Source organism: Ascidiella aspersa, chromosome 3 (genome assembly GCF_963924565.1).
Source record: "Ascidiella aspersa chromosome 3, kaAscAspe10.2, whole genome shotgun sequence".
In the NCBI taxonomy this organism is placed as follows: domain Eukaryota; kingdom Metazoa; phylum Chordata; class Ascidiacea; order Phlebobranchia; family Ascidiidae; genus Ascidiella; species Ascidiella aspersa.
This window is the reverse complement of record NC_139449.1, coordinates 6,289,448-6,361,536: the sequence shown is the minus strand read 5'-3', so window position 1 is coordinate 6,361,536 and position 72,089 is coordinate 6,289,448. Positions and strand designations below refer to the sequence as shown.

Sequence of the window (72,089 nt, the reverse complement as noted above, 5' to 3'; positions counted from 1 at the left end):
TTTGATGGGCGCGAATGGCACTTGTGGCGGAGGGCAGAATTGCGCCGGCTTCAAAAGGCCGCCGTCTGGCCACACCCGCTCTTTTTCTTTCAAACTAATTCGATTTGTCCGACGACAAGCCGAACCTCGCCTTGCGTTATTTCTCTTTTGTCATTTATTACATGCCGCCAGCGGTCTATTGGAACCCATTGCTTTCCGCTTCGTCCTTTGAGCGACTTGTGAGCCTTTCCTGAGCGGGCAAAGTTTACAAACGACCGGCGCAGCTAAAAATAGACTTCCCCCGAGTACGGAAACTGTAATTTACCTTGTTATACGCGCGCACGCGCCGAGTCGTTGACATTTGACGGGCGCTTTGGTTATTTTTCGTTCCTTATGCTCGTTTGATGTGGCGGCCGAACAGAAGACTCGCTCGCCACACGCGCGCCCCGCGTAAACAGCCTTTGGAAAAATCGCGTTGATGGCCCGAACGCGCGTTTCCGCTGGACCCTCGTGTGTGACATGAAGCGATCCGACTTTCTCAGGCGACGACCGGCTCCGGTTCATCGCCGCACAACGGACCCCCGGTGTGTGGCAACGACAAACATCGACCCCCCTACGCCCCCTGTAACCCCCTGCGACAAACTACAACACTGAAACCTGGGTGATATCAAACGCCACGGCTTTGCGGACCGCTGTTAACTGTAAACGACTCTAAAAACATGACTTTTGGCCCTTGAAATACGCGCGAGAAAATTGGCGCACTTCTGTGTTGGGTTTCGCCAAAGGCAAAGCACCCTTCTTGAAGGTCGCTGCAAGTTGTTCAATGCCATGGGAAAAAAAGGTCCCGATTGCTGCAATGCCCATATTGGATTGCAATGTTTTGATGCTTTGATGACGTGTTGCTTTTTTTCTTTTGCAGGTGTCGTCACCGTAAAAACGATGGGATCCAGAGACGGCCATATGCTCGTAAAGATTCGCAGCGAAAAGACCCGACTGTTCCTAGCCATGCGCGACGACGGCGCCCTTTACGCCACCGTAAGTGTTTTCACGACCAATCTTGGCGTGCGATTTCATTTTTGTTCCTTTTTGCCAACCGAGAGTACAAATTGGCGTGAAAACGCGAAATGCAATCTGTTTTTCGATATTGTCGCCATAAGTGTTGTTTTGCCCCTCGAAACGTTGAAGGTTTCTTTCTTGCTCGCCAAACCCAGGTTTTACACAAATCACCTAAAGTTCCCACGCTATAAAATCCGGTTGGAAATAACTTTGTCGCTATGAGTTTCAACTAACTCAATTTAGAAAACTGGTGACATTTCCATTTTGCATACGCAAAATATCGCGCTATTCAGTAGATAAATTAACCAAATTGCAATATTTACTGGTAGGGCAGTGTCGCATGTAAAACAACACGACGAATTAGAACACATTTAATGGAACACTCACTCCTGTGAGACTCACGTATATTTACAGGCACTTGATTACGTCATAAGATCACACATACCAGTCCTATATATTACAATATCACACGAAGAAACAACTCTACAAAAATTACGACATTAAGCTCTATTTATGCCACGGTGATTCACACAACTTTTTCTGTAGTCGTTAACCATCTTGTGTTATGTTTATTATGTTGGTGATATTACTAATTCGGAAAAGTAAAAAACTTAACCGTGCTCAGAAAAACGATTTCTGGTGATAGGTTGATTTGATATTGCAAACAAATATCAATCTATGCGTTGACCGTTTTTTTACACTGACGTTTAGTTTGTCCTCAATTCTGCATCAGATTAGCAATTAACGTGGCGCATCACCTAAAAGTCCTTTCGTACAATTATAGTGGTACATGTATCTCACGAAGAAAGCTATTGCTTTATAATATAAACTCTTCGTAATATCATGACTAACGAGTTCTTGATTTCATTTTGCAAATAAAAAAAAAAGAAGTTGCCGTCTTTGCGTTGACCTCCATTTTACACTGACGTGTAGTAACAAATTACCATTTAACGTCTCCTAACAATGTATTTCGTACAACTATAATTGTAAATATATCATAGCGGTCCTAGGCTTATAAATCTCCGTTACATTTAGGCCGACTCAGCGGACCCAAACACCGACTTCCAGCACATCTACGACCCGCGTTCCCACGACGCCTACAAGTCGGTCAAGCATGGCTTCTTTATTTCGCTGCGGAGCAACGGCCAGCCGACTATGCGACGCATCAAAAGCGGCAGCGACCACAAGACGCACTTTCTCGTGCGTAACATCAGCGACCGACTCAAGCTGCTACTCCGCGACGACACCTTACGGCGAGACACGCAAACGAAAGTGGCCACTAGGGCGCCGCTTTTACCATCTTCTGCGTTTCATAGTACTCCTGAGGCTGAGGAAAAGACCAGTGCAATTGCGACGACGAAGCCGACGACAAGCATTTCAACGTTGTTAAGTAAGTGAAAGCCCGTGCTTCCTTTTTAAACAGTGTTTAAAACTAAAATTAATTTGGCGCACTGTAACGTTTTTTGTAAAACGTATATTCCAATTTGACTCGTTCTGCGTGCTTGTAGTAGCTTTGTCTGTAACGGCTATCAGATTATTACTTTGTATATGCCCCCTACATGAACATATAAAGGATGTTATTTCATTCTTTGTTAAAGAATTCACAAGTGATTTTATATCTCAAATGTTTTTTTATCTAGATTCTAATAATGTCAGTGTATCAAATATCAGTAAAGTGAAAGTGACACAAATATCCAGAAATTAGTTAGAAATTCCAAGCTTAGTTATTTTTGCTAATGCAATCCATCGAAATGTTATGTAAGTCAGACAGGCTATTTCAAATCATTTGGTTTATAAGCCTTTCGACCTATTAACAATTCCTTGTATCACAATAATAAACAAACATTTCCAAGTTTTTACAGCAATTTACAAAGTAATTATATGCACTGTATTTGTATATCTGGACAAAAATTGATATATATATATATATACCTCTTTTATACCCCTGAAACTCATTGACAGACCTCATGCATCAATTTTGGACGCCCTGATCGTAGGTACAGCTTTGCTGGACAAAAGTTCACGTTGCAACATTATTGGCAAAATAACTATGTATAGGCCTAATTTCAACCGCTGAAAAGCGTTGACCCTATTCATACACCATTTTCGGAAGCCTTGTTCGTAGGTATAGCTTCCCTGGACAAACTTTTACGTTTCGACGTTATTGGCAAAATTCCTCAAAACTTACCAGAGTTTTATTCACAGGTTCCCTGGCCACTACACGAGATATTCTAGCAGTAACACCTTCACCCACGAAGTCCGGAACCTCCAAAGTCTCGCAGAGCAGCGACAAAACGAAGACGAAGAACAAAAGACGGAAACGGAGAAAGTGCAGGAAGAACGGCAAAGGCCGGAAGTGTCGCAGGAGGAAGAAAAAGAAAAAGAAGAAAAAGAAGAAGAAGAAGCGATGCAAGTCGAAGAAGAGCCGAAAGCGCAAGAAGTGCAAGAAGAGAAGGCGAGAACGCAAAGGGTCGAGAGGAAAAACTAACAAAGCCGAAAAGCGAGTTAGCCGTTCAATAGAGGACGCTCCTCTACAACAGTCCAACGCCTTATCTTCTTCTAATGAAGAGCGAAGTTTGTCCTCTTCATCTTCGTCGAAGTCATCCCGCCGCCTCCCGGATAAAGGAAGATTGCGGAAATCCCTTTCGCGTCGACTGCTTCGCGTTTTGCGCCAAAGGTTTAAGCGATCATTAGGGACCGCCTCCTTAAGTTTGCATAAGGATGGGACACGGTGATAATATAAGTCCTCAGTAAGGTCGTCTGATAATATTGGATGGGAGCCGATACTCGATGCTATGTGGATATATCAGTGCACGTCCGATACTGGGTAAACAGTGCGGCCAGTTCGGGATTAATGTAGGTGTTCAAGTCATTATTTTTGGCCACTGAACGTTTGCAACCGATACAGTTCAATATTTCAGACCTTAAAATCTTAACACACCAAGGTAACATGATTCTGAAGCTAAGTTTTATTCCAATAACTTGGAAAAATTATCTCGTTTAATATCAATAATATTTTTAAAAACTTGTTATTAATTACCACATTTTGTATAGTACGGCAATTGCGTTTCTCAAATTATCTAATATTGGCATCGGGACAAAATACAAGGTATCACACGTGCCTGTTCCTTAGTAGCGTTAAGCGCTCTCTCTTGGGTCACCTCTAACAAAAAGCGCCATGGTTGATTTGCCCACCGATTTTTTGCGAGTTTAACCCTCCTTACTTCGCCCTCCAATAAAGCAAATCCCAATTTTCCAGCCAAGGCCAGTCCCTAACCCAAACCAGTAACACAACAAGCGTTTCTTGATATGAGTCTCACTGCTGTCGGTCGGCGCAATCCCCTACTACTCAAGTTCTTCACTTGTTCGTTTGAAAAAAATCGGCAAATGTGCAATCGAATTTCGCCCGCCTCTTTTCGCCGCAATCAAAGCAATCGATCAATGGAGTAACGACGATTGTCGCAGGTAAGCGCGAACGCGTGCCGCCAAACTAAGGGTAATGGTATTTTTTGTGTTTTTTTTGTTTCCACTGTTTCTCGTGATGACGCCTATTGCCATTTACTCTTCACCACTGCATACACAAGCGGCTCAGCGGCCGGGTGGTTTTCGCCATGGTCGTTCTGCTATACGCTCTTGATCCTATTTGTCATTTTTTGTACCTCATGTGAGCTGCGGCGGTAAGCGCGCGCTTTTGGCAATCATAGCATCGTCACCAGGTTTGCTTGCAACAGGGGGGGCCCTGACAACGCATTTTCAGGGGGTCCTGACAACGCATGTAGGTTGAAATTGCACGAAAATAGTTCAGGCACATGTGGGTTTTTCCCGCTTCTTGCGATAGCATATTGGTGGTTAGATGACATAAGTTTGCGTTTTAAACCACCTGTCTGTAGTAAGTTAGAATATCTAACCAAACCTTTGACATATGAGAATACGAAAAACATAATCAGTTTTACGGGGAATACAACGTGAAATATTAACAACTAGAAAGCAGCCTAGTTTAAAATTGCTCTGACAATTCTGTGCTTAGTCATCGGCAAACCAAAATTGTTTGCCTAAAAATTCAGGAATTGCAATAACGTTCAGCCTAATCATGTTTGTGTGCTGTTGGAAGCTTTTTCTCTAGGCCTCTTGAGTTAACTTTCTGTGTGGCCTCACCAAGTCAGAAATGTGTTGGAAAAAAGTTTTCCTTTATTTTTCCCCATCATGCTTTTCTTTAGTTCAGTATTTTTTTTCTATATTTATTGCTGATCAAGCAGCATCAATTCTCTTTTGTTGTTTATGTTACGTTCTTTTTCTGTTCGTACTATACGTTCCTTACGTCATCAATGGTAATATCTTCATTGTCGATTTGTTTTCCATTGTTTGTCCGTTCCTGTTATTTACTTGTTTTCAGTTTGTTATGTTTTTTGTAATCTGAACTGTTCTTGCCTAAAAAAGAGTTGACGCTTATTACTGCAATTTTTTCCGCTATTTCTCTCCCCTTATCTGGATAGGTTTAAAATATATTTCGTCTCCAAAAACAATGCTATATTAAACGCTTGGTAAATTTACAACATTGATACCAGGGCTAACTGCTCGTATTATTAGCAATACTTTGCTAACGGTATTTTGGCCGGCAACAACTCCTTATTTCGAAGGTGAAACGTTTATTACCAAAGTGGTCAACTGGTTGTTTTTTGCTTTCATAAACATGATAACTCCGATCATTGCATTGTGACGAAATCTAATTTGAATCGTGCAACACTTACCGCTACCTTGACAAAATCTGCCATTCGATTGCGATACTTTTCTAAGACTTGTTCAAAACTGCTAGCTATAGTGAAAGAGTAGTTATTCGAGTTCCAACGTTTCTTTCAAAATGTGCCCTTTAAGTTGTCGTTTCCGTTTGTTTTGTTTTGTACTTTCTAACGATCAAAAAAGAAACTGTTTTCTTCAATCTATCTTTTGTGATAACGCAACAAAATTCATCGGAATTATAGTTACTGTTGCCATCTTCCGGATGTTTTTACAGTATACTTTTCTACGAATGTAAAACTCTATTTTTGATACTACTCGTCCTTTGGCGCCACCGTGCGACGTGTAATGTTGCGGGCAAAAGCTAAAACGCGTCACTCGTTTCCTGTTCTATTTCCTGCTGCTTTAAATTGATTGCGCGGTAATCAGAAGCACATGCTCTGCCCGTCAAGATTGTTACCTATACACCCTCTTTCAAGTTTGTCTTTTTATAACGACGTAATTTCGGTTTCGTTTCTCTTTAAGTGTACTACGGACAATAATACACACGATACTGCTGTACCTAAAAAACTGAGTGCTAATTTAACCATTCAATCGATCAAGATCTGAAACAGTATGATATCGAAGACTTAAAAAAAGAATACACGTCAAGATTATATGATTTCAGTTAATGCAAATAAGCTATAACACAAGTTTTAGCCAATCTGACCTGTCCGCAGAATATTCCTCTGTAAAAAAACCTGTAAGATTTCTTAGGGTAAAATCAATGCCATTATCAACTTCCAAAGTGATGCAGTTGAAAATTAAAAGTATAAAAGGTAATGTCCTTTTCATACATGATAACATATTTGGTAGGAATTGTTAGATCTAAGCAAATTAAGGTATTGAAACCGAATAATCTTTCGGTGGCTCACTGCATGGCTCCTGACTATAATGGTCTTTTTAGAAGTTTTCAACTTGGGCAAGCAGTTTCAATAAAGTTTTATTTTGTTTGACAGTAACAATCAACAAGTTATAGTTACTAACTTTAGTTAAACCTCTTAGTGTTGTAAAATGTCGTTTTTTGCTTGACAAATTAATTGTCTCATAAAGTTCAAAGTAATCATGTCTTTACAAATTGACACTCAATGGTTGTCACTTGGCACATGGGCATAAACGTGTTTTTACACATCCATATAAAATACCACAGATTGTGGATCAAATATCTTGCCTCGAAATGTTCTACTATTTGGCGATAATGCGTTTTCAGGATATTGTATGCTTTGAAATGTCAACAATATCACTGGGTAAATCGATTCTTACAGTGGACAAAACAGTCTTATGTTTTATAAAATCAAAGCGTTCTTGCGAAATAATGTGACTTAGTCAAAATATTGCTTTATTTCGTCGTCTTGCATGTTTTTAATAGTATAAGGTTTGGTAACGGTTCAATAAATCGTTGTTTTTAGTATCTATGTAATTGTATAAAACATTTTTCGGCACATTCGAAAAGTATTTTGATTGTATTTTTTCAAATTTCATGAACACCGTTTTGTACTTTATGGAAGTATGTTGAAATTCTGTTCCGTGTTAAATCCGCTATTTTTTAAACTCAATAGAACTTTTGAGTCATACCAGTTACACCTATTGTATTCAAGCCTATCTAACATATTGCAACCGTCAAAGTCTTTGACAATTTTTTATTAACAAGCTAATTTTCTCGTCGACAATCATTCGTTTACGTTTCGCAACGTTGGACAACACGCCTGTCTAAATTGAAGAATGTTATCTCGATGATGTATAAAGGAAAAGTTTAAGCCGTGTGCATTTCGCCACATAGGTCGTGACAAGCCGTGATAGGACTGTGCGATAAAAACTTACTATTACCGAGGATAATTTAAGCGGGCAACCTATTCAACCCAAGAACGTTAACAAAGCTATCTTCGTGTGCAATCTATAATAACTATCCACTGTTTGGTGAAGATGGCAGCCTTTTATCACCTTATGATCAATATTTGTTCAACAACTGCCGTTGCCTGCAGATAAGGATGGCAAAATGTCGTCGTATATTAAGATAGCATCTGTTATTGTTGTGGTTGTTTGAACTTGGGCTCATACTCTTTGGCTAAAACCTATTCATCCTACAAGCTGTTGATACAAGTTAGCTAAGTCGAAGACGGCAGCACGAAGTATTTATACAGGTGAGTTGAAACTCAGTAAGTTTTGTAAACAGTTACAAATCCTAATTTACGAAAATGAACAGTTCAGCGAAAATAATCGCAATCTTAAAACTGTATAAATTAGGACTCTATACAATGTTGCTATTCTTTTCTGTTATCAAATGGCAAATTCTTGAACAAAATAACAAGCATATATAGCGTATCATTTTGAAGCACTTTCTTCTAGACCCTATATTTAGAAAGGCCATTTAACTCACTCGTTATCCACATCGCCAACTTTTACTGGAGAAATTGACATTTTTGCGTCCTTTAGGCATGGGATGAACCCACACTCGCAAACGTCAGTCCTTTGCGATAAAGCTCGACATCTTTACCACAGTCGCACTCCTTCAGTTAAATGTCGCGTCAGAAGAAACATATCGCGCCTATGAGTTGATATATATCGGGTCGCATATTAAATAAAGCATTATTTCAGAAAGATTAAAAACGACTTTATTTTAAACACAGAATTACACCGATAATGGCATTATCAGTTCAAGGAATGCTGAAAAAACACTAAGAAATTTCAGAAACATTGAATTTAAGTCTTTCTCGTCGTGAATAAAGTATTTAGTGTTTTTAAATGAAGTTGTTTTATACCTGTTCAAGCCTTTGTGTTGATTTTTTCATTTTTTTCGAATTGCTCATTTTTTGCAGAAAATTCCAACTCAGTAAACAAGAACGGAATATATTTACTATTGAGAAAAAAAAGTTTAGTCATCTATCCATAAAAATATGATTTTTATTTCAATTTCAACCGAGTCTATGTTGTTAGAAAGCTTCATACCTACTTAAAACATCAATTGTATTTTTAATGACTAGATCGTTGGTACTTAATCCTTTGTTTAACAGGTGTATCAAAAGATAGCACAAACTGGACTATAGTGTATAATTCCTGGCCAACAAAGGTTACCAGTTGATGTATGGATGTCCTATACAACACCAGAATAAAATATTATTTTAACTCAAAAATCTTTCCGCGGGAATCTGAAAAGCGTTTTTATTTGTGTTAAAACCCATTATTAACTATCTGGCTACCCCAGATTTTGACATTTTGATCAATTTGCCAATTAGAAGGTTTGGTTTTCTGAAGACATCATAGGAAGCTTGGTCTTCTAGTTGCGCCAGGGCGCACCGGCCGCAAGTATACTGTGTCTTTTAATACAACAAACATTTCGAGATTGGAAGATCGTCGGGCCAGATAGCATCGGGCAGGCAGACAGGCATATTTATAAAGCAAAACGCCTACGTGGAGACTCCTATAAATATGCTTGGAGCATCTGTTAGTTCAGTTATAACGAAGAGCAATATACTGAAATAGTCAGAAGGTTTAAATCCAAAATTAAAAACTTTTTTAATGGTTTTAAATTATGTGCCGCTCGTAAAATATCTTATCTGGCGTAATGTAATCGAATACAGGCTTTAAACGTTTACAGCAGCTGATCCCTGTTACATGGGTACAAGTGTGTACATATTATTTAAGTTTACTGACATAGACTTTATGCTTGTTTTTCTGTGTGCGTTAATTTAGCCAGGATGTTGCGTTTGGTCCTTGCCTTGTCCTGTGTGTTCGGAACGGCCAATGCAGTCTACTACTTTGAGGGACCAATCGATTTCACGCTCTGGCCTGGCGCAAGAGGTTTGTCTTTGTCGTGTTTATGTTTTTAGGGTTCTGGAGAGTAATATTTTCCCTGACTATTGCAACCTATTGTTTTTAGTGAAAGTATTGAGATTAATATTACTATTTTACCTATAGGCTATAATGGCTTCAATAGACTTAATGTTAACCTATGGTAATCTTGTCACTATTTTATGATGCTTGTTTTTAAGTTAATTGGTATTTTAAGTAATTTTTCGTAGTAAGTATTTAACGCGGTCTTTGGAATATACTGTCCATATTGGTTTATAACGCTGACATGAGGAGGTCGATTTTATTGATAAACTGTTGCTTGAATTTATATTTCACCCAGGTGCTTAAGCTAGTTTTAGCGCACCTTTAAGGATTCATACGCACTTTTGCGGCTAGTATGACTTACGTAATTGGCCAACTAACATTTCATTCATAATGTTGTTTACTAAAACCACTCTGTGTTTTAACACTCGCCTTCAGGGGTGGAAATGTCGCAGGTCCAAATGCGATTGTAATCTGAATTTCAGGCCCGGAGGTGGTCCAAGCTGTCGTTCAGAAGTTGGACGTGTCGCAAGTTTTCTCCAACGATTTTCTGCTTATGCGGCGCTTGGCATACGTTCAAACGAGAGACGGTAATTTGCTCTGTTGTGATATTTATTGCCTTGATGTTAGCGCGGTCGGATTGGCCACACTAGTTGGAATTGAGCAATTCACGAAATTCATTCTTGGACGGGCGTCTGAAAAGTTGATTCTGTAATATTTACGCAAAGATTTTTCTTAATGCAAAATTACGTGTAATCATTAGCCGTTTTTACCTTTATAGCTAACATTCTCCTACAAAGAAAAACTACGAAACATAGTTTAAATACTACTGCACGTATATTTTTATTACTTCATGTCTGTTGGTAGACATGAAGTCCTTTGGAAACACTAAACACAAAATATCAAAGTATTTTTTAGTAAATCGACCTTAATAATTGATTAGGATTATTTATTCTAGGGTGATTTTATCCTTAAAATGGATTTATCAGAAAAAACGACCGTTGATAAATTTGCGTGAAATGCAAAATTTTTGAATAAGTTCTTTTAAAATAAGACGAAAAACGTGGTTAAGATGCCCGAGATATGTATCGCAGATGGCGCTACCCGTTTTTCAAGTTAATAGTGTTTCAAAAAGGACCATTCTTGCGTTATAACCACATCCCTTTTCGCTTAATCGTACCGTGTTTTGGACATAAGCTTCTATACGTCTGTGGATCGGGTGAAAATGTGTCAGGCATAATCAAATGTTCGAGCGCAGGTTCTAGTAAAAAACCCAAAGTTTAAAACATGAAAAAAAGAAACACCTTTCTGTTGATGAATCAATTATACTTTTTCTTATTGCTTTACTCTTAATACATCATAGGTTTTATAATGACATTGTGAAAATGCTTTTTTTGACTATTTTGGACATGCAAATATGGTGAAGCAATCCAACTAAATGCGATGATTAGAACATAAAGTTGTTGGAGTTGATCCATTGTTCAAGTAGCAAGGAGTTGAGACGTGCTAAAGACGTGCTGCTAACATCTTACTAAAGTGTACCCGTCGCCGAGCAAACCTAAACCCTTATAAAGACTTTCCTTTCTCCTTACAACAGCTTGCAATTTTCCGCACAGTGTTCTTCTGTTTCTTACCTTTAAAGCTTAAAGGACAACTTGGATTTTCCACTGTTAGTACGGTTAAAACACCCTAACTTTTGTTACACAATCAGTAGTTCTTTAAGTATTATTAAGTTATGTTATGTGTAAACATATTTGATACGTGTCAATTTTTGTTGTGTTCTAAGCAAAATTGCTAAACTGCTCCTAAACATTTTTTCTATTTTTTTTTCTTTGCTAATCACTTCGAAGAAGTAATTGTTCTTGGGTCATATAGAGTAAACAATCGATTTAATAAAATGGCTAAAAGGATGCAAATCTATTTAAGAAAGGGCCTCGAAGGGTTGAAAATTTTCAGCGGTGCTTATAGCTAAGTATATACATTCACCTTAAAACAATAATCTAGTTAGCTCTATTTATTAAACGTACATACTTTAAACTATTACCCTCATTTTCAGGAACTGTGCCAGGAACGTACGATGATCCGTATTTTTTCGGTGGCATTTGGGGCGTGAGCGAAGAAATGCTGAATGAAACAATGTCGCCGGATTTAAGAACGCAGGTATGCTCAAATCGTATAGCGCGGTATCAGAGGTTTGTTTGATAGCATAGAAATTAGGTTTTTGATAACACAGTCGCGGATTGAATAACAAAAACTTATTTTTTGTTGTGATCTACTCAAAACCGGGTGAGTCATTGATGAAATATATTACATTTTATACTCGCTAAATCATCACATTGCCTAACAAAACAAACGACTGTTTTTGTAAAAACACTCTGCCCAAACCCCGACTGTGATTTTTTTTACTTAAATGCAAAAGATAGTGTTTTCCGGTTATGAAGCCAAGATATGTTTTAGCGTGTCCTAGTCGTTGTTTACATATGTACTTCTTATATGGGAATTTGCTGCACTGAAACGCAAATCATAACTGTAGAGCCTGATTGCATTTCCGTGGTGAAACAGTAGCATATAGGCCCCGAGTACCACAACTGAGATTTGATTAAAAAAAAAGTTTTTTTTGAGTTGGTCAGATTTAGACAGATCAAGACCTCAATAGTGGCCCCTTGATATATGAAATATAAACTATCATCTTAAACCTCGCTGTTAATGTTTGTAGGTCGCAGAACTATTTCCGTAACAGAAATCAAGTAAATTACCCATAACTAAACTCTCAATTATTTTTGAATGACGCATATAGGGCACCAAAGTCTCAAGTACTTAGGATCTTTTAAAGACATGATCCGTTCCCAAACGCAACCCTCTATTTTTCTACGCGCAGATTCAGGGAATCAAGTGGAGATTCGGCATCGATTGGCGCGACGTAAAGTGGGTCGACTTGCGCAAACCTATGTACTCGGGCCTGGCCGCTCGCCTGTACCTGTCTCTGCTCTACCCTGACATCCCAAAGGACATCAACTCACAAGCCGTGATCTGGATCAAGCACTTCTATAACAGCGATAGGGACCAGGGCACGGTAAGCAAGGACCAGGTCTCCACCGTCACCAACTCGTCGTTTGTGGAGATGGTCGATCAACAGCAAAGGAACGACAGTAAGTACTGGGAAAATGTTGACACTTGGAATAACAGCCGAAAGCCTGTTTGACAACTTTGTTTAAAACTGTACTCACGATTGAAGGGCCTATGTGCGTTTGTGTATGTTGAGAAAACTATAGTTTAGGATATTCCCATTTTGTTTAAACTTAAAAGTTCACCTATTTTGTTTAAGAGAAAATTTAACGTTTTTTCGATAGTTGGTTTGTTAACAGTATAGGTTAGTTGGCGGAACAATTAACAATGCACAATTAACTTGCGGAACAAATAACTTAACAAGAAAAATCCACAATGTGTAATAAAGCTTGCATCCCTCCGGTTAATAACTACTTTAGAATTTGTAGTTAATCATAATGCATAGTCAAAATTTCATCTTTATTATAATAGATGAAGCTAATGACTTGACTAGAGTTGAACAAAGGATTGACCTCAACATTTTTGGAAACTAACCTGAAATAAACTTGGATAAAAAACATAAGGGACTGTATAGGCAGATTTCTTGACCTGCTTTCGCGATGCCAATGACTTAGTTTAGGATCAATATGCACTGACAGAAAAATGGCATTCTGCCTGTTTAAGTTGTTATGCTGCGGCCGCTATGACGCTGCAATACAGTTAACGACGGTTTAGAATGATTACAGGCTCCAGGGCAACATCACTCTTTAATTGTTATTTAAAAGCATTTTCGCACTTAAATTAGTCCTTGGCGGAATTATTTTTTCGCTTCAGTATAAAGTAAATAGACGGAAATAAATGTAACACTGATTACAAGCATGAATACTTGCCCAAAGCGTTCAAAGTGTATTGTTTTAGGAAATTACTTTCGTAAGGTTGATGGAGGATTTTCAAAATTCGACACAAAATACGGAAAATTTTGACTCTAAATATTAAAAAGTCCAAACCGTCTAAAATTGGCGATGATAAACATCGCACGATTTGGATATTTAACTACGCTTTTGCATCGAACGATCTTATGATAGTTGCACACCCACTATTGGGCCAAGATAACGTAAAAAGTTGTTCAGACTAAGTCCTCCAAGTTTATAAGGATTTAACGTAATTTAACGTAAAAAAACTTAAGCGTCATTATTAAGGCGGACTATGTGTACCGGGGCTGTGTAGGTTTAGGACTTAGTTATCTTATCTGCATTCCATCACTAAATCACTTCTAGCAAAACAGGTTTTATCGTGGATTTACATTATCGCAACGGTCCATACATCCGAAATATTGACTGCAACTCATCGTAACTTTAAAGGGGAGTCCTATGTTTTCTGCGTTTTATTTACGACTAAATAACACTGAATAGTTATATTTAGAGGCAACATATTTTCGCAAATGAGTAGTGTGAATTTAATAATTAATAGGTTAGTATCATGAATCATCACGGTTCAAGATTTGACGTGAAGTCCACTTTGAACCGTACAACCACAAAAACACCCGTAATTGCTATTACTTCGTGGTTTATTGTGATAGCGGGACTAAATAGGTCGACTTTTTTGTGATTGGAGACAAATCAATATAATAAAACAAGCATTGGCAACTAAAAACGGTCTAACAAAAAGGAATTTCGTGTCTAACAGTATAGGTGTCAAGATTCACTCTCCATCAGGGGTTCTTAACTTTTTTCGGTCGTGGCCCACTTTTGTTTTGAAACAATAAAAAATAAGAATATTTTATAATAACCTACACATATCGCAACTGTTCATGCAAAACTTGAGATTGTATTATAAAATAAATTAAAGAAGTAAACGAACAGAACAAAAATTTTCACCAACTTCACAATTTTGCCAATGCTCTGTTGCCCACCTCAAAACGTTTCTGTGGCCCACCGGTTAGAACTCATACTCAGTATTGGGCTCGTAACGACACAATAGACATACTAGCATTCCAAATGAGCTTTACAAATAAACTTGTAATTATGTTACACCAATTTGCGAGTCCTATGCTAAACGTCCTGTCGAATGCTATGCGGAATGAAAATTATATTTAAACTGTGTTAAATGAGGAAGAAATATGAATAAAACAATATAAGGCGTAAAACAACCAAAAGCGACCAATGTCTAAAAACGAGCGAGAACGTAAAATTTCAATAGTTTAGAATGTTTCCTGCGCTTCCTAAAAACCCGTCTGCTCTAATTTTCCATTCATTTCCACTAAAACCACAACGAGGGTAAAAAGGTGTCAGTGCCGAATGTGGCTAAACTAATTGTTATTAGGGGCCAACAGAAAACGTAATAAGATCAGATATAAAGCGGCAAAGGTAAGCTGCAAAAGTTAAGGAGCGATATAAGTTGCGTGAGTGGAAAAGGAAGATTGAAAAGAAAAAGAACAGTCGTACAACCATAAAACGAAGAAACAACAATCACACACAAATGATAATATAATCCAGTGTTGTAAACAAATCATTTTAAAAAGATTTTAGTCCCAGTCAAGCCATTGGTTAAACAACTCTAGTGCAATTTAATTGATTTCTAAAATACCTCAAGTCGATGTTAAGTTTTTTTGAATAAACAGCAAATAAAGTCATAATTAGAGCGTGTCAATTCCAAGTCAAGTCGTTTTCATAAAAATTAAACGTTAAAATATTACAATGGAGAAACTCGTCCAATTATGAACAATAACTCAACTAAAAATAACAAAAATGCAAAATACAATAAGCTCCTGCAAAAATTAAGATAAATAAACCAATTTTGTAAAAAAAATTCTGAGTGACAACACTTAATTTCAACATAGCTATATAATTTGTTTGAAAGACATAAGTCTAGTTAAGTCATTTCTCCGAAAGAATTAAGTATAGTCAAAACAAGTCAATTCTCCCAAAATGCCTGAGTAAAGTCTACTTATTTGAAAATAGAAACTTAAGTGCACCTAAGTCAAGTCAATGTCTTGAGTTAATACAACACGGGTATAATCAGTGAAAAAAACACTTTTTTTGCAGCTTGTGCAGTGGGAAAAGTGGATCTCATCTTCCTAATGGACGGTAGCGGAAGCGTTGGATTCTCCGACTTCAAACGGGCCATGGATTTCGTCGAAAGTCTTATAGAGCCACTCACGGTATGTTAGTTGCTCCGACGAAGTTGGGTTTAGACATGATGATGGCCAGCAGGGGAACGTCTTTACGAATATTTAAAATAATTAAAATGTGCCACGTATTTTAGATTCTCTTGTGATAATAGAGCTTAGCGGATCTATGGCTAATTTCTATTGTGCTTTTACCTGAATTTGAACTGAATAAAATCAAATCAGTTTGAAAATATATTAAGATCTACATCATGGTTGAACAATGTTGAAGCCCTAATAAAAGACTTACAAGTTTTTTACAAGTTTAGCTATTGAGTAAATATATATATTTTCTTTCAACATGGTGAAATATGAATACTCATGTTTCCACACTGTTAAAATTAAGCTAATTTTTTTCGAAAAGGAAACAGTTTATTTTTTTTAACTTTAATACTGTTTTCTTTTCAAATTATTTCTGGAATTTACTTTTGAAAAAACGCGCATAAGTTAAACCGTCGCTGTTAACCCTAATGCTTAAAATTGTCCCCATGCTTTACGTAAGTAATCCGCAAGGACCAGGTGTTTCGACGCACGAGTCTTAATAGGCTTTTAAGAGTTTACGAAACAACTTTAGCAAAACGTTTCGCGTGATAAAACGTCTATGTTTATCGCACTGCGGTTTGCTTGTTTAAGTTCACATACCTGCACCGCTCCTTTTTAGCAAAATGCCATTTTGAATTGTTAATAACCTTTGTAAAGTCCAACCATAAGTTTGTCCTGATTGCACGCAGCTAAGCCTCTCAACGCTTAATGTGAAAAACCACATCGCAAATTCATCCAGAGGGCTTATTAAAGCTCTTGAGCTCAACTGTAAAAACGCACCAAACGTGCAGGAGCAATTATAGAGGCTAATATTGGTTATTAAAACGAGCTGTGACCACAAAATCACATCCACATCGTTAGAGTTGTATTGCGAACATAATAATTTAAAACAGCAAGGTCATGTACAACATGTCCAAATATTTTCCGTTGTTATCTAGTTAACTGATGCATTTTTAAATTACAAAGTATTTGTGTAACAGTTTTAAGGTATGCATGACTAGGAATTAAAAATAAGGTCAAATTGCAAATCTAAAGTGCGCAAAACTTTAAAACAATCAAAATGGGAACACACTATAAGACCTAAAAAGCAACAATATCTAAATCATAATTAAGACCAACGAAAATAATAAATCTAATACGCATTAATATCATGGCATAATAAGATCTGAATCGCCTGAATAAGAGACAAACCTGTCAGAATAAGTCCTAAATTCATCCGAATAAGGCATAAAATAACGCATGAACCTTTAGGGAGAGCGTACGGGACAATCAGGGGCCATGGGCCTGGTATCGGCCACTTGGGCTCCCTAGTTTGATAGGCGCCGTTAGGGAGCCATTGTTTTGGTAACGTAGTTTATGGCCCTGTTTCGGGTTATTGGTGAGTAATGCGATGGGTTAGTAAATAGGTTAGGGCTGGAATTAATATGAGAGTTAGTGATGTAGCCCACTTGCGGGTGGGGCTGGGGTTAGGTATAACGTTGTTTAGACCTAAATATGGCCATTTAGGTCTTATACCGACGAGTTAGGACATATGTTGATTTAGGTAATACGGCTTTTAGGTATAATAGTAGTCCTATTTTAGTCTTATTCTGAAGTGTGTTTTGTTCCGACCTTGATGTTGTTGTAGTTTATTTTTTATAGCTGGGGTCCATCAAAATACAGACAACTGGGTATAGATTGCTTGTTTATCAACTTACAAAATTTCCGCCAGATTCGACGAAAGCTTATCGCGTGATGCCCTGACCTTTCGCGCACTTATTTTTCCAGATCGATCGCAACGGTGCCAGGGTGGGAATGGCGCAATACTCGGGAACTCCGCGGGTCGAGTTCTACTTGCGTGAGCATTTCAACCGACCATCCTTGCTGAAGGCGATCCGCAAGTGAGACTGAGATTTTTCTCGAACTGATAAGATCGAAGGCCTTTAGACGCGCACGTGCGATGCTCATAGGTTAAGCTTTATGCCCGCAATTTGTATACACACTCTAAACGTTGGTTGGAGGAAGGCGTTTGCTGCCAAATATCCTCGAATTTCGAAAGGTTTCAAGGTCTAATTGTTTGTGTTCACTTCCAAGCTTGTCGTACCAGTTTCTGCCGAAAAAGCCGAAAACTTTTAACGAATAGATTAGATAAAGAAGGGAGTTTTTCAAGTTAACCAAAGAGGCAGTTTTCACCTAGCATTGCGGTCATGGTAGGTTGACAATATTCAGTCATTTAAACGTAAACCAAAGTTAAGCCAGGGGCACTCTTACATTTGTTAAGTACATTATTAAACCACTTACACAATAACGCAGTTTTGCCGCACTTAACTGGCGCGCCAGTAGGAGTTTCCTTCAGAATATTTGATAGATTTAGAGTACTAATATAGTTTTCAGAAAACCAACCAAAGTTCTTATCAAAACAGCGGGCGGATAATCATAATGGTGTCTGCAATCCTGTCCAACCCTAAACTAATTGCCCCCTAATTTATTCGCTAAACTTTTCCTTCAGTAACTGTTGCTGTATGGACAACTACGTTTCAATCGTCGTTTGTTTTCATTTTTTAATGTGATAGCATTCACTGTGCTGAGATTGTAAAGGTTAGCAGTTAATTAAAAAATCCACCAATAACTCTTAGCAGTGTTTAAGATAATAAACCGCTGTGACTTGCGTACTAAAGTTAAAATGAAAAAAACATAATGGTTCTGATGTTAATTTGAATAAATAGTTACGGGCCAACACATGCTGGGCAACTTTGGCCAACAAAAAAACTTTTGATGATTCCCGAACTAGTCAACTTCCTGTTTGCACCACCGATACTTTTATTTTATTTGATTCTTGAAATTCCATTTCATTGCAGCGTCAAATACAAAGGTGGAACCACCCTGACGGGCGTTGCCCTTAACACTGTCTTCCGACGGATGTTCACTCCCATCAGAGGAGCACGAAGGACATCCGAGCTCGTTCCGAGGGTCCTTATCGTTGTGACGGACGGACAGAGCCACGACAGCGTCATCTGTGAGACATGTTTTCTCATTTTAGTGAATGTTTATCCTCAATTCACGTTTTGGCCTTTTCAAATTATTTGGATATTTAGACATATATATAATATACACCTTCTGTACCCAATTTTCAGATTTAACGTTCCTATTCAAAAATCTTTAAATTTCCGTTTACAAATTCTTGTTCTCAAAACATTTTGATACGTATTCATTAATGTTACGTTTTTATATTCACAAAGTTTTCCTCTCTAATTTAAAAATGTGGGTTTTCTATTCCCATGCAAACTAATCCCTTTTGGCAATCTCATTAAACCATAATCAAAATCACATTGTCCTATTGGCGAATTTTATAGTTTTGTTTATTTTTGTCCATTTACAAATATTTCAATATTGAAACAATGTCCTCATTTGAAAAAGGTCCTTCTTTGTAAATGCCCCACATTTTCTATCTTTTGTCGCTAATTTACAAAAAATCGCATCCTTTAATTTACAAAAATCGCATACCTTTCAAGTCGCAAAAAAGACTAGTTCAACACAAGTTATTATATTATTATATCTATATGATTTATTTCCTATGTATAGCTAACGAAAAGCATAACTGAGTCTTGATTTGAATTATTCCCCGGTTCTTAACCCTTCCGTACAAAATCAGCTCCATTTTATAGGGTAAGCAATTTCAGGAATGATCGTTATTTCTATAAAATTTAAATCTGTTGCGACAATTCTATGAAATGCTGTTATTTACGGGACAGGTCGAATTTTAAAAGGATTTTCAAAAGGAATGTGCTCGTAAGCCATCTTACCGAAAAAACATTTACCGCTAGGCATTTTGCAAAGATGAGTAAAACGTGTTTCTTGTATCACTCTTTGTAGCCGCCGCCCGTCGCAACCATTTGTCCGGGATCAACGTTTTCGCTGTTGGAGTGACTGAAGTAGTCAACAAAGACGAACTGGTGACCATCGCGAGCGGCGCCGAGTCCACCCACGTGTTTGAAATCACAAACTACAAGTAAGCCCCAAACAATCTGATGCTATTTAACTCAGTTTTAAGAGCAATCTTCCACAAGACTAAACGTTAATAAAACTTAAGATAAATCAGGTGGCACTGTATAAAGTAAAATTGTATTGAATTCTCGGCAAGCATTGGGTGACTTTGACCTGATGAAGCACGATTGTGCGAAAGCTTGACGAGAAGGTTAAAACCGAGTGTTGTAAAGTTTTTTTTGGCAAAATGACTTGAGCTCACTTTGATTATTCTTTACGTATTAGGTTGGGACTTCAGTCAATTAAAATTTGCTTGTTCATACCACTGATATAAAAAAATTAAAGCAAGGTTTGTTATTACTATAATAAACAAAAATCAGAAATAACTCGACTTACACGAAGCCCATGATGTTCTGTCTAAGTGTATATATTTTTAGTGGATTTTCAAACACTACAAAGCGCCATAGGTTACCAGTGAAACACGGTGGTCCTTTAGATGATAAGCCAGAAGATAATTTAGGGTGCTAAATATTAATTATTTACTCCAATTCTGCCTCGAGTCAAAATTGTTTCCCCACTCCTGAGACTTAGTCAAATAGTTTGTTCAAAGAGCAGTAAAGACAAGAAATTTGCTGTTTGGTACTTAATCATAACTATAGTTTAATAACCCTTCTTTAACATCAGTTGTCATATAGAATTAACAAACAACAATTGTAGTACAGCTTTGGCAGTAACGCAATAGTTGTACCACATTTGAACAACCAGCAGTGGGCGAACAGGATTGAAGTGCAAAACCAATTATAACATTATTGAGTGTTTGGGTGAGGTTGGGTCAAATATTATTATTATTTAATATTATTGCTCAACCACCTAAACCCAAACGCTAAACGGCACCCTAACCCAAATAATGCTCCTTGTGGCAGGATTCTAGACCAGAGCCGTATTTCTTTGCTATATATTTCATTTTCTTTTCTACGTAAAAATGGCCGTGTTTGGAATGTCGTTGATAACGTTGCCAATTGCTTTTAGATCTTTGCAGTTCGTGAAGCAGGTCTTGCAAAGTAGAGCGTGCACTGAAGCTGCGAGATGGCCACCTGCTCAACAGGAAGTAAACAGTAAGTAATCTGTCATATTAAAATAAATATAGTTCTTGGAATTTGTTATTATACTCATCCAGATGTTAAGTGAATGACTGTTTGTTACTGCCAGCGTTGGACTTCACAAGAAATTTTGTTTTTAATAAACCAAGATGGTGCGATTGACATGACTTGATATTCTTGAAGACTTTTTTGTGTTTGAGTTTTTTTTATGTAAATTGTATGTATTAAAAGACGATTTATGTATCTAAGTGGAAGTACACTTGAGCATGTACAATTCAAAACATCTTTTTCAAATTACGTAGAATGCTAAATTAAAAAAACTTATTTTTACAATTTACCGTATTAGCTATAAAGAGAGGTTCATGGCTATTTGTTATTACCAACGTCGGCATACTTAACACTTTTAATAGTTATTATATTTATACCTCTTCGTACGGCGTATCTTTACCTAATATCAAAATCTGCATTATCCTACATCTAGATTCAAACCAAAACATCTAATTCTAGATTAAAATAATCTAGAATGGCAACTCTGCTGAAAAGAGAACAAACTATGAATATTTTGGCCAATCGGTTAGGTATGTCTAAATTTTCAAAGCGACTTCAAGTTTAATTGTAAAACGTTCCGGGATACCTGGCCATTTAATAAAAAAAGCGTTCGCCAGCTGCAAACGAGGCATAGCAGTCGCAAGACTAAAGTAAAATCAAGTAATTTTAAAACAGTGAATTAAGTGCACTTAGTAGGCCTACGCAATTCATTGACTTAATTTACAGCAACTTTTAGGCGTGTTCCTTCCCGGCGAAGAAAAGCACTTGAAGATACAGGTTACTGACAAGGGAATCACACTCCGACTGGAAACGGCCAACGGATCGCTCGTGATGGTCGGGTCCACCTACATTACGGATCCCAACGATGTAAGTCCTTTGAAAACAAAGTCATTAGGAGTTTGTAGCTATATTGTGCAATGTTGGCGATATTAGAAGTGTGTGTTTTCCATTGCTAAGGAGTTTATGTTTAACTTTTTGAGAAAATCTTCAACAATCACTGATGAAAAATGCTGCATAGTTGGCGTTTTAATTTAGTGACATTTACAAAACGTTCAATATTACTACACTTTATTATGTAATGCTCTACAGTGGCGACGTGTTATTCAAAAGTTAATAAAAAACTACTGACAGCTAAGTAAAACTTCTATAGCGAGTTTCAAGTTAAATTTCGAGCTGAGCAAGCTCTTCTTGCTAATGTTATTCAAATACGTTTTTTAATCCACAAATGCATATTCCGAATAACATACCACTGTACAGTGTACAACATAGTATGTATTGTATATAATAAAGCAGTCATATAAAAGTTTTTGAACGTTACTAAATTAAAATATCTGCGACCATTTTAATTAGTTAAGTTATTTGCTTTTGATAAATGATATATATATTATGTCTTTCAGTATCCTGGTGTGAATTACCCGGTCCAAATCTCATTGTAGTTTTAACATCCTTACATTTACCAAAACGTTTAACTGAATATGATTATCGTGAATTTTGGCTGACAGAGTTTTCCACTAACTACAAAACAAAGCCGTAATATCTTGGTTAAAGGATTTGGTGGCTTGAACAACTCAACTAAAAAGAAAGGGCAGCGTTTTACTTCTAACATTACGCCTTAAACTTTAAGGCTCATTGATCGTAACGTGTTATAGGCACTACACGCGTTCCTGCTTAACATTACCAACGACATGGCCGAGGTCTTCTTCAATCCGTTCGACTTGACAGCCGGATGGCCAGTTCGCAACCAAACCGCCAAGGCTGTGGTATCCGGCGTTTCGGGAACTCCGTCCGTGCAACTTTTTCTCACTCTTACATCGAAGTCAGACCATCCGGTGGATGTCACTCTCACCCAACGGCCGGGTAGGCGTTTCTCAAATCAAATTACATTGCGATACATTTGTCTAAAAATCTGCATTAATGCTAACATTAACCCAGTTGGTGATATTGCACTAGTTAGATACTAGAATCAATGTGTTATTCACAAATTAGGTTGGGTATTTCAGCTATGGCAAGCGATCCAACGTTGAAGTTTGTTGAAATTTCTACCTTTGGGAAAAAAGTCAAACAGAGCTATTCTACGTTGTGATACCATTTAAGGATTTTTTTAACAAGAATTACGTTTTAGGAAATCACCTTATTCGAACTGCGGAAAAAGTTGAAGTCATTGAACCACCCGAAGGTATTCTAATCTGTATATAATTGGTTTCACCAACATTTCCATATTGATAAAAAACACTTGTTCTACAGATGTACTCCCAACTGCGCCGCCAACTACAACGACAATAAAAGCAACAACAACAACTACAACAACAACTAAAGCACCTACAACCACAGCAACAACAACCAAAGCACCTACAACCACAGCAACAACAACAACAACAACTAAAGCACCTACAACAACTAAAGCAACAACAACAGCTATAACAACAACTGAACTATCTACAACAAAAGCAGCAGCAACAACAACTAAAGCTCCTACAACGACAACAGTAACAACAACAACTCAAGCTCCTAAAACGACAACAGCAACAACAACAACTCAAGCACTTACAACAACAACAGCAGCAACAACAACTAAAGCTCCTACAACAACAGCAACAACTAAAGCACCTACAACAACAGAAACAACAACAACAACAACCGAAGCACCTACAACAACAACAGCAACAACAACAACTAGATCACCTACAACAACAACAACAACAGCAGCAACAACAACTAGAGCTCCTACAACGACAGCAACAACTAAAGCACCTACACCAACAACAACAACAACAACTGAAGCTCCTACAACGACAACAGCAACAACAACAACTGAAGCTCCTACAACAACAACAGCAACAACAACAACAACAACTAAAGCTCCTACAACGACAACAGCAACAACAACAACTGAAGCTCCTACAACAACAACAACAACTAAAGCTCCTACAACGACAACAGCAACAACAACAACTAAAGCTCCTACAACGTCAACAGCAACAACAACAACTAAAACTCCTACAACGACAGCAACAACTAAAGCACCAACAACAACAACATCAACAACGACTGAAGCTCCTACAACAACAACTGAAGCTCCTACAACAACAACAACAACAACTAAAGCTCCTACAACGACAACAGCAACAACAACAACTAAAGCTCCTACTACGACAACAGCAACAACATCAACTAAACCTCCTACAACGACAGCAACAACTAAAGCACCTACAACAACAACAACAACAACAACAAAACCTAAAAAAACAACTGCCACAACAGAAATAGCAAAACCGACAAAAAGAACAATAGTAAAAACAACAAAACCTACAATGGCAAGATCTCGAATAAACACACCGAAACCCACCAGGCCCCCGTTTAGAATGGAAAAGGGTAAGTCTAAAGTGATGTGGTTACCGTATAAATATTAAAATATTTCTAGTTAGTCTGCAGACGTTAGCCACCTTTTAAGCCTCTTATCTGATATATTTTTTGCTTTCTCCAAACCAGGCTGCTTTAGCGACACGTACCAGGTGGATTTTCCCAGATTGCGGAAAAGGCAAAATTGGGCTCGAGTTGTAAACGCCACAATCCCCACAATGGAAGCGTTCACTGTTTGCACCTGGATTAAAAGCAACCAGAGGTGTGTTTTCGTGTGTCATTACATACATGAGAAGTGGAGTATTGTTTCATACTCTTTAGTGAATAAAGGCGTTGTTTGTTTTGCTCTTTAAACATTTTAAATTGCTGTACCGTATAAATAAGGGTATTTATTTGAATGAATTTATTTTCCATCACAAAAGCCTATTGTTTTCCTACGTGTTGCTATACCTATAATGAGAAATTAACTGTAGGATAAATGCTTATCAACTCAAACAGAAGTTTTACATTGGCACTTCATGAAATAGGGTTTTGCTAATCGCCTATGAATAAGGGTTTTGCTAAAACGTCATATGAATTTTTTTTTTTGTTAATCGCAGTTTAATCCCTATCTGTTCATGCCACTTAAATGGCAAATGTTTCAAACATCCAGTTAGCCAAGTTTGTTAGTTAATCACTACGCTTGAGCTGCTTGCAGTTTGTCCTCCACAACAACTCATATTAAAGATATATGATTGAAGGTATTTTATCCATTGGACATTATCCTGGATTTGGTGTCCAATGCTTTAGTGGGGAGTAGGATTTTGGGGCGAAACCCGAAAAGGCACGCGGTTTATGGGACAAAACTTAAAGGAATGATATTGCCCGACTTATGTGTGATACATACATATTTTTAAAGGTGTTACCCGGGAGGCTTCTTCCCAGGAGTCCGCGAAATAATTTGTTAGGGTATTTTGTCAACAAATTAAATACAGTATCTGTAGTTGATATTGGTTGGTTATGAAATTAAGAGAAATACAACGTAAGGAGTTAGACATAAAGCTTTTACTAGAACGCCAAGAGTCTGAATGAAAGAATATCTCGTTTTTAAGAGTGTCAATTGCCATCCTTTAGGTTTCAGCATGCGGCGATATTCAGCTATGCTGTCCCAGAAGAAGACAACGAGATCCTTTTCTATCTGCACGCCATGAACGGTTTCCACTTTCGGGTTGACGACAAAAGATATCAAGGTATTACGAAATAGCAAATAGATATAGAACAACGTTTACCTTTGCAATGTTCAGCTGGAATCTAAAGAGGTCTTATCGTTAACATGGATTGATATATGCTGGCATATATTTCGGGGAATTTTGTAAGTTTGTGTGGAAGTATAATTAAATTTGAAATAACAAGCTAAGGAATTCCTAACTTATCCCAATGAAGCTCACAATAGTCGAAAAAATAATAAATTATTTCAACAGGTTAACTCAGATGCTCGTATCTAAAGCTTAAGTTTTCTCGAAGTAACTTTAATTTACTGGATCGTTTTTAAACTTCAAAATGTTTTATATAACAAAATTCGCTTAATTCTATGAAGAAAGTAAAATTCTATAAAATAGTATCTCGTAAAATTATTGATCTTCAAAGGCAAGTTTGAAATATACCACAGTAAAAATCAGCAGGCATCTAAAAGTATGTTTGTTTTTATTGAGTGATCAATAATATGCATCGTTTTTAAGCTTTTCGTAATATTAAGATTAATATTTCGACATTTGCGCCACCTGAAACAACCTAATAACACGGGCTCATACGAATCCTGACTTAGCAACACACGCAAAGGACATTATTTTGAGTGGATTAACCCCATAACTATTCGACTGTGAACGTGTTTGAGGATTTGTTTGTGTTTTTTGTGCTTTTCGACGGCTAACACGCGTATTGTCCAAACCAGGCAACAGACCGTTCCTTCCACACCGAATTTGGACTTTCGTCTGTGCAAGCTGGGACGGGAGGATAGGACAGTCGATAGTTTACGTAAACGGCAGAATCTTGGGCACCTCTAAGAAACCACATGCTCTTAACCGCAAGGTCAGAGGCGGTGGAAGTCTGTATCTTGGAACCGACCAGGATTGCCCAGGGGGGTGCATCCAATACCAGTAAGTCCAAATCCGCTCTATATAGCTATTCTATTATCCCAAAACAGGCAGTAATTTTTTTCGTATACTGTACGCCCCAAAGCTCGCAAGTTAATCACGTAGCTATTTTTTATATTCAAAACAACTTTATCCTTAATTATAGTTTTTAAACCAATTTAGTTTACCAGATTTAACTTAATTACGTTTTGAACTAACGCAGTATTTCGCAAACTTTTTTGGCTTGCGGCATCCATGCAGAAATTATAAATGGAATGTTGCACCTTTACTCGTGTTTTTGCTGGGTGGTTAACTGTAACGATAAATAAACGAGATTGAAATAGCACATTAACTGTAAAAAATGGTTCAAATTTTTTTTAATTTTTGGCGGTTTTATCGTACACAAAATATTGTATTAAGAAGCTTAACAATAGAGCAAAAATTGGAATCCTAAAGAATGTGAAATATTTCTCACCCATGAGTGTTAAAAATGGCACCCGAGATTGCCGCGGCACCCCGGTTGAGAACCACCGGTCTTACGTATGGTGAAACGATACGACCAATGGGTTAATGAAATTATTGTAAAGCGATGTTTAAATATATATACCCAAACACAACTGCTTGTTCAATAGCATTAACTTTTCCTGCATGTGGTAGCATTTATCAGGGTTTAAACGGATACGTTTCTTCAGTTAATCATATATTTTGCTAAACGTATTTCTGGCTTTGAGGTGCAAAGTTTGCAAATTTATGACGGTTGCAGCACCAACGAAAAAAATGTTTGCATAAAATTGTAAATCCTATTTTCTATTTAATAATCCTAAAGTAAAAACCGTTGTTGCATATATGTGTATATATTTATAAATATATATGGATTTTCGAGCAAGCCAAGGCCAGGCTAGGACAACTGGCTTGCGGTGAGGTTCGAACTCACGACCGTGGTCAAACAGGGACCGATGTTCTACTAATGGAGCAATATAAATATGTATTCAATATCCAACAAAATATTGGTTTGATTCCTTTTCGTTTTGTCATCCAGAGATAACGATCGTTTTTTGCTTGATGTTCAATATCCACAACCAAACTTACCTTAACACTAAACGTCGATAGCTTGAGCGCCGTTGAGAGGCCTTCTTGCTTCAAAATACTAAGATCAAATGATTTCCTTTAGCCAGCAGTTCAGGGGCTCCATATCCGGTTTCAACATGTGGTCGTATGTGCTTAACCGACGGGAAATGAAGATCGCCTCCACGTGTCAGAACGTGTTCGGCAATGTCCTTCACGTTACCCCCGATAACCTTGAAGTGCACGGTACTTACGTCAGCAGGTCGGCCAAGAACTGGTGTGACGTATGTTCCCAGAGACCTTATCGCTCCGGATAAAAGGGAGCATAACAGCTTTTGTCGCATAATTATATATAACCAAAAATAAATGTATTAAGTCATATTAGCAGCGTAACAACTCCTGCTTTCACGGTAAATTCATCCTCTCGTTTACTGAAATAACTTCATCCTGAACAAACGAATAAATAGATCTTAGTTATAGATAAATTTCATCGAATTATAAAAGTTAATAAATGTTTTATCAAAACGGGAAAATATTGCGTTCTACTTTTATATACTGTAGACCTTGGTGTTTACTCCACGCACTAGTACGGCAATTTCAATTGTTCATTGATGACCAGAACTCATTCTAAGATTAACTGTAGTAAAGATATTAAACCGATCATTTCGATTACCTTAAACATACTGTTTTTTAGCCGTTGCTTGAGTTGCCTATATTATATTCCTTATATGCTTATATTGTTGCTATCCCGCGTTACATATAATATGTGCACATAAATTTATAGAAGCTGCCATGATGTTTCTTCTTATCCGAATCCTATGCCAAAATAAATCATCAAAAATGCAATCACATCCAGCTGTTGTTCTTATTCGTACAGAGTAATGAATTTCTCTCAGTAACCAGGCATGTCAGTGAGATGGGTTAAATTTTTATAAAACTTTCATTTTTACATTTGTTAACGATTTGTCTTTAGCATATAATTTATGGATTTTTTTTTAATTTTTACAGACAAGGTAATTTAACTTGTAATTAGTTTTGTTTGAAACTGTTGCTTTTCTAAACCAAAGTAAAAAAATGTAAATGTTTCATACGAATAGAATATAATTAGAAAAAGTTTTATAATTAAAAAAAGTCGTTTTGAATCATGATCTGTCTTATTCTGACATCCGCGACATTTAGTTTTTTTACGTATTAAACTACTACATACTAATTTCTTGATGTAATTTATTGGCATCTTAGAATGTCTAGCAAATTGGATTGTTGATTTGAAAGCAGAAGTTGGTGCGCATACGCCATACGGGCATTAAAATAAGTTAACCTGCCACGAGTAGAGCAGCATAAAGGCGCGACCGAAAAATCACATGATGTAATTAGCAGGACAACTTGAAATAAAAATTTTTAGAATAAAAATTACACCAGAATGATTTCTACTATTAGCCTACCCCCTGTCTTTACCACGCCTTCCATCACTTTCTATTCTTATAGGCCTACCATATAGTTTGACATTTTACATTCAGATGGGTCACTTCGTTATACTTCGTTCGTTAACTATATATACTTTTTATTGTGGTGTGCGCCGTGTAGTTTGTTTGACAGAGTGTTCCGGTCACTGCGAAGTCACCACTAATACATGCAGCTCTCACAATCCTGTGCTACTCATAGCATCTGGTCTTTACGGAACTACGGAGTTGGTAATATTTTCTTATTGAACCGCCGGCGTCTTAGCCATGCTTCATTTGAAACTTCTACGGTTTTTCTATTAATATTTATTCCAAAACTTTACCACTAGTTATTTACCACATATGTCTTGCAATATGTCTTTAGTTAGGTCAGAAGGATTTTATTGGTGTTGCCACACTAATGGTTGTGTAAAGATTATAAAACAAGTTTAATGTGCAACAACACAACTATATGGAAGAAAACTATATATAAATTAAGCTGATGTTTCGCTGTCATATTGAAAGTTACAAGAAAAATAATGAAAACGAAACTGCGGTTTAAGAGTGATTTTTTGCCATACATAACTCACTTGTAGCTGAAACGATTATAAGATCGAAAATTAGACCACAAATTTATTTTGCTGTTAAAAATTCAGATAACCGCAGTTGTTAACCAACTTACACAAAAAAACGTTAATTTTGAGGCAGAGAACGCTTCGTTACCACTAGTCAACATTCTATCAATTTGGAATTGAATCGGCGCCGAAACAACCCAGTATCAGGCTACTATTATAAACTACCACTTAAAATCGAAATCGGATGATGTTATCTGATATTATCGGGAATCCTGAATAACTAACATATACTGAAGATATCATCAACGTAATGTAAAATAAGTAAGCAGTTTTGTGGTACTACTAGAAAAAAAAGCTTAACGTGATGTTTAGAAAAAAAAATCTTAAATAACCATAGTTGAACAAAATAAGCCGACGTGGGCAATGCAGTACTTATAACTATAGCTCAGAAGTAAGTACCGGTGGCGCTAGCGGCTTCCCCCATTAAAGCAGCTACAGTATAAAGCGAACAGAGCCGACCTGTAGGCTCCGGCTGGGTCGTTTAATCGCTGCCTAATCCACTTAAGCGAGGTGATCGCGCACAAACGACGAGCTAAGTGGGCTCCGGGCCGCGTCGTATCTAATCGGCGCTCCGACCATATTTGACAAAATCAATACTCGCCGGGCGCGGGTGTGTAGTAAGTGGACTTATTTACGCAGAGAGCGAGAATAAGCGGGTAGAAGGGGGGCGGTGGTTCTGTGAGCCTGTCTCACCTTGAAATTTAATTAGGGTCGTCGGGAAGAAAGAACAGTGTGTAGCAGCAGGACGGAAAGGTATAGGCAAAACTTGCAGACCAAATGGAAAGTTAGCAGTGGCTCTGTTTATTCGTGATTACCACATGCGATGACAAATTCCTTTGAAGGCAAAATCTAGAAGGTTGCGGATTTGGATCATATTTGCTAGTGTAGGCACATTAATTGAGTAAAATTTCGAACAAACTTTATCTCAGCCCCTGTTTATTCTTAATTACCGCGGGTGGTGACGAATGAATATAAAATCTAGAAGGTTGCAGTTTCGGCAAAGTATCATTATTAATAGGCACAATAATTGCGTGAAGTAAAATTTTAAACGAACTATATCTCTGCCACTGTTAATTCTTGATTAGCCGCAGCGAGGGTAACAGGACCAATGTTGCTATGATAAGAGATGAGACTCTTTGCCTTTCGGCTTTGCGTGTCGTTGGAAACTTTCCCAGCTTTTATGTTGGTTCACGAGTCAGACAGGCGGCTTCGCCAAGCGCGTTGTACGTGTTAAAGCTAATATATCAACACCTTTGAGCCAATGGGGTTCTGTGGTAAATTCTGTGTTTATTGTGGCTTCGTGGCGGGGTCCATACTATTCGTTGACTGTCCGCGAAAGTGTTTTAAAAAGGCGCGGGTGTAAACTTTAAACGGAAGGTTGAGTAAGGGTTAAATCAGGCTAGAAACTTTTTACATAAGCGTTAGGTTGAAATAGGCATAAGTTTAGCTCAGACATAATCCGCCCGTCATATTGCAACAGTGACGGTAATAATGGAGGATTTACAAAACTGTAAGTTTTATGGTTCATTTGCGATACGCGAACACGATTTTTATGCGATAGCCACTATTGTGTTCCAGTAAACCTGCCAACACAATCCAATGCTGTTGCGTATACAACGCATTTTTGTGATTTTACTGCGCAACTTTGTAGCGATAAGCACGTTTCGTACACTTTAAAAGCATTTAAGCACTACTCTGTTATCATGGGGAACCAAGCGTACGTTTGTCAGTTTGTCTCAAGGCACCCTTGAACCTTATGACGCAGAACAGGGTTCCTGCGAAGTAAGTTTATCCAACACGTCCTATGCAAACAACAGTCTCAGAAAAGGTGAAATTTTGTAACGGAGAAAATATACTTTCGAAAAAAGAATTATTTATGTTGAAGCATAAGTTTATTTTAAAGCCTAATTCGTGTTGATTCAGCACACATTCACTCTATGTGTTTTAAATCATCGTTATTTATTGTTTAAACGGACAAATTAACATGCTACTTTGGAGCGTAATCGTTGGCGGTTTTGGTTTTACCTATAGTATACCTATATAGTATAGTAGAAATGCCAAGACTTATATAGAAGTATTAAGGTTATTAAGGTAACATTTTGAACGTTTCGAGTATCGCTATGTTTATAGGCTTTGATATTCCTAGAATGTGTTACCTGGTTCAGCATAATGGTGATAGATCACTGTCACAGTCATATGAGGTGTGCGACGTTCCATTTACGATATTCTTCTACGTCAATATATACTTGATTAAATATTGACCATAAGTGGTGATACATATTAATCGTCTCGTTTGAGTCAAGTATACTTACTTGGAATTGACTTTCTGTTGTCTATTACGTAGGGAACATTTGCGATTAGGTTTGTTGCAATCCTTTTGGAAAAAATAAACAATCAAACTATTAAATCAATTTGACTTTAATGGCTAAAACACATATTTGACGTAAGAGTTTTAAGCTTAACGTAATCAAGTCAGGTATTAGATTAATACAATCAAGTTCAAGTTTGGTAAATGAATTGACAACTTAGAATTTTAAACAAATGTGTTCGACGTGTGTATTTATCTGTTGTTCGAGTTTTACTACTTTTCTATGTTTGCACTGTGGTTTAGGCAAGATTCGAGCGCTCAATGGGATAATCTGTCTTCTGCTTTGTGTTTCAGTAAACCCATGTCACAGACGATGTTGAGGAAGATAGAACTGTTGTGGCGAGCTCAGGTAAAGGTTTACCTCGAGATAACGTTAATCAAATCAGTCGTGTAGTCACGGCTTTCTCGTACTGTCATGGAAGCAGTTAAATTTGTCGTATAATTGGCACTCGTTATACGGAAAAACCTTATTCAGAAATTCAGTGAACAAAATATATTGATGCCGTGCTGCTTTTTTGAATGTCCAGTGCCTGAAGATAACTGATATGACGGAAATAAAATTGTGAGTTTCAGTAGCCGACAAATGGAAAACTTTTGTGCAAATAGGATTTTAAAGCAGACTATAGAAGCCTATACCACCTTCTTGGGCGCAGGTTGTTTAGTTATGTTTAGAAAATAAGGCTTAAATCGGATTTTTAAGAATGCAGAGCACATAATAATATTGTATTGCTGAAATCAGCGTAGATAATAGTCCAGCTGAGTGTAAGCCGCATAAACATTTTGCTAAACAAATCCAAAATCAGGATGTTCCTAAGTCAGGAAATTCAGACGATTTCCTTTAATAAGAACTTCGTCGTGTAAAATTAGAATCATGTTAAAAGCAGGAAAAACTTTTCAAGCGTCGAATTTGCTACGCCGCAAGAAAGTGTGGATTTTTTGTTGAAAGGAAGTGGATTGTGTTGAAAGTGTGTTTTATCTGAGAACTCAATCTTGTTAATCTAAAAGCAGTTGCCTTTTAGATATTGTGTCAGTTTGCAAAAAAGCTAGTTTTGCTATAGTTGCTGTATGTTTTGCTTTTGTTGAAATACGAATGGAGTATGGTCGTTAACATAAGTATACGCAAAGTATACAGGACGTGATTAAGAAGTGTATTAAGGAAGTTAAAAAAAGTTTCTTATATTTTGCATAACGCCCTTTTAAAATATTCATCGTACCTAAAATATGGATAACATATATAGATAAATAGTTACGGCCACTAAAAATTTATGTTTGACAGCCACCAAAGCTAAACCTTGAAGCCAGGATGCTGGCTTACATTTCAGCTGGTGGTCCATCTTAATTGACAGACATTGTGCGAAGGTGACATAACAAGTTATGTTATCGCCTGTCAACATCATCGGTTGCCAAGCGACGCTCCTCGCCCTAGAAGCGACGCAGGTGTGGTTTGATTCGGGCGTGATTGCCTCTGATATTTGCTCAATTTAAACAACGAATTGAGTCAGTAAACTAGCGCGTTTTCGACACTTCGTGAGCTGGGAAGACTATCCGTCCAAACTGTAATTTCATCTGTAAACGAAGCTTTGTGTAGTCACGCGCCTCTCTGCCCACATACTCTGGACAAGCCCAACCCCTTTCCAAATACATGTATTCCTCTTATTCGCGCGACGTGCGTTCTGATATGCACCTCAGCGCCAAAATTAAATGCCCGATGTTTGAGCTGTAGGCCGGATACATAAAGGAGTTTTCTATAGGACTGCTGTGTAAAGGACATAGATGCCCCAATGCTGACGCAGCTGTTTCCGCTGCTCCGCATTGAATTCGCTTTGAGGTACATTTGATTTGTGGGCAAATTTGCACTCCCATTGTATGGCGTTTTAAAGCATTTGATCTTCGGAAAAAGTGCCATATGACATTTGCTGGTCATTAGTTGAGTTGGAAATGTTTGCATGTGATTGTGCAGATAATTTTGCAAAGTTTACTATTGTTGTTGACACGCTTTTATAAAAATGTCAATGTATTTCAGAAAAGGGATGCTACTATGATACAGGTGATTTTTTTGTGTTTAAATGCGTCAAGTTGTCTATAAAATTTCAAATCATTCAAATTGTCAGGCAGTAATTGCAATTTTCATATGTGTCTTCTTTGCAATTTTCATATGTGTTTTTTTTTCATAATTGCAATTTTCATATGTGGTTCTGTTAAAATTAGTCTTCAAAATATTTATAGTTTTGTAGCTTGGCTAGTTTATGAAAGATAGTAAGATATAATAAATTTCAAAGCCAAAAAGGTCGAGTAGAACGACAGCATCTTGATTAAGACGTTTCGATACGAACTTGTATCACCTTTTTGGCTTTGAAATTTATTATTAAGCTACATTACAGATCCGTGCATAGTGTACCCAAATAGTAAGATATATTTGAAAATAAAAATACTTAATTTCCCGTTATGTTGACGTTTCACTGCTATAACAAATGTTATTTCAGGTTTTCAAAATGCAAGTTAAAAAGCAATGCAATGTGATTTGTTATTAAAATTCACCAATAAATCTAAACAAAGTAATTAGACTTTGGAAAAGAATAACGTAGAGAATTTATGTGAATCAAATGTGCCGTTTGTTCATATTTTGTTAGTGGTGTGCTAAGGTCGCATTTTGTTACTACTTAAAACAATTTTTTTTATTAGGAACTCGGCTACTCTGCCTAACAATAGCCACTCTAGTAAAATAAGTTCATTTAGATTGAAAATCTTTTAGAGGGAACAGTGGTTTCAAAGTTGGCCATAAAAAACTTCGGCTATAGTGGCCATATAAACTTCTAAGGAATTAACTTGCTAATATCAATGTAACATGTCAACAAATGGCGCCCATTTTACCCTAGCGCTTCTGCATGTTAGTTGACGTTCATTGACTTGCGGTCTTAGACTCTCGGTTTGCGCGCTAAAGTCGAACGCTAAAGCACTTACGGCAGACGCGGTCAATCGATATCTGGCGCATTTTCGCCTTTGTACTGTTCTCCCCAACAGCGAAACACACGTGACAGAGTAAGCACTCCTGTGCGTGGCGCGAATCTTTCGTTGTTCTGTTATTCAAATTTAAAAGGCGAAAGTTTGGCGACCCAATTCTCTTGACTGAACTTTGTAAGCGAACCAAACATAAGACATTGGCATTAATCAGTTTAAATTTGATTAATATGAGCCATGTCTTCTTCTGGTTCCACCAGTGTTTCAAGTATTGTGGAAATGTTTTGCAGAATCAACATCAATAATTCTAACCATATAAAACAGTGATTCTCAACCGCGGCTCAACTGTACATTTTGCGGCTCTCACTAACGGAGTGAAAAATTAGTTAGTAGCAGTAGCAGAACTGCAACAAAGGAAGTAAAATAAATTAAAAGTGAATGAATTTGATCAGCAAGGACCCCGAGTACGAAGTATTAATGTTACCGGGTAGCCTACTTCCGTCCGGCTCTTTAAAATAATTTTGTGGTTTGTTACGTCACAATATATTTAGTCCTGATCGCCAAGCTATGGCAATAGGCAAAGCTATGGCAAACACTGTTAATTAGTTAGCCTAGGCTAGCGTGATGTATATTTGTTGTTTTCTTGTTGCTATTTTAATGTTTTTTCATTATATGCCTACTGTTGTTTTTTATGCGGCTCCTTGCAATCCTTAGGTTTGAAATGCGGCTCTGGGTCTAAAAAAGGTTGAGAATCACTGATATAAAATTAATGCAGTTAGCGACCCAAACAAATTAAACCGCGACACAATTTTGGGTCGCGACCCATGGGTTAAGAATCACTGTACTAATGTTGAAATTCACTTACTGTACAGTCCCTGTTGATATATTAAGGATATAATTCTAATTCTAATTCTTTATTCAATAAATTAAAAAAAGCGCGCACCTTAAGGCAAAAAATTAAAAACTAGGCTTTATCCGAGTAATAGCTGAAATATAATAATTTTAAAATTAGTTAGGCGTTTTACCTGAAACATTTACTATCGTCTTGGCAAACACCGACAATGTCGCATTACCCATATCGTTTGCAATAGTTGTCTGAAACATATCTGAAGTATGAACAAAGATTTTCTAAGGTGAATAAACAATTGAATGAAAATCGGTGAACTTGTGAGAGAAAATTGGAGAAAAAGGTATCATCTGAAACTTTTCTTTCTTAAATTAATCAAAGTTCTCATAAACACAATTTTCGTTCCTTAGTCAAAAAACTTTCTTTTTTCGATTTCTAAATGTAACCAAACTGTTCGTTTTACTTCAAAACTACGGCAATGCTCACATAAAAAGAAAAACCTCTACGAAAAACGCAGAATTGTCAGTTTGAGAAGTTTCCGGCGACAAAAAGTTCAAAAATGTACTATAGTTATTGGTGCAGTGCTATTTCCTTAAAAATAACAAAACCCCAACCAACAACCATACCCTACTCCATTTATCGCCGCCACGCGCAAAACGCATCTAAACAAACGTGCTTAAAGCTCAGCAAGAGGCTTATCTCGTAATCCGTTCAGCAAAAAAGCCGAGTCGAGTACGACCGCCTACTGCGCTACTTGTAGACCGCGTTACGCCACTCGAAGCGACTGGTACTTTGACAAAAAAACAAATATTTTCAAGGGCTACTCACAGGCCTTATAAACGGGGTCTCGCTTTACCACAATAGGTATAACGGCGAGACACATTGTCGAGCGGGATTATGTGGGCAAACATCGTGTGAGAGATCCGTTTAACGCTCAATTCTCGTCAACTCTTCTTTTGTTGCGCAGTGTTATTGCCGTTCGGCACATAGACCTATATGAGGATGGCGTTAATAGGTGCAAATGGCGAAAGTTACGACTGAAGGTCGGTCTCACTTTGCTCGCGACGATTCTAATCGACGCCGGTGCGCTTTTATTTCGCCGCGCGCAAATATTGAGCAAGCGTTCGCGGACAATTAGAACGGAACGCGGCCGACAAAAGAATGGGCATCGCGGGTTCAACACAGCAAAAGCATGGGCGCCGTTCGGCCAGAGCCGATTCCGCTTCTGGAACAGCCGCTGCCGACTTTTCAAGCTCCAAGTCTAAAAGCTCTAAGAAACCGACGGCTGCTGGCAAGAAAGGTAGCGTCCGATCGGAAAACGATAAGGACTCTGGTGAACATCCTGGAATGGGAGCTCAGCCTACAAAGCCTGGACACCCGGAAACTAGTAAGTGCTGTTTATTTAACGAAATGTTCAACAAATTGCGGCCAGATGCGACCTACAGGGTAAATTTTCGCGCATCGCGGCATCTTTATCTTTAGGAAAACGAAGTTAAAAGTTATTCAACGAAATAGGTCGTAGGATATCAATCAAAACAAGTTTGATGAAATTGCGATGTAAACGTTCATTTTATAACTATCACTATTTAAATTGCTAAATGATTTCATATTTTTCCTTCGGTCAAATATTTTAAGTGAATAAAATCGCCGGTCATTACTACTTTCCGCCCCTTTGGAGCCTCTGTCTTACAGGAATAAAAATTTCTCCGGTTTTAGCATTTGGGAACTGTATTTGGTCATTGTTGCGAAGAATGTAGACCAGTGATTTCTCCTAAAATTTTGCTATTCTTAAATGTTAGAAGAAATATTTGGCCAGAGGTTGCCAGTCCATACAACGAGTAAGTACCGTTTAGTTAAGGAAATCTTCAACAAATCACGTTCGGGAGCGACCCAGAATACATTTTTCCGCATTGCGCCGTTCTAGCTGAAACAAAGGTTGTTGAAATTTAATCAACGGATTAGACTGTCGGATACCGATCCAAATCAGTGGATGAAATTGCGAACATAACGTTAAAAATCACTATTTAAGCTGCTAAATAATTTGATTATGTTTCATTCGTCCAAAAATTTTAAGTTATTAATATCGCCAGTCATTAGAGCTATTGGGCCTATGTCTTACAGGATTAAAATTTTCCCCGGTTTTAGCATTTGGCCACTGTATTTTGTTCATTGTTATAAAGAATGTACACCAGTGGATTCTCCAAAAGTTTTTCCATCGTTACCTAATACAAGAACTATTTACCGTCGGCGGTCGCCAGTCCTTATAACGACTAAGTGCTGTTTATTTATGAAAATGGTCAATAAATCACAGTCAGAAGCGACCCACAAAGTACATTTTCCCGCATCGCGGGATTTTAGCTAAAACAAAGGTTGTTGGAAGTTAATCAGCATAACACCAACCAATTAATTTGGATAAAACTAAACGGCAATTTCTGATCATCACTATTGTAGTTGTTAAATAATTTATATATGTTTCATTTTGTAAACAAATGTAAGTCAACCAAATTCGACGCACAACTTTATGAGCCCGCCCATCGCGAGTCTACGGTTATATGGCTTTGGGGGAATTGAGTTTGGTGACCCTTGTCCTATACGACTAAACCTGGTTCGGTTTCAGCATTGGGACATTGCGTTTGGGGTATAAATATAAAGATGGCTTTAATGTACATCGGAGGTTTCTCCTATAAGGATTTGGTATATTATACCAACTTCTTACAGTTATCCGGCCGGCGATCGGCATTCCTTACAACTTTCCCTGCCTTTTATGAAAAATATTTGCTTACTCCTGACGTGCGGCCGTATCTACCCTTAGATTTTAATCAAGGCATGAGTTGTTTGAGTAAGCTCGACCGCGAAGGTAGCAAACCCTTCAAATATTATCGCGTTTTTCATCCGAGCGATTTTCTTCAAACTTGTAACGTCTGAAAGTGGCATTTTGTTCGTCGCGAATAATGATAACGCGCGTCCGAGCGTAGCGGATACGTCACAGTATCAAAACCCGCTAACCAAATGACGTCATACTGTACACACGAATTGGAATAGAGCGCACACACAAGAGACGTGATGAGGTTAGAAAAAAGGGGAACTTAGCTCGAAGCTGTATTACAACGTCTGGTGACAGGCGTCCAAGCATATCGCTACCAGAAGCCACAAATCGCATTCATGCCTAAACTATAGGAGCCAGCGTTAAGCAAGTGAACGTTAAAACAATGGCAATGGCTTTACTCGGACGTGGTTTGTGTTGTAGACGATTCCAAGCCAACGATGGACAGTCACTTGCACGAGTGGAGAAGTCAGCTGACTAACTTGGTCGAAAGATTGCAACGCGAAGCCGAAGAAAAAGACATCAAAATAGCCAAGTAAGTGTTTGTCTAAAAAGGCCAAATTTGTCAGGACAGCTTAACCAGTTTTTCGGTCATTACGCCCGCGGCCCATATTGTTCATGTTTTGTTAGTAAACTCAACGGACAATCGCCCTAACTAATAGATCAAATGTTTCGGTCATGTTAAAGACTGGGTGAAAGTGAGTTAACTAAACATCTGTGGTTGATGTTCTTAATGTAGCAACCTTTGCTAGTATCTCTTTTGAGATATAAGTCGATAGAAGATTAATTACCAATGCATTTGTCTTGTGCAGTTCGCTGTAGCTTTACCAGCCTTAAAAGTAGATATTCGTTCGGGCTATTTAAAAGATCATATTTATACCGTGAGCTGTCTGGTTCATTGCTTTTTTAATCGAATGCCATGTTGCAGAGAAGGCTAAATTGAAAATTAGACAGATTTGTGACGTAAAACCTCACCCCGAGTAGAGTGGCGTGTAGTTGAATTCCAAGTGAGATAGCCTCTAACCACAGGTTAAAATTGAACCTGTCGTTCGGCCATTGTTTGCATTCAGTCGGTTCGCATCTTTCAGCTGTTTTTTTATCCGCCCTGAAATTGCTTCCCGTTAACAGACTAGCAAAGCAAGCCAAAGAGGCCACCGACCGCTACGAAATGGCGACGACTGGAAATTCTGAAAACCCAGAGGCTCAGCTTGTCGAAACGCTAAAAGTAAGTACAGTTTGGTCTGCACTTTAGGCCATTCCATTTTTTTATTCGAACATGATCACCGCAGGGTGTATTTCTTCTTTTGTGGGGTGTTTATTTTCTTAAAATCGTGTACAATGGGGTGATGGTAAACCCTTATTTTATTTATGTTTCTTCAACTAAACGTTTATCGTGATATCGTCCTATTATTCTGCTTTTAAAGATTATTGGGTACGTTTAGGGTGAATCTGGAAAATCGTACTTGATAGGGAGAATAATACGAGTTACGAACTACTGCTGTAGTCTGTTATTGGAGCTGCTAGATACTCTTCTCTGACTAAACCAGTGCGCGAGATTAAACCGGAGTACGCTATTTTCTAAATTGCCGTTTTCTTATCATAAACTAAGTTATATATCAATTGGGAATTCGTCAACCATGATCAGGCTTAGTTAGTCGCACTTAATGCAGCAACTGGTGTTGACACACTGGGGCTGACGTCCGATGAGGTTTCTAAAGGAAATCCTGAAACTTAGTCGAGCTCTATACACTCAATAACCTCAGCCGCGCATCACGTGATTAATTGATTCACACCGAGGAAGTAATACTCACGTCTCAGAAACTCAGTTGCTTCTATAGATTACTACGTCTGATGCTACTGAAATGTACGGCACGGTTGTGATTTCATAAGTAAAGTCAAACCTTACTTTACACTTACAATTACCGATTTGTATTTCGCAAATGGACAAACTTCTAACGTGCAACTGCAACTATGAAAATTAAGTACAGTTTCGTATCCCCCCAAAACAGCTAGACCTAAGATGGTTAAGGTTTAACCAGCGACTGATTTTAAATTTCGTAATCTTCCTTTGCCCCAGAGAACAACAAACACAGTTTAATTAAACCAAGATGCATCAAGATCATAATTTCGTTATTTCGCGGTTAGCGCGGCTCAGATAACAAATCGCAACAACTATAACAACATGTATCGATTTTCTTGGAATGCGCAAAATTGCAGTCGCTTAATGTTAACAAAATAAACTCCGATTAGCGTTTGTTTATTTCAAATCAACGATTTATCATTTAAACACTTCGACCAAGAAACGATGCATTAGAAATTAAGTGATATAGCTCGCCACGGCCATATACATATTGCATATATACCATTTTTTCCATCTTTTTACATGTACAGCGGCAGCTCCGGCAACTCCAGACGCGTCTCAGTGAAAAAGAAGATGTGATCAAGTCGCTACAGCGACAGTTGATGCAGTCTCGAAACGACAAGGAGTCGCAGGTAAATGCGAGTAACAACACATACAGCCGACAGGATGTTAATATGTGTTAGCCAGCTCATCGCACTGCACAATTCAACACATTTCCGATAAATTTCGATGAAGATTGGCAACAACGCTATATATTTGAATTAATAGTCCTATGTGCATTTGGGTCGCGCTGGTTTATCAGATGAACTGATACGTGAAGTGTGACCTATAGGTTGTATTACTTTGATAATTGTGACCAACCTTTCTTTAAACTGGATTAAAGCAATCTTGAATGCTATGCAAAATACTTATGAAATAGATGCAATACATTACAACCATCATATTATAAAATTGAAAACTTAAAAGACGTCGGCATTAGAAAAATAGATAGAGCGCTTTTAATGCGGTTTAACATCACAACTAAAAACATTTTACATTCGTAACTCAAAGCTTGATTCGAAAACATTTAAATACTTGAAAAATCCCATCTTAATTTAAAAAATCATGCTCGGATTTACCTCTACAATGCAAACATGCAAAGTGTGTAAAATGTGTTCTAAATTTACCCATTATCCAAATGGTGTTTTTTGCCAGTAATTTATATATATATAACTTTGTAAAAATCCCTCTTGATTTTAGATCTGATTGTAATAAGCAAAACGCCCTTTGAACACAATTTTGATTGTTGCACTTTAAAGATTGAAGATTGCAAACAAGTTGTAAAACAAACGATTTGTTTGAACGAAATGCTCTCATTCTCATTTGCTTTCTTCCAGGTTTCAGTTGTTAAGGAAACCGTCGAGATGGTAATCCGTGAAAAGGACTCGGAGATCCGGCGGCTCCGAGCCCTTTGGAGCCCCAACGGATCCCAGACTCCGATTGAGGAGGAGGACGGAATCTCGGAGGACATTGTTTCCCGGGCAACGAAGCTCCTTAATGTCCGTGAAGTGACTCCGGACGCCAAGAACACGAGATTCGGAATTTCGGCCGAGAACCGCTCCTCGAAAAGCGTTCATGTAAGTTTATGGCATACCTATTTTTATGTTAAGGCAGAATGCCTCGGACAGGTTAAACAAAATTATGTAAAACGCCAGTACGAATCTTTTATTCGAACTTTACAGCATGTGATGTGAACGTTGGATAAAACTTTACAGTGCTGGGCGTTCCTTTGGATAAATCTTTAAGATAATGAGTTGAGGAATGCATATTATTAACCAGTTATCCTATAGGGTGAACTTTTTCCTGTCGTTTTTAAAGCTACTAATTGAAGTTATATTTGCCAGGATAAAAGTTTCTTAATACATTGTGCCTAAGTATGGACGAAAATCATCACAAGCAAAAACATATATCGATAAACTTTCGGTATAATATATGCATAGTATTAAACAAAAATCTGTAGTGTTTAACGTCGTCACTATTCCATGACCAATTTAAATGTTGTATCAAAGCTGTATTTTAATACCGCATCGTATACTATACAAAAACACCCTATAAGTAATATAGGTAAATATGCTGTACGCAGATAAATGTCAACAGGCTTTACAAACGATAAACCGTATTTCTTGTGCTGTTCCCTTACTTATATCAGCACTGAAATATTTAACACTAACCGCTTTCGTATAGGTTCAAGCTGTACCGAAAACCGCCACACAGATCTCGCAAATCCGCAAAGCGTTCGGCGGCAACGTCTTCCTTAAGGGCCTCGACGCCAACCAAGTTCAACAGCTGATGGACTGCATGGCTCACCAGACCGTGACCAAAGGTAGTCACGTGATCACCGAGGGCGAGTACGGCAATCAACTTTACGTGCTCGAAGCTGGGAAGGTATGACCGGGAATACAAAATGAGAGTTATTAAGCAACAATTTAGACAGTGGTCCATTAAGACGAAATAAATAATAAAAGTATAAATAAAAAACTCACCTATCGGAATAAAAATCTAAACCCGTTTAAATGAGCCACGAAGAAAGTATCAATTTGCTAAATAATTTTCAAACCAATAGGGAATAGGACGATTTAGCCCTTTTTTTAGCAGCGGTGTTTGCCATTGGTTTATATTAGGGTTGGCAATGGGCTTGGTTCCAACGGTTAGGGATGGAAAAATTAGCAGTGATTTCGTGACAAACTGGGGCCAGGTTTGAATTTAAATTGCACAAATCCCTGGATTACCTCGTATTCTAAAGTGTTTAGTTCCTATTCCGTCTTAATTTTTCAATCTTATCACCGCTGCCGGATAAACAACCAAAGTTCGAAAGTTAGTAAGGTTGAGTTGCTGCTTATATGATAAGGTAGACTTTTAACACCCACCTGTCAAATCAATCGTTGCACAATTAATGATTCGGTCAAACAAAGTTGCCATGCCTTTGGCTGTAGGCTAGGCACGTTTAAAGTGTCCTACACAAGCTAATTATGTTGCAATGTTTACGATGGCTTCCATTTGCAATTATATTTATATATTTCGTATTTACCTTGTTTCCTTGTGCCAACAAAGCATGTTGCGCAAAAATAGGTTAACGGGAGTTCATGTAAGGGTAACTAAGGCAGTTTTGTCCCTATTTATTTTTATTTTACAACAGATCTGTTTATTATATTGTTTATGTCAGTCCATTAGGCCAACAGTATACGAACTAAAGAAACCCATAACTTAAAATGACGTATTTTTTGTGAGGTAAACCAAAGCATAAGAGTTGTGTTCAATCAAACTACGACAAGTTTACACCCACCTTGTAACTTGCATGCTTGTGTTATGTTAAAAATAAACCAAACAATGTAAATAAATATTAGGGGCTAGCCATTATTACAAGGAAAATATCATTTTAACCTTTTTTTTTATTAGTATTAATCTTTTTACATATGCACCATCAAAATTGCCGAGAGAAACCAGCAGTTGAATTGTTTTGAAATGTGGTGTTACGTCATTCAGCTGCTTATCTTAACCCCACGGGATCCTAGCAGACCGCAGTGAAATCAAATTGCGCCACTCTAGTGTTTTTATGTGACTTGTTGTTCAACCAAATCAACCGCCAAGTGTAAGTTCGTGTCAAGGGCAATACTTGGCCCAGTCATTAGAGGATTGAAAAACACCGCGAGTGATTATTGCGCCACTTGTCGAAATCCAAGGCCAACAACTGAGTTTACGATTTTATACCGTGAACGGTTTCCATGGCCGCCAGAAATGAGCCCTTCTCTGATTTTCTTCTACTATTTATGTCTTTTAAATCCGCCGAAGAAAACAGTTATAGCGTTGGCTTCGTATGGTAAGTATAATTATAAAAATTGGTCAAGTGTTAAAAGCCCAAAATGTGGCCCAAAGAGAGCATTTCAGTTTTGTTAAACGGCCCAGTGCGCACTCGAAGCACTTGCGGTGTCAAACCGGGTATCTTCGTTCGCGCTTGACTAACCGAGCGTTCACACTCTTTCAAGGTCGAAGTATTCCACTCCAAGGGCACGCGGCACGTGCACGTGGTCGACCTTGACCCGGGAACCCTCTTCGGGGAGCTGGCCATCCTGTACAACTGCAAACGAACGGCCTCGGTCAAGGCAAAGTCTGACGCCAGTCTTTGGTCGCTCGACCGGAAAGTCTTTCAGGTATAAAAAAATCACAATTTTAATGGTTAAAATAAATATTGCAAAATATTTATAACTATTGGACGCTTTTTAGATATATAGAACCACCTTTAGAGCAACAAGCCCAAAATATCTAAGTTTATTTACTATTTTTTACTTCGAATGACAAACAAAATGTTTCTGGAAAATTTGCTACTATCACTTGTTTTAAATACATGATGACTCTTAGACAATAATATTGGACAATTTGTTTAAACGTTATACTACCAGTTAAAAACGGTCATGGTAAATTCTACAAAACCAGTAGGGATCATGCATTGTCATGCGCCCAAACGTTTATTCCTTGCGTGTTTAAACTAATTAAATGAATAAAAAAGATTTGACGCGCGAATCTTAATTATGTTTCTCGTATGTCTTAACCCGTTTTGTTTAAATCGTTGAGCCAGTGAGCCTTTCGATCCTGTGAAATGATAGTGTTTGAATGTAAGCCAACACGAAGGAAACTTTCACGCTACACGCGATTTGCCGTTTTTTAATATAAAAAACACGTCGCATTTCGAAATAGGTGTATAACGAACTTGTGGGGTCACATTGTGACGTAATTTTTGACATCACTCATGAGAATGTTTTTCATGGCCACCAAACAAAAATCCTGGTCTCCAAACAAAAAATCTCTGAACAAAACCTTGCCGTCTTCGTGTGGAAGTCTTGAAATTTCCAGACGTCTAATCGTCAAACCTTAGTTTCGATCTTACAACAAATACGTCAACACTTTTATTCAGTCGATCGTGAAAAGAAGCGGCCAGCAAAAACGGGAAGAATACGTCCGGCTTCTCAAAACAGTCGACAAACTTAAGTCGCTTTCCGACAACAAAGTGCTGCGAATCGCCGACTGCGTGGAAGAGGTCCAGTTCCACCAGGGCGATTACGTCATCAGACAGGGTGACGTCGGCGATAGCTTCTACATCATACTCGAAGGTCGGGTCAAGGTCACTCAAAACCAGGTCGGTCCATATTCTTTCTATTCAGTTATTTTTTTCACAGTGTTGTAAACAGTCATTTTGAAATGGCTAAAGTCCCAGTCAAGTCATTTGTGAAATAACTTAAGTCCCAGTCACAGTCATCGGTTGCACAAGTCGAGACCCAGTCAAGTTATAATTAGTGAAAGTCAACTCCAAATCAGGTCCTTGTCATCAAAATAAAACGTTAAACTACTAAAACTGGTATACTCGTCCGACTAGAAGCGCACTAACCAAAGAACAATTAACACAAACGCAACATATAGCAAGTATTTTTTTATGTGCGAAAATTTAGTTAAATAACCTATTTTTAGAAATAATTGCTTAATAAAAACATTTTATTTTAACCCAAGTCATTTTTCCCAAAAGACTTAAGTCAAGTTAAGTGATTTGAAAACAGTGACTTAAGGGCACCTAAGGCAAGTCAATGACAACACTGTATTTTCAAAAGGTCTGTTTTGAACAATAATGCGAGCAAGTTGTCTTTTGCAACTCGTAAGAGGTTATTATAGTTCTTTGTATTTTGTTCCGGAAACTTGTGTGTTTGTTTAGATTCATTGTCTTCTCGATTAAAAACGATACTTTGCAAACAACGCCAGGCCAAACAAAAAGCGTGTGGTGTACTACCTGCGTTTGTGATTTCAGTCCTTTTTGTCCTGCAATAGTTTATTTTGGATTGTTGGATTACAGTTGTGTGCGCTAAAACTACTAGAATAATAAGGGGTATAAGAGTGTTTCCACTCAACTGAATGATACACATAACATTGAAAAAACAAATCAATCTCATTTGACTCTGCGATACGATGTGATTAGATATTTCTACTCGAAACCCGGTTTATTTCATTTCTACTCGAAACCCGGTTATTTTTACTCTTAACCCGGTGTGTTGTGTAATATTTAAATCCAATTTGTACCGTTTTCACTTTTCAGCATATAATTTAACAAAAATAAAACCAATACTGAACTTTGTTTAATGTTTCATTTTTTAATTCTAGGAATCGCTTGGTAAAGGAAAGGCACACAAAGAAGAATTTATTTGTCATCTCGCAACAGGTAAATGGAAAAGAAGCATGTTGAGCATGATGTTTCCAAAAACCGGGTCTTAAATGTGTTACATACAAAAAGTGGTTGATAAATCGGCGAAAATTTTATTATGCTAAAACATTAAATAAGAAAATTACACCGAGACATTGTGTGGTGTACACCAGTGCTTAATTTTTTAGTCTCGTTCACCCCTAGCATCTATCTCCAGATTTCATTCACCCTTGTCTCATGATATGATAAAACTATCTCGTCTATATATAACAGCACAAAATGACTTAAGGTTGTTTCGATTTTTGTTAAAATCAACTTAAGCTAAGTTTTACCATTGTAAATCTACAATTTCTCGAGTCCAGGAATATAAAGCTAAAAAAGCACAAAACAAAGTCACCAAATTGTTGTACTTCTACTAAGGCTTCCATATTTTTAGCACCCAAAATGAGGACATTTTTTTGCCTGCAAGTAAAGCGAAAATAGAATTGTTACGTTTGAGAAATACGTGCCATATCCACAACATTTTGTCAGCAGCGGCACCCTTTGTAATTTTCTTATGACTTGCACCCCTACGAAAAAAAGAATTTTCAATTAAATATCTCTGGGACAACTAAAAAAAATAGTGTATTTTGTCGTCGGTCGCGCTAAGCGCGAACAAAAAGGATTTAATTGGTTGAATTGACGCTATATACTGTAAAATCAGGAGGCTTTTCGCAAAACATTTCGTCCCCCTGTTGCTAGCCTGTTATCTAATTATATAAAATATGGATAAAAAATAGTTCGAACGGTGGATGACTTTTATCGTTTATCTATAAGTTAGAAAAATTATAATTAAATAGGGCCGTTATACCTTAGATGATATGAAAACATGGAATGGCACTCAAAGAGACTTTTTGCTCAACAAAGTAAACACAAATAGATAACAGAAGATTCGCAAATTTTTTTTGGTAATTTTAATGTTAAAGCACAGATTGTACAGCGCTGTAGGAGTGGTGTACAACCAAAACGAAAACGATACCATTACAATCAAAGCAAAAAATTTAAATATTAACTTAGAGCTCGCCTCCCCCCCTACGAATTGCTTGGAGCCCCCCTAGAAACCCTTTTCAAACCAGCAATTCAGCATATTTCATGGCTTAAGTATTTTGGGAAATAAATACAATCTCTCGCCTAAAAGTCTTGTTAGAAGTATAAGCAACTAACTCGAGATGCGAAAAAATAGGACATTTGGGCATTTTTGAGCGTCCTCGATGGACCATTCAGTTTTTTTAAGAAAAGGGGACAAATCCTTCTAAAAGAGACGACATATGGTAGGCCTAACTCATACACTCAGTGCAAACCAACTTAACTATTACGATAAGCAAAAAAACAACAGGTTTTTTCTTAGATTTGCTTCAGAAAGTTGTTTACTGTAGTGAATATAGGATGCTCCTGAACTTTCGTTCACCCTTATTCACCCCTTTCGGTTGGTTCACCCCTGCAAAAATTTTGTTCACCCTGGGGTGAACCATTCACCACTTTAAGAAACACTGGTGTACACAACTGTAATCTACAGCCTTATTAAATTCCTGCTATAGTGATGTTTTAATATCCACTGATTTGGATGTATTTATCGTAGGCAACCAATCTACGCTGAGACAAAATACCACGTGTATTGATGTAGTCTTAGTTTATCTATATTTTTCACCAGGTGCACTTGTAGAAATAACTTTCCGATTTTATTAGAAGTTGTGTTTTTACACTAGTAATAGTATGTTTATACGCAAGTTTGGTTATCGATTATATATACTATTTTGCATACATTGCTGTGTTATTGCGTCCAGCATTTTTTGTAATCCTGGTAATGGAGATTAGCCTATTCTAGGCGCAATTTACTTTGTAAACGGATGAGTTTGCACCTTTTTACATTTGGCGGCCTAATATAGGTTGAACGCCCATTAAATCAATACTACAGACGGACGGCGTGTTTGTGCTTACCTTTACAAAATGGTCAGTTTACACACCACACTATAACCTCACCAATGATGAATAATACTCTGTAGGCCTAACGACTTTGGCAGGAAATATAGAAGGCAACTCACTCGTCCATAAGAAAGTTCCCAAGCACATGACCAACCTCCGTTTATCAAACGTTTCTATCTTCGCCAGTTCAGCTTGTGAACCAAATCCCCTGCAGTTAGCTACACTATACCCTTTGAAAATTATTTATAAAACTTTGCTGGTTAAAAATACACTATGCACTATAACCTCACCAATGACTGTATTCCTTACTGATACCTTCGCGATGATTGCTTTTCAAAAATATTTTTTCTCAATTTCAGTGATTTGTGTGTAATTGCTATAAATTGTTTACGAAATAACGGTTAAAATTTACTTTCGCTACGCAATAAAAATTGACCTCAAACGTATAATCCATCGCGAATAATCCACATACCTCTGAACTACGGAGGTTTATTTTACGATACTGTGTATTGGATTAGCGTCAGAAGCGCGGTTAACTAATCCGCTGCGTAAATAACCGCTATCATTTGTGTTTGCGGAGCAACATATCTTGCCTTTTAACGAACGGTGCGCGTTTACATAGCACAATTCGTCGTACCTTCCGTTCGCCTTGACTGTTCAAACGTGCTATTTATCGAATATAGACATGCAAACTTAAAGTATGTGATAGCGGAAGTTGCACTTCATAAAAATATGAATTTACAGCCACGTGTTTAGCCAATTTTAAGTGCTTTTAAGCGTGTGACGTTATATTGACGATTGTTCACTGTCATCTCCTATTTGCATTCCATAGCGAACGTAGGAAAGTTTATCGCAAACTCTATCTACTTCCTTTATGAGGCCGTTTTAGCTAAGTTTCACAAAACGTACAAGATCTTGGTTAAAATGCGTCGTGCATTTACGTCACACTCATTCTTCCCATCGTTTATCCGCAAGAAAACACGGCGCTCAGATTTACGTCAAAAGAAAGATACCATCCTGATAATACCAATACCCTATTGTACAATCTGTCATGTAGTTGCTTTGCCGCTTTGCCCGCTATAACAGAGCTTGGTTCATTGTACAAATAGAAATTGGCCTCTATCATTCAACGTGTACTGTTGAGCCATGTTTTTATGTCGACAAATTACAATGAACGTGTCAACACCATGGTCTCTCCAACCGCTTGTTTAGCAATGCGTTCACCATGTAAATATTAAATGGAATATTTTAACAAAACGATTTACGGTTGTCTTTCAAAATGCATTTTGAAATTAAATTATAGCTAAGCTTTAGGTCCACCTCGCGCGTTCCATTTGTTGTAATTTTCAACTAAATTCCAATTCAATAAGCTTTGAATAAACAACAAGTCAAGACATAATTAGACCAAGTGAACTCCTATAGTCAAGTCCTTGTAATACAAAATGAACTGTTACTTAAAAAATTGGCAAACTTGTCCGATTATGAGCAATAATTCAAATAAAGCACAACAAAAACGAAAATTGTATTTCATGTGCAAAAAATATTAAGAAAGAAAGTAATCAAAACATATCATTTTAGCCCAAGTCATTGTTTAAAAAACTTAGGTCAAGTAAACTCATTTTCATGAAAAACTTAAGTCAAGCCATTTGAAAACAATGACTTAAGTGTATGTAAGTCAAGTCAATGACTTGAGTCACTGCAACACTGGCGTGGTACCGTACTTCTAAACAAAATGGTCAAACAAAAAGCCTACGGTAACTGCTCTTTTAGTTTCTGTTTTTAACGTTAAATAAAATCTTATTGATTGCCAATCCTAATAACACGGTACAGTTTTGCTCAGACTACTGTTACATTAAGCTTCTTCTAACATCTTATCGAAACCATAATGTAATTACGAAAAGTGATATGTATTTCTGTTAAACTGTTGTACATTATAAGCTTAATCATATTCAATTTTAGCACTACGGTTAGGTGCTAATTTTGTTTATACTATTCTTCACAATTTGAATAGGTCTTCCGGTGGCCAAGCTGGTAATACTATCATTATACCTATACTATTGAGTTTTTGTTCAAAGGCGAGTACTTTGGCGAACGTGCTTTGCTGACAGAGGATAAGAGAGCGGCAAACGTCATTGCGGAGACCGATCTTGTGCTTCTAATGCTCGATCGACTTGCCTTCAACTCATTGCTCGGATCACTCGCTGATGTAAATATATCACAATTGTGCATAAAAACTCTTTTAACTGCTTCTGCAACCTTGAATTAAAGATTATAAAATAACCTTAATTGCTATTCTTTTCTCTTCTTTATAATTTTTCAATTTTTTTTAAATTAAATTACTGCGATGAGTACTTTGATAACGTTATGGCTATTATTTTAAGAAATCGCAAGATTAGGCAAGAAGGCCCATTATTGTAAGAAGGGACAAGATTGCCAAATTCGGACAAAGCTTTTTCACACAAGAAAACCTATTGAGCACCTGAGCGATTAAATATTTGATAAAGACAACAACGTATACGTGTTTCAAAGTACAACACAACGCTTAACTGCACTTTACGAAGCCATATTTGCTAGAACTTATATTTTACTATCGCTCTTCCCTCCAAAAAAAAACGGATTTCTGACAGAGTTAAAGGAATGGGACAAATAACTATAGGTTGTGGCGAGTCACAATTTGTTTTACTGCAAAAATCTTTTGCCATAGTTGAGTGGTATTTACTTAACCCAATAAAACCGATAATCGTCAACACATAGTTAGAACCATATTAAGCCTAAAAAATGACACAATTTGCTATGAAAGCGTTGTCACCTACTGATTTCACTCAGCCCATCAGGGGATTATTATGATAGAGGGCCTTGGGGAGCAAAAAGGTGTCCTCGCGTGTTATATTTTCCACCGCCGAAATCGCGTCGCGGTTTTCGCGTGCAAAAATCCGTTTAATAATTCAGATGGAATTCTAATGTCCATTTATCTCTAGTCACTTTGAATTTCCTATAGTCCAAAATCAACACGTATTCAGCAAATCAAGTTAATCCATCCACGTGAGTTCATACGCATCAAAAATAATGACTGTTAAACGTACAGGACTCTTTTATTGATTTGTAACAATAAGCAAATACAAACATTAAACATAAGGATATAGTGAACCACAGCCTTTGAATGTTTTTGGATTGATTTGTATAATAAAAAATCTTTGAAACAAACTGTGGTTATACAAAAAGTCTTGCAATTAATTTGCCCGTCAAAAAATTATTTTAAAAACCTTTGAAAACCCTAAATTTTTCCAAAAAGTTTTGAATTGTTTAATTTTTGCTCCATTATCGAGCTAACCTTTATCTCAATAGTTCTTATTGTAAACTATTCGTTATTTTGTAAATCCACTAAGCTCGTATATTTAAACAGTGACCGAAGTCATTTACTCACCGGTTGTTTCTCGCAGTTCGTCCGCTCGCCGTCTCAGCAGAGCATTTCACCAGTTGGAGAAACAGTGGTCGACGGAGAGCTACCGTCCGTTACGGAAGAAGATGGACCCGATGAAGGTATAGGATTTTCTTTCCAGCTTTATTAAATAGTCATAACTAAAGAAGATTTGCAAATATTCAATATCAAACTTCCTACCTTTGTAATCCCAAAACTATAAGACTACGACCATGAGCGGATCAAAGCGGGCAGGCAGCCATACCATTCTCCAAAAAAATGAATTTGTTGCCCATTTTAATTAGGTAAATGCATTTTTTTAGCTACACGCGAATCTGGTTATTCTTCTACTTAGTATATCTTGACTCAATTCAAAATTGGGTGATCCAAAAAAGCGCCGTGTGTCCAACCGAACCTTTGAAAAGGAATTTTGCGCAACTCAAAAGATATAACGGCGTTTTGCGCAACAGGATAACACCATTGTAGCTTTTTTGTTGAAATGAACAACTGTCCAATTCTAAAACTTGAACTGTGTGGCGTTTATAATGTTACTTTTATGGCTTCAATTTTCGATGTACCTTTGTGACGTCATATCCGAAAAATGACCACCCCAAAACAAAATTTCTTTATCCGCGTCTGGACTAGACTTGGTCGAGTCCCCACAATGGCTGAGATTTTAATGCATCCCACATTACAATTTGTATATTTACGGAAGACTTACCTATCTGACGTTTAAAATCGTAAAAAAACACATGTTCTAAACATGTAATAAATAAATTGCAGATGAAGAATATGTGCTGCAGGAGCCAACCGAAAAGGTTGTTCGTATCACGATAACCACTCGACCAAGCAGATCAACCGAAGCAATAATAAAGAACACACATCTCGAAAACCTTCAGGTAAGAATTCTTTGTTTTGTGGTAGAAGAGGGTATTGGATTACTCGTAAAAGGCATAAAAATCACTTAAGCAGCGCCGTTGATTGATGACGCCAAAGACGCGTTACACAAAAAACACGCGGACTACAACAACAAACATAAAATAGTTTCCTATTCGCGGTGAGTCCAAATAAATACACTATAGAAATGTATTTACTTAGCCGCGAACGACAATGACATTTGCGATTTCATTTGTGAGGCTAAAGTTTTTTTGCTCCATCGTTTTTATAACCTCGTGAGCGACGTAAGGCCAGTAACACATGATCGATTGATTGTAAACTGTATCACACCTGACAAATGACAAGCAACCATTTTGTCGCACGCATTGTACAATGTATATTGCCTTTACGTGTTGATTTTCATCGACACAACTCTAAGGCGATTGTATTCAGTAGCGATAAGACGCGCTTTCTCGTGGGCCTAAATGGGAATTTTTATTTTCCTTTTCTATTTATTCGCGAATGAATGCCATTCGTTATCTTTTGCAACTTCAAGTTTCGCGCTTGTTGTAACAAGCAATCTCTCAAAGCCGAGTGATTTTAGACCGCTCTTTTGGTTTCGCGTAAGTGGTCCTGAGTGATTGTGTTATCAGCGTGTTTTTACAGCGCAGCGATCAAAGCGCAGAGTCATGTATTGTTGTAATCCGCCAGCAAATTAAAAACGACAAACGTAGACCTATGTAGAGTAAACACACGGATAAAGACCACAAAACCTTTTTTATAAGTTAAGTGCGCATGAATGATATCACGTGATTACGCCTAATCTATTTGAAAAAATGTCTTCTTTTCAGTCGATTGATTGATTGGAACAAGATTTATGAAATACGATAGCGAGTAGCATGTTTGTTTTTTCTATGATTATTTTCACACTGAATTACGCTTTTTAGCTGAATGCTTATTTCAAGCTATTGAGAATAAAACTGAGAAAAACACATTTATGTAGGAAAGCAGATTTCATTATGACTTGAAACAGATTGCTGCTAATTCGGCAAGTATAGGGAAATGACCAAGACTAAATTACATTTTTGGTGCAATGTACTTAAAGTTACCGATTCCACTTAGCGTACTGTCTATTTGCTTGTAGATCTGTCTACTGCCATATTTAAAACTAGGTGCTGGTTTGTAGTAATTCAAGGCAAACGTTTTCCCTATGTGTACAATCATCAGCCATTTCTCAAATTAGAAAATTAATATCGGCCAATACATCGAATTGCGTAGATTTGGCACAATATTCCCAAAACTTGATTAGATTGGATTTCATTAACCTTTGGACTTTTTCTTATTATTCCTAAACTTACTTTTCTAATTTCTTACAAACCTGTTGTTTGAATGAACTTCGGCTTTGTTCTAATGGGCAAAGTATCTTCGCACTAAGCCCGCTAGCAAACAGCTATATATGTTACGTATAACTTAGTAGCTCTTAACTTTTCCACGGTCGGATAAACACAGTCGCAGATGTAGCAGCTGCTACTGGCCCCGCGCTTGGTGAACAAAAATATTTTTTTTGCAAAAAACATAGTTAGTAAGTAATTTTTGGCTTGAATATTATAGTTGTAAGATTACCTATCCCAACGTCTGTAAACTTTAAAAAACAGTAGTTTCCGCTATAAGCAGTGCCTTGATCGAATGCAGTCACAGTCACAATAATGTGCCCGGTACTTTGTTCAACGTTTTTCAGCCTGTATACCCAGAAGTGTTAACTCTAAGTTTTCAGCTTGGTTTCCCAGTCGCACAACAAAAATTGTAGAATGTAAATCCCGGTCATTATTTGTACATCAAATCAATCTTCTACAGGCACCGCACTTAGTTAATCCGACACTGAACCTATTTATATATAACCACGAGGCTGTAATTTTGACAAATATTTATATGTGTGTTATTTCATCAAAGATAACTTTTAACAAAAGCAGTATCCATTATAAAAAAACTTCCAAGATTCATTTCATTGCATTTGATTAGGTCCAACTGGCGTTGTTTGATCATTACTAAATTGCAGGTAATAGATTTTTAAATTACGTGGGGAAATTGAAATTTGTGGTTCTGCTAAACGCTCAGATCCACTGTAATAACGAAACTATTTAATGAACATTATTGCAGGTCTTGGCGATTCTCGGCCAAGGCGGTTTCGGCTGCGTCAAGCTGGTTAAGGTTCCGGGAGTATCAAATGGAGCATTTGCTCTTAAGTCGATCCGAAAAGCGAAGATTATCAAGACAGGTCAGCAGCAGCACGTTCTGGCAGAGAAGAATATCCTGCTGTCGATCAAGTCCAACTTTATCGGCAGATTGTACAGGTAACCGTTAACTGGCGAGTCGTTTTTTTTTGTCTGTGTTAATCTTGTGACTATAGGGATGATAAAAAACGTTTTTTTACAATGGGACTACTCGCGATTTTAACATTTCCACTTGCTTTTTGTATAATAGCTTACCTTTAAAACAAACTCTTCTGTTTTGCGAAAGTCAGAATGGCCTATTTAACGCCTATAGTTTTATTATGAGTTGCCAAGCCCAGTGGGTTAATAAATTGTCGCTATTTTAAATCGATTTTTCGACATATTTTTAATATCATTTTAGAATGACTTTGTTATTCCTATTTAGGCTTGTTCCAAAAACCTTACGCAATTAATCTATAGTTTAAGGTGAGTTTAATTACAAGTCAGATCAGTTAGAGGGCTTTGTTAAAACCCCGAATAATTGTTCGAAAGTTGATCGACTTTCAATCAACACGAAAATAGATTTGCGCTCTAGCGAATATAAAAAAATCATGTTTTTCTGTCAGTAATAACTGCTAGTGAACCCAACGAAATAACTCTGTGGACGCTTACAATACCATGATTTCCTGTTTATTAATCATAACTGTAAGCAAAGCAACCGCCTCCGCACATATTGAACCCACATGCCTAAAATAACCAGCTGTTGTAAGAATATGCAAGCATAAACTCGAATCGTTGTTTTATGCAGCGACTATTAACCGACTGCTGATATTCGATAAACGAGTTGCCATTTTATTACTAGAACAACTCTCCAATAGAATTGATTTACAAAAAAGCGTTATACAAGCAGGGGCGGATTTAGGAGTTTTGTTTCCTGAGGGCCGAAACACTCTTCAGGTTTGATGTTAAAGAGATACGTCATAATGTGAAGTTATAAAACAATAAATCTGCATCGCTTAAAGCGCGGAAAATATAACATGGCATTGATAAAATTGTGACTGTTGAAAACGCAGAAAATTTTATATGAATTATATATCTAAACCGCAGCATGTAATGTCAAAGTAAAAAGCAAATTGCGCATGTTTTCAGAACCTACCGAGACGAGTTGCGTGTTTACATGCTGCTGGAAGCCTACCTCGGCGGCGAGGTATACGGCGCCCTCAAGCGGAAAGGACCGTTCGACGAAAAATCCGCTAAGTTCTGCTCGGGATGTGTGCTCGAGGCACTCTCTTATCTTCACGAGCGAGGAATCGTGTACAGGGACTTGAAGCCGGAAAATCTAATGATCGACCACACGTAAGATCCCCTTGTTGAATTACATCTTTTCTTGAGTTATTTTAATTGTCACGAATACAATAATGTTCCCGCTATTTTGGATTAACTTCGATGCTTTAGCCTATAACCATAAGTGTTAACCATTGATTTCGCTTTTTGCTGGGTTTCTCAGTCGCCCAAAAAACACACGTGTTTACTTCGCAACTTTGCTTTATTGCAATAATCATCATATCACTTTTGAGTTATTGTGACGTACTACAGGCGGCTTGTCGTCTACTACAACACAAGTTTAACGTATTTAGGAAAAGACGTTAAATACAAGCGTTAGATACTAATTTGTGACAATAATCAATTTAAAAAACTCATTTTAAACGAACGTCTCGAATGTGGTGATTTACAGTTGAAAGGTTAACCATCCAAATACAAAAAAAACAACTAATACATTTTATCGCGCTGTTTATGGAAATAAAGATTTAACGAGGTTGATTGATTTTGAGTAATGTTTTTAGTAATTACTATAATTTTCATTTTCACAGTAAAAAATTGCTGCAATTAAGTCAAAAGTAGGGATGCTCAAAGTAGAATATCGAATCCTAATCCCATCTGGATTCGAATCCAATTCTGCCGTTTATTTCGGGTAATTGGAACCGATATAATTTAATGTTTTACCGCCGATTGTCGCGCCTAATTGCACAAACGCGTGTGGTAAGTAGGCCTGTCGCCGCGGCGACCAATTTATAGTGCTTGCTTTAAATGTAACCTCGTAGTGCAGTGTCAGCGATTTTTCGGGCGACCAATTGCCGCGTCTCGCAATAACGTTCGTCTAATAATTAAGTGTCAATCAAGCGTTATTGGGCGAGCTTCTAACGTGTAATGTCTGGTGTGGAGTTCGCAAATTCCCTAAATGCGTTAAGTTGCAAAAGTAACATAGCGTTGCAAAACGTGCTGGCCGTCCACAAAATGCGCTATGGGGTTACTTAAGGTCAACTTTAGGCCAATATTCAGTGAAGGTATGCAGTTATGCACAACGTAATTGTCAAGAATTCGTTATGTCAATAATAACTTTGTATTCTTTGCAGTACATTATTTGACTGCATAACAGATCATGTTAGTCAAAAGAGTTTTTTTTATAATGTACACGTGTTAGCAAATTGTTTGTGGCCCTGTAGGGTAGATTAAGATTAATCCCTTCCCTGAACAAAATTGAGGATAAATAATTTATTAAAAATATACTAGGATTCGCTATTCTGGATTCGTTATTCTACATTCGAAACCTATTATTCTAGAATACCGTTGGATTCTACTTTGAACATCCCTAGTCAAAAGGCTGTAAATTTGTAAAAAAAATGGTAATGATTGGAGGTTGTAGTAAGACGTAGTAAGAATACCAAGCCCATAGAAATAGGTATCATTTTAAACGTTTCAAATAACACCTTTTCATTTTTAACAGAGTCAAATTAATACTATTGTATGTGTTTGAACAGGGGATACGTGAAACTGGTCGACTTTGGCTTTGCCAAGCGGATCCGTTTCGGCTTCAAAACGTGGACATTTTGTGGCACACCCGAATATTTTCCTCCTGAAATTCTGGGCAACACAGGTTGGTTGTGGTATTTTATCATATGCATGAACTGTATCTTTCTGTTTTATTTGGTAGCATGTAAGTACGATTTTTAGTCCATATTGCTGGAGGTTCGACTTATAGTAAGAAAATCAAAGCCGATGTATAGAAGTAGAGGTAACAATCCGAAAGAGTTATTTAAAACTTTTAAACTCTTATTGTTATTTATTGGAAAATCAGAACAAAATTAAGAAAAGAGTAATTAATTTGTTCAAATTTTATAACTCATGAATTGTGAGTCATTTATAATTATAGAACTTAATCTTGTTGCAGTTCAAAAAAAAACTGTAATGTAAATTTAGAAAATAAACCAGGTTTATTATCCAAGCGTACTGCTAACCGCAATTGCAACTGTCTGTGTTTTAGACCTTTAAAACAAAATTTGTTTAATTATTGCTTGACGTAATATTTATTTTTTTGATAATCATATAAAGTTATTTGTGCTTAACCTGCTAATAGCACATTTTTCAAAGTGCCCTGTTTGCAATACTAATTTTAAAAAATAAGTTTTGTAGATTAAAAATGAACAACATATTTGTCTTGTGATTTAAAATTAAAAAAAATTAATTGTAAAATTAAGAACAGGACTAAATGACAAATACTGTGATTTTTAATAATTGGTTAAGCCTACAAGAAGAAATTTAAAATCCTGGAGCCTTACCCAATCCACTATCGGACCCTGATTTACTTGTTGTCATCCATAGTTCAGTCTTGTGATTGTTGCGCTCTTAAATAACGGCTGACTGATTACCGGCGTCTTAAAACGATTATCCGTCGTTTTTTGCACTATTTGGGATCTTTAATTTCAAATAATTTAGCACTTCGCTTGGAACTAAAGAAACTGCTGTGTTTTGTGGCCCTGTCTTTTTGTTGTCATCCATACTTTAGTGTTGTGATTGTGGCGCTTTTACATACGACTGGCCTTATTTAGGGGCGTCATAAACCAACTACACGTCGTTTTTTTTTGCATTTTTTTTTGTTATTCTTTCAATCTGAGTTATCGATCAATCCGTGTGGAAAAGAAACTACAGTACTGTGTCACGTGTAGCTAAGATCACACTTACACTTTGTTGCTTTTTATTATACAGGTCACGATTTCGCGGCCGACTGGTGGTCGTTCGGCATCCTCATCTACGAGCTGCTGACACGTTCCACTCCCTTCTATGCGTCAGACGACATGTCGGTGTATGAGAACATCCTCAGCGGCATCGACGGCGTTAAATTTTCCAAGCGCGTTCATCGAAGCGCCGAGGTAAAAATACAATCAAGAATGTGTTTTCCGTTTTTGGAAAAAAATGTTTTCGGCGCACCATGCTGTTGTTTTTATTTTTGAAACATAATTTCAAGGATTGAACACGTGTCGATAAGTTGTTAAACACGCTAACTGACACCATCACGCTATACAAAATATATGTTCAATGTAAACACATTATCAAAATTGAACCGATAAAGAAGTTGTTAATCTAAAATTTTAAAAGGAACGTAATTATCTCAGATCGATGTTTTTCTGCGAGTAGAGCAATAGCTAACACCGAATTTAATAGGTGTTTATCCGTCTTCGTATTTCTAGCACTCGTAAGGGTAGTCAGAATTACCAAAATTAATTTGCAGTTCAGAATGCGCTCAGGTGGTCAGTATTTTCTTGGTTTTTTTCGCTTTTGTATTCTGATTCTGATTTAAATGAAGTATAACAATTATCTTTAAGCTCCTTCATATTTTCTGTGTTCGTACGGTTCTGACGTAAGTTTCCAAAAAAAGTAGTAGACTTTGGCGTATTTTTTAAGCCAATGCTGACCATCTATAAATTTAAGCCGCATCTTAGCTTCAGTTTATATATACATACATATAATGTTGAATCTCTTTACTTTGAAAACATATTCATGCAAAGCTTCTAACCCGGGCCGACTACAAACTAAAGATTTCCCGACCTATTGAATTCAAATGATTTGGCTCTGTCATCTATCCCTACATTAGTGTGGTTATGTGTTTCAAACGATCTTTTCAACACGCTGCTCTTGAAATATTCCAGTTGCTGATCCGAGCCCTTTGCAAGCTGGAGCCTCGAGATAGACTGGGGTACCAGAAGGGAGGCTCCAACGATATTCGCAAGCATCGCTGGTACCAGGGTTTTGACTGGCAGGGGTTGCGGTCCAACCGCATCCCTTCACCCATCAAGCCCCAGGTGAAGAGCCCCACCGACACCAAGAACTTTGATCGTTGCGTAGAAGATTTGGGAGATGAGCGTGAAGACCGTGAGATCCTCGAGTCGGCCACTCACGGATGGGATGAGTCGTTTTAAATCTAGGTGTTGAATGAGCGCCTTCGTGAATGCTGCAATGAACGAAGTGACTGTTTTGGCGCTCGCTATACAAATGGTTCAAGCCTATGAACCCGTCTTTTTGGTGTCCAACGAAATATTGCTATAAGTCAATAATTTCAACTCCCTGTTTTCTTTATGCCCCTTAAGCCAGTAAATCAAATTTTAGGATCAGTGTTCAAATTCAAACCAATACAGAAGTAGATAGAATTTGAACGTTTCAAATATATTTATATTCCTTTTTAACATATTGTGAAAAATAAACAAAGAGTTATTCGAAACGTTTAAAAAGCTACCTACATCTGTATGGGCTTTGATATTCTTACTTTGTCTTACTACAACCTTCAAACATTATGCTCAAATATTTAAATTATTTAGTTATGATATAATAATACCACGTTGAACTTTGAAATAACTTATGACAGTTTCGCTACACATGTCTACAGCCCACGATGTGTGGTTCGCGAATTAAACGTAAATAATTTTGTGGTCAGCGGCGGTGGAAGCATTGACCATATAATCCTATGAGTTCAATTTGGTCTGCTGTTAAACAAAAAATGTAGACTGTTGTGTAACGGTGTTGTAGCCACCGCGATGTTAAAAAAGAAACTTTACGGCGTTCGGTTAAATGTGCCTAACACTTGTGAGAGGTTTCTATCTGGTTTGCTGCGGATTTATCATTAGCGATTTGGCATAATTTATCCGCAAGAATGGCCTATGGTCATCAGGCGGGGAAAAGATAATTTGTTTGTGCACAATTTGGCAAAGCGGACTTTTTATTTCTTTACCTTTGCTATGTTGAGTTGTTTTGCGTACACTTATTAGCTTACAAAAAAAGTCTAAGATAAACTTTAGCAAAGAGACTTACTTCGCGCGATAACAGATTGTGCGTTTTAATGTTACTTAACAAGCAATAGTTATATATGCGTTTTTCTTAAGGATTTCTTTTACTTTTTTGTTATTTTGTGGAATATGCTTGTGGGTTTCCAACATGTTTATATTTAGCGTACTTGTATGATGTACCTATATATTGACTGTTATATTGTTTTTATTATAACGAGAGTTTTCTATATAACTGTGAGAAGTCACATGTAACAAGCTGCAAGGATAAAAAAGGAAACCTAATGACAATGTTTATTGCACTGTTTCGTATAAAAAGACAAATGGAAGTGTTTCTTATGCATAAACGCAATGTGATGACACTTATGCCAATAAAGATGTACTTAAAAGGGTTTCACTTTTTGTAACAGCACTTGAAATCCGAAAGAGTCATTTACGTAAGGCATAATCCTAAAACTTATTTAACCAACAAGGCGTTTAAGGATGGAGATTGTCTTAAAAAAGTGAGAATATTTGAAAATAAATTCGTTTTTTTTGCAAAAGCTTGCAGTAAACCTTGTGGCTTTCAATATGCTCAATACTAGCTTTTAAGCGTGAACAATTAATAGCGGCTTACTTTTTTTCACGCAATACAAACGAAGGTTTTTCTTCAATGTTTTCTGTGATGAGTCTGGTATGTCTTGTACTTACTCAATACCTCACAGCGATCATAATGTTAGATGACGTTGTGTCGTATATTTTAACGCTTTTCCAATACTTCACAAAATGTGTTACACGCTGCGACGTGCTTTGCTTTATAAACATTACTGTGGTATTTAAAATGAACAAATCGCAATACAAACGTTCCCTTTGAATTCCGCATATGGCACTCTACGTTTTTTTTAAGAAATTTTGATCAATCTATAGAAATACCCACCGTGCTTAATTTTGCATTAAATTTTGCGAGTGTAAGTTGGCTAACTACCACTCAATAAGAATGTTTAATTTGTTTACTAATATTTGGCAAGTGACATTACGTTTATTGATGCCTTTGACATATTCATTTTGGTTTACGTTTTCGTCACCCAAATTTATTTAAAAATCGATAATATAGGTTTAAATCTACAAAGAAAACCTTTCGTTTTTGACATTTGAATAAGTTTTATAAAAAAGTCCATTGATATTTGTCACTTACACCAAATTTTAATTGATGGTGCTCTAAAAGCCATTTAGTAATATTTAACAAAAGTAGGACATTATACAATCCTGTCTGACATGTTTGGATTTTTATACTATTTCTTAATCGTAAAGTAAAATTGCATATTTATGTTACCATGTAAAATATTGATATCTCCATTATGTTACTAACCACTCTATTATTATGTCGCACCAAGCTAAATCATGAAGCATGTATAACGACGAAATGTTGCAAGTGCTGTGTTTTATCGCTAAATCTCCTGAAATATGAAGGATGTTCAGGCCAACGAAATCGTTACGCCAACGAATTTGTATTGCAAACTGTTCCTATTTGTGTTTTATCCCCACTGTGTGATTAATTTTTACTTTACTTCAGCGTGATTGCTAATTTTGCGTTTGTTTATTATTTGTTGGCAATTATAGTGCCAGTGCGTCACGAATAAAACCTTGCACAATAGCTGGGGGTATAAGAGTACATCTATTAAGGCAGTGGTCTCCAACCTGTGGGTCGCGACCCCATGTGGGGTCGCCTTAACCTATTGTAGGGTCGTCATAACTTACCGATTCCTGTAGTTTAATGGTTTCATTGCGCTCGGGGTGCAAACTATCTCAATGAGTATATTAGAAAATTTTTAAAGGAAATTTAAAAATCGTGTTTCATGCGCTAACCTTAAATCCAGGTGTTAATTTGAACATTTCATTTCATTAAACATGTGTAACCACGCTATTGTAATAAGCTAAAAATTACCTATCAAAAAAACAAACTGGGGTCGCATGTAAATGCTGATTTCTTTTATATGTAGTTTTGCATCGGTTAATAAAAAGGTTGGAGACCAATGTATTAAGGGAAGCAATGCGCATTGTAGTAAAACAACATGACAATATAGAAACTAACACAACTATTTTCTTATAATTTAAGATAGGAAATTCCACAGACGAAATGAATAAACACTTCAATACCGTCACACAAAAACAACACTTTTTTTCTAAATGGCAGTTATTTTTTCAGATAACTTAAAACTATTGTAAACAATTAGGATTAGCGAAACGCCCGAAATCTAATATTTAGTTAAATTAAGTTAATTAAAATTGTTAGGATGTGTTGGTCTTCACAATTTTATCCCGGATCCCGGTGTAAGAAGGTGATTCATGTAAACATCGACATGCGATCTATATTTTTATCAGTAGAAAACATAAAATGTGATTTTGTGTGATTTTCTAAAATATAAAGGCCTTTTTTTACAGTGTAAATTGGTCTCTGTTAAGACTTTCTTATTCCTATAAATCTAAGAAATCCTTACAAAACTAAAACATTTTTAAAGGCAAGATATCAATTGCTATACAAAATTATGATTAGCAAGAAACAAAAAACAAAAACGAAAATTATGTTCCACTAAGCTTAAACGGGTTTTACTTGATAAGACATTTATCCAAATATCCATTTCATAACATTTTCGTTTCGTGATTTCATTGAAGAATATTTCGAAATTATTTGAAATACTCAGCACGTAATTGGAATAGCCAACAAAGAGTTTCAACACCATTGCACACTTTCCAAATCTTAAAGATTCTCATAAGGTTCCTTAAATCTTGCTCACACAAACTAGGTTTTCGACCTTGTACGGCAAGAGATTGTTTGTTCAAGAGCCATGCTAATTAACTTAGCTATCGGAAACAGTTTAACATATTAAATATACAATGAATTTACATATGCCGTATATAGGCCCTTTGTTTATATTTTACAGGTTATATGGTAAGGATGGCTAAACTTATAACAAGCTTACCGACAGTCGATTTCCTAAAACGACTGTATGCAAAGTTAGAAGGTTTTAGGATCTTAATTTGCACAGCAGGGGTTGATCTATACAAGTGGTGGTACAACACCGAATTAGCAAATTGTACTATATTTGCATTAGCAATAACAGTCACGACAAGTTGAATGATATGATTTCCGACAACTATATAAACAACTTCGTTTTCGAAGACTGGACAGTTTGTCTTTACAGTACTTCTCAACGAAAAAGACAGAGATATCGATAATGTGGATTTTAGTGCTGGTGTGAAGCCTTGGCCCTATCGAAGGTCAGCCTAACAAGAGTGGTAATCGGTCACTCTTAACTACGAACCACCTTTTTACCTCTTTAAATATGTGTATTCATTTACTGTTAAAGCTAGCACTTAGAGCATATTCATTAGACTCTCCTGTCTTGGTCAAAATCAGCCATTTATAAGTTTTGTTCTAACGGCTTCGTTGATAGAATGCTCGCGCCAAACATTTATTGAAACGGGCATCAACCATAAGTTAAATGCAAAACTGCTGTGCTGAGACCACCCATACCAAAATGCTTACCCCAACCCTAACCCATGTCTTTTACCTTTTAAAAATTGTATAACCGCTGGGCGAAAAATCAAACCCAATGTCTTGGTAAAAACAGCGTTTACTTAAAAAGGAGTTTAATTAAGAGACATCATACATCCAATGTAATAACAAATAACCGTACATGCATTATTAGTTATTCAAACCGGTTATCGAACTTTGATAGACGCACTTCCGGCCACCGAAGTACTTTTATTCGGCAACTCATAAGCAGAAATAAAATGACGCAACAACATCAATATATTTAAAATTCAGTAAATAAGTGTATCTACTGCTCGTCGTTACAACCAAAGAAAAAAGATTTTAACCCGGCTTGATAAAAATGACTTCATCATTCTCTAGTTGCTCTTTTGAATGTTCGGTAATTCTGAAACGTCTTTCCGCTCACAGTAGTTTGAGCCAACTTTGGAGCCTCGCAAATGGTTCACTTTGATTAGCGGGCGAGATAATCAAACAAAGTCGTCGATCTGAGGAAGCTTTTAGGCTTGTCCATTTGACACATCAAATAAAAATAAAAATACGTCAATTTCCAATTCGATTTTAATGAGATATTTTCGGAAATTGTTAACAACGAGGCAAAAGGAAAATCTTGTCTAAATTCGGACGTCTAATTTCCTCCCTTATAGTTATCATTAGCAACAGCAGTTGATATTAACCCACTGATTTCAACCGAAATGGCTTTGTCAGCAAAGTTTATAAAGGAAGTAGGCCTACTTCTAAAAATGATGTTCGATACAATTTTTTTAACCTTTTTAGTTTAGGATCCAAACCCTGAAATTTGTGCGGCCCCCCTGCTTTGTTTGGTTATAATAAATATTTTGACAGATTGTATATAATAGGTTCTTAGTGTGACTACTGAATCTTAACTAAATTTTGTACTGTGATTAACTTGAACTGTCTTCTACATTTGTAGGGGATTGCGAATGTTTCAAGGAAGCTTAAGCGGTCTACCATATGATAAAACGTTTTAACATCTAAAAAAATAGTTTACGTCGAAGTGTCAACGATTCACTTTTTGCAGAACCCCTCTGTATAAAACTCAGAATTTATAAATTTGTAAGGATCATTTTACTATGATACCTTACATCACGCCTACCGAACATTATTTGCACCCATAATCTCATATGGAAACCATTTTACACCTTTTTTCAATTATGTAAGCGAAAAGTAACATCAATGTTGGGTCAAGCTAATAATTGGCTCAAATAACATATGATGACATGGGCTGTTTTGGTTAAAAGAATTCTGAAACTTGGTGTGAAACTAAAGAAGTCTTGGTGTGAAACTAAAAATAACTAGATGCAAACGATACGGATCATTCAACTTACACAAATTTGGAAAATGCTTATTCCAAAAAATAAAGTAGCCCATATGAATTCCCTAATTAGTGAAGACATTTTGCATTCGATTATGGAGTTCGAACTCCACTGCAGGCTAGTTGTTTGTCTACCCTGCCTTGCTTTCATCATTCAACGACAGATTCGATGAGTCTGCAATAGCTTTTCGGTGTACCAATAATATCGTTGGTCAAAATGCAGCTTCAGGAGGGCACAGCATCATAGTTTTTAACACATTAACACGTGTGCATCTTTCATTGATTGTTTCTTTATGTATATTGTTTTGTTTTAACGGGTTCCTACAATTATTTTTTCATGTGATACGTTACAGCTCTTGTATTGTTTGGAAAGTACAACTACGGTGTCGAGATGATCCAGTTTTTATGAACAGATTTTGTCCTGTTACATGCCAAGTTTGCCCACGTGAGTATATATAACTCCGTATTTTTATCAATTTTATTTTTTACCAAAACATGTCATAGTTCGTAGTTAAAACATTAATTTATTTTGGATACGGATCTATTTTAAAACACACCATATCCATTTAAATCAGCGGTTCCCAAACTTTTCTAAAAATTTTGCCTGGTGGACCCGTTGCAATTATTTTGATACTTCGCGGCCCTATAAAAATTCAAGGGTCAGTTGACCCATGTTTCTTGTACACTAGTGCAGTCACGATTCTTTCTAAATCTAATATAACAACCTTCTGACTAAGGCGAACGATTTGCTGATAGCAGGTTGTACAGTATAATAGATGCTTTATGATGTCACAATAGACATCAGAAACGACGCTATATGATCGAATAATAAAACATCTAACTAAAGACAATAATGATGACAGATAATGTTTAAAAAGATTCGTTGAAGTCTAATGTCGAAATACTTAAAGACTAATTCTCCTTGCGGACCCTCTGAAAGTGCTATACGGACCCCATTTGGTTTGCGGACCCCAGTTTGGGAACCGCTGATTTAAATCATTGCGAAAACTGTTGAAATAATAAATATTGTAAACGCCCGGTAGCATTTTGAGAACGAAACTCATTTTTTTACCTAAATTTGTATGCAACCTGGTTGCAATATTTTACTTGTGTGCCATATTGGAAATTATACAGAAACAACACATAACTTAAGTGAGCTTAATTTATTCCCAGCGCAAACAATCACCAAGTCTTGCAAGGATGACTGTCTGTCCCGGAACAACTTTGGAATAAAGTTAGTTTTACTAAATCTAGTTTAAATATCATTTCTAACAGATCGGTATCCCGTCACCGTTTATTATATTTTGGCGTGACATACAACAAAACCTAACTTTCGAAATGAGAGAATCTCAATTTGTTAACCAAAGCAACAATGCGAATTTTAATTAATAATAAGACAGTTATTGTTAGATGATTTCGACATAAATAAACCTGAAAAACCATTGTATAAATAACCTAAAAAACCATTGATGCATAGTTTATGATTGTTGAAATAAGGCGATTCAATAGCTTGATTTGACTTTTAGTGCAGCTAAGTCGCTCTATACATGTTTTGACTTTTGGCTTGACCTAAATTATTAATAATTTAGAGCTATTTTTTTACACAGCAATTTGCGTCATATATTTTAAGATTTTCGTTTTTAACATACGTACTCTTATCTTAAGATTTTCTAAGGCCTCGGCGAGTATTTCGTTGTATGAAATATTGCTTGGGGTCCGACGAGTTTGCCTTTTTTAGAAGTTTATAGTTTTATTTTGATGTAAATGACTTAATTTGGATTTGACTTGCGGGAGCAATAACTTGAAGTTGAAGTTGACATACTATATTATTTTCCAAACCACCCGACTTGGACTTAAAGCATGTCAAAATGACTTGTGTACAACCCTGACTTTTACCTGGACGTTTATTGAAATACTTTGTCGACAGTGACTGCGTTGTCTGGAAACGTGCGGGATTGTGCATTAGCAAACCAAACTTCATGAAAAAACATTGTGCACGAACTTGCAATTTCTGCTACGGTAAGTGAATTTTTATAAATTATGTTTGCGTTTTGCAGAAGAATATTCTAACGAGGTGTTTATTTGACGTTTGGCCAAATTTTTCGGCAGCTTTGCCGAGCGGTTAATTTCTGTAAATACAAAAGTCGGTTTCAAGATACTTGTATATCACATTGAAGACTGTTTGTGTACGTTTTTCTACCATGAATACTGCTTATTTTTCAGATGCAACTTTCTAGGCCTGGGCAACATTCAAGAAAATAGATTGATACAACTCCTAAGTGGCCTATCAATTGTAGAACATTTTAACATCCGAATCTGTCAACAAAACGTAAACACATAAAAACCTGACTTTACAAATTTGTGTTAACCAAACTATTGACTCAATAAGAAGTAAAAATGAAATTATTGGTCGCTTACAGTGTTATTTGTACCCTATATTTATACAGAATAGGTCGTGTTTTTCATGTAATAAATTATTCAGAGCAAGCCATGATGTCTCGTTATTGGGGTGTGGAAAAATTTTGACTTTGTTTGATTAACAAAATATTATATAGGCTAAACAATTGGAATAGGCCGAAAATTAATTTTGCTATTATGCTTATATTCCATAGATTAATAGAAAAATGGTAAATCGAAAAAACATATATGTGAGTTGCTTATATTTAAATTTTAAATCTAGTATAATTACAGAAATAATTTCTTGTGCATACATTTTTCTTTCAACGCACATTTTTCACCCACAGGTGCTATAAAGAAACGAGTCTCGAGAGTGGTTCATTTTATTATAGCGGAATAACACAATTAAACACTTGGTCTTAGGAAGCTTTTATACTTGGCCATTTGACACAACTAATAAGAGTCTAGGTTTTTATATTTCCGCTGTGATCTTAATAAGACGGTTTAGGATATTGAGTGGATCTTTTTCTGTCACTAAGGTTATGGTATAAGAATATATCGTTAGTCAACGGTCTGACATCGACCGTTTTAGTGTCGACGTTTGGGCGCCCTAGTTTAAACGGCGCCGTTACGGCGCTGCTGCTCTTTTAGCACCGGATTGTCGAGCCCTGTTTTGGGTTAGTTATGAGTAACGGATGGGGTAAGAAAACGAGTTACGTCTGAAATTATTAGGGGAGTTATTGATAAACTTAGCGGTTGTGGTTGCGGTTGTGTAGCATTTTGTATAGGCAGGATTATTGCCGTTTAGGTCTTATTTTCGGCATAATTAGGACGTTCCGATTTATAATTTAGAACGAATATTAGGAATTAGTATTTATGGTGATGTTGTACTTATTTCAATTTTATGACTGGAGTCCAATTTAGGTGGCCTATTTGCAAGGTTTTGTTAAAAGGCGCTAGTTTTGTCACAAAAACCAAGTAACAACACAACAGCCATTAATGCTTTAAATATGATGTTGTGTCGAGAAGGTAAATTGGACCAGGCAGTATTCCTGTTGTGGACAACACGCTATAAAAAATACTATACATTGATTGTTTTGTTCAATAATCTCCTGTTTAGAAATTAAACAAAATTTAAATTAAAGTTTATGTTTCATGTTGGAAATCAAACCAAACAAATTTTCGGCGCAGGTTTTAATTAGACCTACCTTTAAATAATAAATTATATAGCAGCTGATCTTTTGTTCACATTTTCTATCACTATAAAGTTATTATTTTGCAACTGCTGTTGGAAATCAGCCCAAATTTGGACCAAAATGAATTTGCCAGCAAAGATTATAAAGGAAGTACTTGTAAAACGCAATGGTGTTGAAGTTTTACCTGGCCTGGTTTGCAAAGTTTTGAACGAAACGCATTTGCCACAAGTTCACAAAATTCTTGCAAGTGATTACGTCAACAATCCGGTGGCCGAAATCTTTAGGTTACCTAAAAACAGAACACAACATGCAGATGCGGCGGTTGAATACATAAAAGGAGGCGCTTCGACTGGCTTTTTTGAAAAGGGGAGTGACAGACTTGCAGCCTTGATGATAAATTCTGTACAGAACAAAGCAGAAGGAGACCCACCGCTCGAAATCACACCAGCACTCAGTGAACCGGTCGCTGTACACCTTCGATTTATAAATGAGCTTATTGGCGATGTGTTTCGCGACTTAACCACCGATTGCTACGTGCGCGGTAGATGTACCTGGGCAAGTGCTGAGCACCGTTCAAAAGGCTTGACTGGCATTTTATCACAAATCACGTTCAATCTTGCCAGGGCAAACGGATGCGAATATCATGTGTGCTACCTCGCCTCACTTTTCATACAAAAGATTGCGAAATCGGAAGGCTACAGTGTTCTGAGAGAGATAAGCTATGCTGACTACATTGACCCTCAAACCGGATTAAAACCAGACTGGAAGCTATCTCCAATTCATAAGACGGCCCAGGTCATGTACAAGAAGATACCAGTTAACCTCTAAAATTAAAGGAATACGAAAACGAAAAAAATGGACTTTTACAAGAAGATGATAGTTAACCTCTAAAATCAAATGAATCAAGAAAAAAACTACAAAGTTAGGTTTTTCCTTTAAATATCAAGAAACAAAAACTATGTTTTATTCTTTGAATATTATTTACCGTCAAGTGATATGGTTCCCGGGGATTTTTTAAATTGATTGGTCAACTTTAGCGCCGTCGACATTTTAAAAAAGGTCGAAATCGTGTGTTTACCCTTCAATCAACTTAAAGTAATTCGGAAATCATTTTAAGCTTATGGGCTTTGCTATATTTAATGAGGAATATTTAACGAAGTAATTTTATGCGTGGTGTGCTTTGTTTAGGTGTTGTATATTACTGTTTGACGCTGATAGTGTCTGAAATGGGTCGAGTTAAAGTTAAAAATAAACCTTTCAGGGATACGGCCTTTTGAAAGCAATATTTAATTGATGCGATAAGCTAAACTGGCTTGAATGAAAGGCAAACCCTTAACTAGTATGCAAGTAATATTGTGTTTGAGTGACATAACTAAAAGTGCTTGACGATAACGTGAACCGGTCAATTAGAATTGAAGCTTAAAGCTGTGGCTTCCTAACCTCTAAAACGTGTTTCGCTTTAACTTCCCTGCATAAAATTGGTCAAACATGTGACTAAAATCAATGCTGCGATTTTTTTGTTTAAACTATTTTGACTATAAATAGCAGTACGATACACTAGGCGAAGTAAGCCCTAGCGTTTTTTCTTCTTTATTCCATCTCGGATTAAATTGTTCTCTTTTAACTATTTAGGTAAGCACTTTGGCTCGCTTTGATGCATAATAAACGTTTTTTTGTTGCACAATAAACGTTGTTTCCCTTATCCTATAAGGGTTTTATGTTATATTATGACTGGCCTGGCGGACCAGTTTATTCTATACATTTCGATACATTCAAACCACGTAAAAATCATGCTTTTATGGCAAGGGTGTGTGCATTTTGCAATTAACGCAAATCATGCGGCCCGCGACCTGTTTTAACAACTTGACACGAGTCCATTACTCGTATTTTTCTTGGCTATTTCAACTAGATAAAAGGCATTTTTTACGCTTTGCGCTAACCATTTTCCTCCATCGTGGGTAAATGGCAAAATACCTCAATTTTATCCCTGATTGACAATCGTTGCGGTTTTTCTCAGATGCGTGGAGTGTACACAGTTATAATGTAACGACCCGCAGAAACCTTTCTAAGTTTGGTTTTGGCCCGCGACTAGAAAAACAAAACAAAATACCCATCCCTGTTCTATGTCTTTTAAGCCAGGCAGTATAGGTAACTGATGTTCTATTGGCCTTCGTTTATAGAATGCTCGCGCCAAACATTTATTGAAACGGGCATCAACCATAAATTAAATGCAAAACTGCTGTGCTGAGATAAATGCAAAACTGCTGTGCCATCCATACCAAAATGCTCACCCCAACCCTAACCCATGTCTTTTGACTTTTTAAAAATTGCATAACCGCTGGGCGAAAAATCAAACCC

General features: G+C 37.0%; 3 protein-coding genes across 3 annotated transcripts in view; all 3 read left to right on the top strand.

Moving 5' to 3' along the window:
• LOC146158938 (uncharacterized) overlaps positions 1-3,770 on the top strand; it is a 13,096-nt gene extending 9,326 nt beyond the window's left edge. Inside the window, exons 2-4 of the mRNA XM_083384795.1 lie at positions 899-1,014; positions 2,071-2,425; positions 3,241-3,770. Of these exons, the coding sequence (XP_083240921.1) occupies positions 899-1,014; positions 2,071-2,425; positions 3,241-3,770 (1,001 nt within the window). The remainder of the gene's footprint in view (positions 1-898; positions 1,015-2,070; positions 2,426-3,240) is intronic.
• Positions 3,771-9,498: 5,728 nt separating this feature from the next.
• Positions 9,499-28,454, top strand: LOC146158937 (uncharacterized). Its single transcript, XM_083384662.1, has 18 exons — positions 9,499-9,606; positions 10,125-10,229; positions 11,696-11,799; positions 12,518-12,788; positions 15,729-15,844; positions 17,660-17,772; positions 18,730-18,887; positions 19,745-19,880; positions 20,885-20,970; positions 21,740-21,870; positions 22,653-22,860; positions 23,126-23,179; positions 23,248-24,207; positions 24,346-24,375; positions 24,493-24,625; positions 25,477-25,592; positions 26,294-26,498; positions 27,646-28,454. The coding sequence occupies exons 1-18, from the start codon at positions 9,504-9,506 to the stop codon at positions 27,854-27,856; spliced, it is 3,240 nt and encodes a 1,079-aa protein (XP_083240788.1). The 5' UTR covers positions 9,499-9,503; the 3' UTR covers positions 27,857-28,454.
• Positions 28,455-38,935: 10,481 nt separating this feature from the next.
• On the top strand, positions 38,936-62,348 carry LOC146158936 (cGMP-dependent protein kinase 1-like). Its single transcript, XM_083383759.1, has 16 exons — positions 38,936-39,145; positions 39,739-39,835; positions 41,002-41,103; positions 41,848-42,087; positions 42,695-42,895; positions 44,494-44,658; positions 45,420-45,641; positions 46,652-46,709; positions 50,729-50,859; positions 52,094-52,193; positions 52,855-52,970; positions 55,105-55,298; positions 56,307-56,513; positions 57,977-58,092; positions 59,202-59,365; positions 60,143-62,348. Exons 1-16 carry the CDS (start codon positions 39,051-39,053, stop codon positions 60,410-60,412), a joined length of 2,478 nt encoding a protein of 825 aa, XP_083239885.1. The 5' UTR covers positions 38,936-39,050; the 3' UTR covers positions 60,413-62,348.
• Positions 62,349-72,089: the final 9,741 nt, after the last annotated feature.

Coding starts and splice junctions, on each gene's coding strand:
- LOC146158937 (XM_083384662.1), top strand. CDS start 9,504: ATGTTGCGTTTGGTCCTTGCCTTGTCCTGTGTGTTCGGAACGGCCAAT. Junction 18,888..19,744: donor GAGCCACGACAGCGTCATCT/GTGAGACATGTT, acceptor CACTCTTTGTAG/CCGCCGCCCGTCGCAACCAT. Junction 25,593..26,293: donor TGACGACAAAAGATATCAAG/GTATTACGAAAT, acceptor TGTCCAAACCAG/GCAACAGACCGTTCCTTCCA.
- LOC146158936 (XM_083383759.1), top strand. CDS start 39,051: ATGGACAGTCACTTGCACGAGTGGAGAAGTCAGCTGACTAACTTGGTC. Junction 55,299..56,306: donor TTTATCGGCAGATTGTACAG/GTAACCGTTAAC, acceptor GCATGTTTTCAG/AACCTACCGAGACGAGTTGC. Junction 59,366..60,142: donor GCGTTCATCGAAGCGCCGAG/GTAAAAATACAA, acceptor GAAATATTCCAG/TTGCTGATCCGAGCCCTTTG.